The sequence below is a fragment of the Alexandromys fortis genome, unplaced genomic scaffold, assembly GCF_014885135.2.
Source record: "Alexandromys fortis isolate MF-2015 unplaced genomic scaffold, M_Fortis_MF-2015_v1.1 scaffold_143, whole genome shotgun sequence".
Lineage (NCBI taxonomy): Eukaryota > Metazoa > Chordata > Mammalia > Rodentia > Cricetidae > Alexandromys > Alexandromys fortis.
Window position 1 is genome coordinate 4,177,584 of NW_026068044.1, and position 62,053 is coordinate 4,239,636.

The following is a 62,053-nucleotide window of genomic DNA, read 5'->3' on the forward strand; positions in this document are numbered from 1 at the left end:
GCACAGTCACAATCTGAACACAGAAAAAAACAAACGCAAAAACAGTGTAAATAACCCAGTGTCCAATGTCTGGGATCCACTCACCATCTTCCGGGCCTCTCCAAAGGGCTTAGGTCACTTCTCCAGCTCTGCCCTCTGCAGCACACACAGCTTGTCTTCTGAGCTCAAGATGGCTCCACTCCACAGTGGCTGTTGCTGTCCTTGGTGGCCATCCCATGGTACTGGCATCTCCTAAACTTCTGGGGTCTTCTGCCTTCACTAACAGCCTCTCCTGAGCTCTTTTCAGGGATTCCAGCCCTGCTCCACAGTGCCAGGTCTCGGTTGCTCTCCATGGCCCCTTCGTGCCTTTAAAACCAGTACCACCTGGATGATTGCTTACACTTCCAAGGTCAGTTGCCAGCTGAACTTGGCTGTCTCTGGAACACAGCTTCTGCACGTGGACTCTCGGGAAACACGCCCCAGAACATTTCACCGCAACAGCGCTGGACTCTCCTTAATCGCCACTAACTCTTCAGGTCCCGCTGACCAGCATCAAGTACCCCAACAAAGCAAAGGTTTCACTTTAGTGTTTCTGGTATCTTGTTAATCACAGCTGATTCTTCAGCCCCAGCTAACCAGAAAAACAGACTCCTGATTCAAATTAACAAACAGCCCCAATAGAATCTTTAAACTTCCCTCTGAAACAATTTTTTTTTAAATTTTAAAAAAAAGGATTAAAAAAAAATTTTTTCAAACTCAGAGATCCGCCTGCCTCTGCCTCCAGAGTGCTGGGATTAAAGGCGTGCGCCAACACCGCCCAGCCTCTGAAACATTCTTTAAGATCCTACCAAACAGTTCACCAAGCACTGAACACTCAATGGTTTTGGTTTTTGTTTCTTGAAGGTTTTATTTTTTTGTACAAAGTTCTGAAGAGCCTCCACAATCCTCCCCAAAATATGTTCAGATCTGTCACAGTGATACCCTACTCGTCTGGTACCAACTTGTCTTAATTACGGTCGCTATTTCTGTGTTGAAACACCATGACCAAAGCATGGGGAGGAAAGGGGTTAGTAGGCTCACACTTCCATATCATAGTTCTTCATCAAGGAAAATCAGGACACGATCTTACGTACGGCAGGATCCTGGAGGAAGAAGCTGACGCAGAGGTCATGGAGGGTGCTGCTTCCTGGCAAGAGCCTCCTGGTTTATTCACCCTGCTTTCTTATAGAACCCAGGATCACTTGCCCGGGGTGGCCCCACCCACAGTGCGCTAGGCCCTCCCCCATCAATCACTAATTTAAAAAGTGCCTTGCGACTCGATCTTATGGAGGAGGCCTTTCCTCAACCGAGACTCCTCCTCTAGTTTGTGTGTCAAGGTGATATAAGGCACCTGATATTGAACAGGTGTGGACAGAGTGGGCAACCTTGTCTTCCTGATTTTAACGGAATTCCTTTAAGTTTCTCTCCATTTAAATTGGTGTTGGCTGTGGGCTTGCTGTAAACTGCCTTTATTATGCCGAGATATGACCCTTGTACCCCCTAATCTCTCCAGGATTTTTATAATGAAAAGATGTTGGGTTTCACCAAAGGCCTTTTCTGCATCTAAAGAGACGGTCATGTGACTTTTATCTTTTAGTTTATATGGAGGATTACCTTTATCAGTTGGCATATGCTGAACCATCCCTGCATCTCTGCGATGAAGCCTACTTGACCATGGTGCATGATCTTTTTGATGTGTTCTTGGATTGTTTGCCAGTATTTTGTTGAGAATTTTTGCATCTATGTTCATAAGGGAAATTTGTCTGTGACTCTATTTCTTTGTTGAAATAGGGTAACTGTGGCTTTGTGAAACAAATTGAGCAATGTTCTGTTTATGTTTTGTGGGGTAATTTGAGTATGGGCATTAGCTCTCCTTTGAAAGTCTTATAGAATTCTGCTCTAAAACCAACTAGCTCTGGGCTTTTTGTTGGGAGATTTTTAACGACAGTTTCTATTTGAATAGGGGTTATAGGTCTGTTTCAATTGCTTACGTGGTCTTGAATTAACTTTGGTAAGTGGTATGTATCAAGAAAATTATCCATTTCTTTCATATTTTCCAATTTGATTGATATGCTGGCTGGTTTTATGTCAACTTGACACAAGCTAGAGTTATTTGAAAGGAGGAACCTCAACTGAGAAAAATGCCTTGATAAGACCCAACTGTAAATCATTTTCTTAATTAGTGATTGATGGAAGAGGGCCCAGCCCATTGTGGGTGGTCCTTGGCTCTGTAAGAAAGCAGACTGAGTCAGATTTGATGACAAGTGCCTTTAATCTCAGCACTCAGGAGGCAGAGGCAGACTGGTCTCTGTGAGTTCTAGGACAGCCTGGTTTACAAAGTGAGTTCCAGGACAGCTAAGGTTGTTACAAAGAGAAACCCTGCCAAGAAAGAAAGGAAGGAAGAAAGGAAGGAAGGAAGGAAGGAAGGAAGGAAGGAAGGAAGGAAGAAAGAAAGAAAGAAAGAAAGAAAGAAAGAAGTGAGAGAGAGAGAGAAAGGGAAGAGAGAGAGAAAGGGAAGAGAGAGAGAAAGGGAAGAGAGAGAGAAAGGGAAGAGAGAGAGAAAGGGAAGAGAGAGAGAAAGGGAAGAGAGAGAGAAAGAGAGACTGAGCAAGCCAGTAAGCAGCACCCCTCCATGGCCTCTGCATCAGCTTCTGCCTCCAGGTTCCTGCCCTGTTTTAGTTTCTGTCCTAACTTCTTTCTGTGGTAGATTATGGATATGGAAGTGTAAGCCAAATAAATCTTTTCTTCCCCTACTTGCTTTTGGTCATGGTGTTTCATCATTGCGATAGTAACCCTAAGTAAGACAGTGGAATACAGGTTTTTAAAATATGTCCTTATGATTCTCTGGCTTTCCTCTGTATCTCTTGTTATACCCCTCCTTTTAATCTCTAATTTTATTAAATTGGATATTCTCTCTGTGTGTTTTAGTGAATTTAGATAAGAGTTTGTCAATCTTACTGATTTTCTCAAAGAATCAACTGTTTGTTTCATTGGATCTTTATATTGATTTTATTTTGTTTTGATTTTATTGATTTCAGCTCAGAGTTTGATTATTTCTTTCTATCTCTTCCTTTTGGTCATGATTTCTTATTTTTGTTCTAGAAGTTTTAGGTTATATTACTAATATGAGATCTCTTTTTTTTTTTCAGATGTAGGCACTTTGTGCTATGAACTTACCTCTTAGGCTTGCTCTTTGTGACCCATAAGTCTTGGTGTGTTGTTTATTTATTTTCTTCCAGTTTTAGAAAGTCTTTCCTTTCTATATTGACCCATTTTTCATTCAGTAGTGAGTTCAGTTTCTATGAGTTTGTTAGTTTTCTGCTGTTCCTGTTGTTGCTGAAATCCAGCAAAAAAAAAAATTAGCTTTTGTGCTCTCCTGCTATGCTTTCATGACCTAACATTGTGAACCTCAAAAGTCAGAAATAAATAATGTGGATTTATGGGACAGAGAGATGCTAAGCAGTTAAGAGTGTCCCCTGTTCTTCCGGGAGACCCGAGTTTGGTTCCTAGCACCCACACAGGTGGCTCACAACTGCCTGTATCTCTGGCTATAGAGGATCTAGTGTCCTCTTGCAAACCTACAGACACATGTGCCAGCCAAGCACATAGATACACATTCACGCACAAGAATTAAGAGAGCTCCTTAAAGACATCTGGATATAAGGTCTCCAGGCTTTGGACACTGCCTGAGCCTTCATTTTCATCCCCTACAATGCTTTGCCAAGGGAATCCTGTGTCTCCAGCCCCACTGGAGCCCCACCGTTCCTTCTAACCAAAGTGACCCGTACTGACCCATGCTGGCCTCATGTCCTGGAGCATCCTTAGTTGCCTCCTCTCTATGCATGGCTTGGACTTGCCTGGCAAGAGCCAGTGTGCCAGAACACTGGAGAAAAGAATTCTATAAACCCACCCTCTATAAAAGTAATAGGAACAGTAGAAAGAATGAAAAAATATTCTGGATATTAACTGAAGACCTGCAAGGGTCTAAAGCAGGTTGGCTCAAGAAAACAATGGAGTCTGAGTAAGAACTGGTGACATTTGTAATGTCTTTCTTTAGCTTAATCCTAATACTCCTTCCATCACGAAAACCCTCCACTCCTAAGACTTGTCTTTATTTCACCTGACCCAGAACTCCATGTTCCAAGTTCCATGTCAGGGCGGCTTGTTCACAACAATTAGTAACAACAATTAGTAGACATTAGCAACAATTCGTAGCCGTTTTTAAACACTACCACTTCTTACGGCAGTGGTAGCAAGTAAAGCAAACACATAGCCTCATGCATGCTAAGCAAGCCTGCCACCAACCAATCTATATCCTCAGCTCCTATATGTCTGGTTTTAAACAATGCCCAAACAGGCTATAAAGCAGCCATCGAGAACTTTTCTTGAGAAGACACTGGCAATAAGCTTATCTAGATAAAAGTTTTTTAAATGTAATATTTTAACGGACCTTTGAGAATTTCGTATGTGTATATTATGCGTTCTGATTATATTTATACCCTCCCTGCCTCCCATATCCCCATGTTTTCTTCTTTTGCTGCCTCCTCCTCCTTCCTCAGCTGCGCGAGTGAAAGGAGCAAGGGGTCACAAGCTTCAGGAAAATCCCACTCACTCCCCAGCAGTCATCCCGTGTTAACAGCTCCTCAGCCGGGGGTGGGGCCTCGTGAGCCCCTCCCTTATCCGTGCTGGAATGCCAACTGGTTTGAGCTTGTGCAAGCAGCCTCGGCTTTAAGTTAGCTATTATTATAAATAGGCTCAAAGATTAACAGAAGATATGGTCAATTAATTAGACTGATGAGTGCGAACAGTGTGCCACCAAAGAGACAACATCATACAGGGGGCAGGGTCATGGAAGAATCAAATGTAAAGAGAGGACGTTACTCCAGGTATGGTTGTACATGCCTGCAACTCCATAACACAACAGGCTGAGGCAGGAGAATCACCAGTTGTACCTGCCTGCCACTCCATAACACAACAGGTTGAGGCAGGAGAATCACCAGTTGTACCTGCCTGCAGCCCCCTAACACAGCAGGCTGAGGCAAGAGAATCACCAGTTGGACACCAATCTGAGTTAGATCTTCAGACTCTGTCTCAAAGACAAAAGAAGTAACTGAAAAACATCCATTCTCAACAGTACATTCAAGAGTGTATTTGAGGAAAGATACAACACAAAATTTCTCATATTTTCCCAATACACGAAATAAGAGGAGAGGGTCAAGAGAAACCATCGTCCTGGAAATGCAGGGGACACCATCAGCTGTATAGGGGGAGTCATGGACAGAGAGCCAGGGGAACAAAAGGCAGAACGGGTATTTGAAGAAATACCCGAAACCTCCAAGTCTGATGAAAACTATCAGTCTACACTTTCGAGAATCTCAGGAAAATGGAGCCAGAGACATCCATATGTGAATCTAGCATTGCTGGAGTGTACAGAGCCATAGACACAACGGTGATGTTCATAGCGGCACTATTCACAAAACCAGAAAGCAAATACAACCCAAATGTCCAGTCACAGAGGAGATAAACCATGCGAGCACACCACACGGTGAATGGCTGCTTGTAAAGAGAGTTCTGAGGCACGCATGCTTCGGCATTGATGAACCCGAGAGACACTGCGCTGAGTGAAATAAACTACGGTAAGACAAATAGGGACCTCTCGGGAATAGCTCAGCTGGTGGAGCACTTACCCAGCATGCAGAAATCCCTGGCTGCATTCGTTTAGTTCCCCAGAACCACAGCATAAGCTTGACTTGAGAGTGCGTGCCAGTGATCTTAGCACACAGGAAGTAGAGACAGAGGGAGGATCAGAAGCTCACGATCATACTTGGTTACATAGGGAGTTTAAAGTCAGTCTTCCATATCCAACCCTACTTATCTGAAGCAACGGGAATAGTCAAGTGTATGGAAAGTGTATGGAGAAGAAGGATGGTTTTCAAGCCCTGGAGAGATGAAGAAATCGGGAGGTTCTGTTTATGGGGCCCCAAGTTTCAGGTAAGGAAAATGAGAACATTCTAGATGAATGGTTGGAGACAGATAGTACAACGATGCGAATTTACTCAATGCCATGAAATGGGAAGTATAATAATTAAAAATTATTAGGATAGGGGCTGTAGAGAAGAGATGGGTTAGTGGTGAGAAGTACCAGAAGACTCGGGTTCAGTTCTCAGCACCCACCTGGTGGCTCACAATGATCTGTAACTTAAGTTCCGGGGGCGGGGGGTTCTGATACTTGTTCTGGCTTCCCTAGGTATCAGGTACACACATGGTATACACACATAAATGAAGGTAAAATACCAATATATGTAAAACAACTAAATAAACTGTGGTGGTTTGAAAGAAAAGGCCCCCTCAAAGGGAGTGGCACTATTAGGAGATGTGGCCTTGTGGGAGTGGGTGTGGCCTTGTGGGAGTGGGTGTGGCCTTGTGGGAGTGGGTGTGCTCTTATTAGAGAAATTGTGTCAGTGTGAAGGCCGGCTTTGAGGTCTCATCTATTTTCAAGATACTCACCCAATGTCTTAGTTCACTTCCCGTTGCCTTGCAGGATGTGAAACTCTCAGCTCCCTCTCCAGAAGCATGTCTGCTGCATGCCGCGTACCCCATGCTCCCCTCCAGGATGAGAGTGGACGAAACCTCTGACCAGTAAGCCACCACCTCAGTTAAGTGCTTTTCTTTGTAAGACTTGCTGTGGTCATGGTGTCTCTTCACAGCAATAGAAACCCTAAGACAGAAACAATATTTTGAGAAATGATTAGAATGATGAATTATGTGTCATATCTCTTTATGACAATGAGCAAGTACCAAAATTTTAATACCACAATAAAAATTCATAATACACATTGACTTCTTGACAACTTAATACCCAATTTCTGATCACAAACCATGTACCTCAAAATGCAAACAATAGTATATATGGATATTGAAGGAAATCAATCAACCAAGAATTTTTTTTCTTTGCAACAGGGTTTCTCTGTGTATCTTTGCTTTGGGGCTTGTCCTGGAACTAGCTCTTGTAGACCAGGCTGACCTCAAACAAACAGAGATCCCCCTACCTCTGCCTCCTGAGTGCTGGGATTAAAGGCGTGTGCCACCACCACTAGACTTAACCAAGAATTCTATACCCAGAAAAACTGTACTTTCAAAGCAAATGAGAAATTAAAACATAACCATAAAAGAAGTGAACTAGCCAGGTGGTGGTAGCACATGCCTTTAATCCCAATACTCGCGACAGAGGCAGGCGGATCTCTCTGAGTTCAAGGCCAGCCTGGTCTACAAAACTAGTTCCAGGACAGGCACCAAAGCTACACAGAGAAACCCTGTCTCCAAAAGCCCCCCCCAAAAAAAAGTGAAATAGAATTTTGAGTAACAGTGTGTGTACAAATTAAAACAATGTCAATCAAAAATGAGAAAATCTCCAGAAAGCCCGAAGCTACTAGAAGCCACTTCAGAGAAAATTGACTAGATTATAAAAAATAAAAAAAGACTGAACCAGTTTACCAAAAGCTGTCCCATAAAGAAAATGCCAAGCCAGACGACTTCACTCCTAAGTTCTGCAACACTCTTGCAGGATGGATTCCCGTCCTTGGAAACCTGAGGATTAATTTACTATGCATCTGGCATGAAGTTAGTCATGAGGAATCCTTGCAACGTTTCTCATTAGATTCCCCTATAAATACAATCGACCGCCATTTTAGAGGCGCAGAGACGGAAGCTGCAAAACTAACTTAATTATCTCAGTTGACTCACCGCGTAGGCTCAGAGTCTGAAGACACAGGTCAAGTGCTATTCACTTGAGAAGCATCTCTGGAAGAGCTGCATTCTAAGGGCCTTGAGTCCTCCCTTCTGACCAGAGAAGTATAGCCATAGTGGAAGGTCATGCTGAGATACGACAGAATCGGGTCTCTGTGGGTCTTTATCGATTAGATGTTTGAGACGCAGTCTTGTGCTTGCTAGATGCAAACTGTGGACTTGGTAGGGACAGGGGAAGACAGACTTGGGAGACTGTGTAGCAAGTTCACTTCTTGTTCTTTGGATAGTAAGGCTAGATAACTCAAAGTTGGCTATCTAGGAAGATTGAGCTTGAAATCTGTAACAAGTGGAAGTGTGTCTTAGATCCAGAAAGAAAAAAGTTAATTAGCTTTTAATCCATCATAAACCAAGTTGCATGTAGTGTACAGGGAAAGGAAAAATATCTATAATTTTGATAGCAGTACATTTTCTGAAAGTCATGCTTTTAGGGTCTGTGTTTCTAGAAAGACAGACAGAAAAAAATATCAGTAACTCCATGAGCACATTCAAGCTGTTTGGATGCTTTGAGTCCAGGCCCATTCTTTCTATGGCCCTGGGTATATCACCCCAAAGTCTACATGAGCCACGGGGCAGGCTACCGGGAAAATCTGTGGTGCTTAATGGATTTCTTTATAATCCCCCAAAAAGTATGTATTGGTGTTCATCAAACTAAAAGCACGTAATCCATTCTATACTGATATTTATAGTAAAGGTACCACGATGTAGGTGATTAAATGATAACGGATTATACAGTGGAAAATTTGTTTTCAGATTCTAATTAGAACCGAAGCAAGCCTATGAATTCCCATTAACCCACGTGGGTTAGCTTGTACCTTATAATATTAAGAAAATTCTTTTTCTGTGTTGTTGTAAAGGATTCCAGAAAGAAGATAGAAGCACTTGCATTGAACAGTTTTTTTTTTTTTTCCCCAGAAGGTCCCTGTCCCCAAGTCCTGGGGACAGTCCTGTGGCAGACAGAAACGTAGCTGTGATTCCTCTCTGAAGGTCACCAGGGATGCTCAAAGGATGCTAAAGGTGAGATTTCAGAGCAGGGCTTGCTGGATGACCTTAAATCTGCTTAGTGCCCTGCGATCCCAGCCATTGCTCTGAAAGAGGCCACACTGTGGCTCTCCTCTGGGGACAGCCAGGGGCTCCACACAGAGACAGAACTTGATGACTCTTTGCCGAAAGGGTCCTCCTTTCTCTGATGCTGAGACCTCAGGATACAAGACCTATTCACCTTCACGACTTTCGTCTGGCAGCAGGGTTTTCTGCCTTGTTCTTTGCTTCTGTTCAAGCCCTTAGAGTAGGTACACTTGTGCCAAAACAAACCAAGCGCTACAGTGCTATAGTATTTGTATTTTAATAAATAAATCTTGCCTGAAGACCAGAGGCAAAGCTAAAGCCACTAGAGAAGTCTTACCTCTACCAAGTCTGGGCGATCGCAAACTAAGCAGTCTGAGCCTCTCTCTCTTCCCATTCTCTATTCCCTCTAGTGCTGGGATTAAAGGCTTGACTCCGTAGGACTGGGATTAAAAGTGCAGGCCATCCCCACCTGGATTTGTTTCTGCATCGCTCTTGTGTAGCCCAAAGTGGCCTTGAACTCACAGAGGTCCATCTGCCTCTTCTCCCTAATCCTGGGATTAAAGGTGTGTGTCGCCATTGCCTGACCTCTGGTGGCTTTGGCTTTGCCTCTGGTCTTCGGGCAAGATTTACTTAATAAAATACAAATAATATACTACTATAAGGCTCCAGCTAATTGAGCATGCGGACTCCTCCAGTTCAACGGAATCACTAGCATTCCTCAGCAGGGGCTCATTCCAGGCTCCAACGCATGCGACAGGGGAGGTGGCAACAGCCTATCTCCAGTCATGGGCCTGTCCCTTGTCCCCACCCTAGCAGCCTTGGTCTCTGAGTGATACAGTGTGCATTACAGCCCAGGGAACAAAGAAAGAGGGAGGTAGGATCTTTTTGTTTTTTTCTTGGCTAAGCCAGAACCATAAGTCCATACATAGCCCCTTTGTCTAATTGTCAAAAAATATCCACAGAGAAGATTTTTAGGAGTTGTGACGTCTGCACCTGCTAGATGAAGAACCTGACCAGAGAGGCTAAGCAGCAGGCTTTGGGTCACACAGAGCTGGGTTAGAGAATGAGGTCTCCTGGGGCAGTGAGGGAGCTCAGTTGGTAAGAAAGCTACACTGTGGGCACAAGGACCTAATTCTAGACCCTCAGCACCCACGTAGAGGCCACTCCTGGTGACATGTCTGAACCTCTAGGGCTGGGCCTCACAGACAAGCAGGTCCCTGAAGCTTGCTGGGTAGCCAGTCTAGTATTCTAAAGGAGAATTCAGATCCTCAAATAAGGTGGTGGGGGAGGAAGACACCATATGAACACAGATGTACCTCTGTGCACATGGAGCTGCAGGTATGCACACACACTACATATAACAAACACACAGTCACACACACACACAATGTGAAAAACAAAAGAATGAAGCCCTTTTCCCTCATGGCCTCAGCTGGTGACTTTAGCCCATCTGTCACCAGAAATGTAAGTCTGGAAGAGGGAGCCACTCCCATTCCAGTGGAGAGAAAGGCTACAGGCAGCACCCCAGGGAGGCCCTGGAACCGGGACCTGTGGACTAGAAAATCTGAGCTCTCAGTTCCCTCGCCCCACCCGGAATGCAAATAAATAAGGAAGAAAGTGTTTTCTCCTAGAGCTTGCTGGCTTCCTGTCCCTCCAGGCTGTGAGTGTGTGCGTTGTCCTCTGCTCAAGACAGTATTCATATAAATAAGGGATTCGTCGTGACTCCCTTGGCCGAAGTTAAAATTCCATTCAAGAATAAATTGACTTCCTGAAATATCTGTATTGGCAGCTGTGGCTACCCAGCGCCCGATCACATTTTACATTTGACATGGCGGTGTTTGCCTGGACAAGTTCTGTACCTTCTGATACATAAATCAACACGGGGATGTTAGAAGAGCTCAGATCTGTCTTTCATCGGTGCCCCCACCCCAAAGCCTGCATCCCGAAGCCGTTAAGGAAGTAACTTCTGAACTGGTGTCATTTACTGGGACAGCGTTATTTACAGCGCTGGACTGTAACACTGCCTGTTGTAAATCCAGACAGGAAATGCCAGGAGGAAAAGCCAGGAATCAGCTTCTGAAAGGAAGCGTTCCAACGATAAAAGATTTTTAAAAAATCTGTGTGTCGGCGTGTGTGCTCGTGTGTGTGCACTCACACGCGCACGCAGTCACGCGTAAATGTGCAGGCAGTGAAAATGTGAGCAGTATGTGGATGTGTGGCTGTATGTGCGCTTTTTCATACGTGTGAATGAACATACATGGGCATGTCTAACCAAACACATGCATATGTGCGTTTGCGTGCATACATACTTGTGTATGTAAGTGTGCATGTGTGCTGTAAGATAGCTGTGCATGAGTTCTCTCACGAGTTTTGCTTTGTTTTACCTTGTTATATCTACTTCCCATAAGCTCCAAGGGTCTCTACACTGGCAGCTTAGGTTTGCACACAATGTGCTTCTCTCGGTAGAGCAGGCTGGGACTGGTTGACCAGGTATGTGCCTTTGACATCTAGCATCTGCTGGTCACTTTGCTTCATGGATTTCAAGAAGTAGGGTCAGCACTCACAATGTTAAACATCTCAATCTATAACCCAATTCTCTAGGCACAGTCTTGCCCTTGCTTGCAATGCCCATGGCGCTAGGAGATTCTGTAGACACTTCTCATGGTATGTTGGTAACTCTTGTGCCCTGTTCATTCCCTTGATGTCTTGATCACCTTTCTTGTAGATGTCCATGTGTGTAGCCAGGGGAGCACGCTCTGTGGTTCATAAAGGACTTCAGGGACTTGTGTCAGGGGCCTCTCCTCTTTCCCTCTGTGTCAGCCATTTGGAGACGGTGTTGAAGCAGAAGGGGGAACTCCATGTCACCCGTGGCTGTGGTGGGCGCGAGCACAGCTCGGAGCGGCCAGCTGAAGATGAGGCACCAGAGTGGAGGCGAAGGGGCAGTAGAAGGCGCGGAATGGAAGTGGAAAAGGAGATGAGGGAAGGATCTGTGGAGCCGTGGGACGTCACTCCCTGCCTGAGAAGCATCTGGGCGGACTGGCATTTGACTCAGGAAAAGAAGGATGCCCTATCCCCAGTCAGCTCCGTCCTTCTCCTCCAGGGGGAGGGGTTCTTACTAGAGCACTGTGGTCCAGAGAGGGAAGCTAGTCTCAAATTCTAGTGCATGGAGCTTATCAAAGCTGCTGCAGAAGCACGGTTGTCTACTACTTCACCTGTTTTAATGGCACAAAGGTAATACTTCAGCTAGATTTTCTTTTTTTAAGATAAGCGACCCATAATTTGTTCTTACCATAGAGTTAAGTGACTCGTAGCCATATTTTCTACAACTGGTTGATTGGTCTGAAACAGGGGAATTCCAAATCTACTCAAACTTGTTATTAAACGTTTCAGACAAACTCGGCAGTGTTGAATGGTGAGTGTGCTGGGGGAGGGGGCTTTCTGACAGCGAGGCAAAGAAGGGTGGGGAACAGGGCTGGGTGCTGTCTGGTTGTTTCCATTTGCCTGGCTCCCACGACAAAGCCACACAAAGAGGTTGTGGGATGCTTCAGAAGTTTGAGGATGCCTTCACTGGTCATATTTTCAACTTGCTTTGAAAGGAAGGTTTGGCCTTTTTCTTTCCAGAATATGTCATCTCATTCTGAAGTGGTTCTTGTCATTAGTTTTCCAGAGTTAGGGATCAAATTCAAGGCTTTGTGGATGGTGGGCAAGGGCTGTACCACTGAGCTGTGTCCCCAGGCCTTTTGACAGTTCATGTGTTGAATTGACGGGGCTAAGAAGCACACAGGTAGTCTATAAAGCAATTCTACGGGCATCTATTAGGGTGTTTCTGAAAAATGCCGTTTCTGAATCAATGTGTTGATAACTATCTACTCTCACCAACATGGGTGGAACCTTCAAATATCTAGAAGGTTCAGCTTGAATGAAAGGAAGAGGAAATACGATATAGTCTCTGTCTTCCTGAGGCTGGTCTCCATCATCTTTTGTAGAAATTAGCTCGATTCGGGGGGGAAAAAAAAACCAGGCTAGCGAAAGGATAAAACAATTATATTTTTCTTTAGTATAAGGGGAAAATTCACGCAACAGGAACGGGAAGGCCAAGCTCAGCTGTGCTGCAGGGGAACCACACAGAGAGAGATCGCCTGGTCCGTACCCCAGTTCTCTCCCCACAACAGGAGCCTCCCCCTCTTCACTCGTCCCTCCTGCCTGGTCTGCTAGCCTCACCCGCCAAGCCCTCCAACCTGTCCCTCCTCAAACAGATTGCGAGACTTCGGTCTTGATAGCCACAGAGTTAATTCCTAACACTTGATCTCCTCATCTCTAGCCCGCTTGAGTCCTTCCCCCGGAGAACCCAGGCAGCATTCTTTCTTGCTCTTTCATATCTAGATTTCCCCCGCGGTTCATTCTTGTCCCTAAGGGACATTCCTGAAAGGGATTACTGTGAGATCTCGGGCGCCTCCTGTGGCCGGTTAATCTACTCTAACCCGGAGGTCTGAAATGAAGGCCATCTGTCTGCCTCTCTAGAAAGCAGAAGCTGTCCCTGTCCCCTGTACTCCAGAGCCACCATCCACACTGATCACACGCTGGACCGACGGACAAGCTCACATTTCCAGGTGACTTGATCTCGAAGATTTACCAAGAAATGAGACTTCCATTTTTACAGGCAGAAATGAGGGCGCTTGGTCATAGAGCCTCCTTTGACACCTTTGATCACCTCCCTCCTACGTACTTATTTCAAATTGGAAAATAATCCAATCTTGGAAGTAATGCCCATTGTTTCTAAAACATGCATTTTTTTTTTTTTTACTTTCGTTCTTAACATGGAAATTGGGGCTTTGCAGTTGAACGCCTACAATTGGTAGCATTTTCCCTCTCTTGGTGTTATATAAAATAACAGCACATCCTCTAGTCAACGGTGATTTAAAGCTGACAAAACCCACTGTGTTCATGCCTATCATTTATCTCAAGCCTATCTAGTAATTCATCTGTAATAGTTCCGCGCGTGGCCTTTACTTGATAAATGAACATGGAAGGAACCCATAACTTAGAGCAGAACGTGGCAGTTTCTTGCCCCGGTGTCACTGCTATGGGAGTCCCAGACACTCCCTGAGGCTCCACTTGCAGCAACGGGGTGTCGGGGTGTCAGCGGTGGAGGTTATGTAAGGAAAGAGTCCCGAGCGAGATGCCAGGGGCAGCTGAATCCAGGCCTAGCTCATTTGTGAGGTCTTCCAATGTATTACTCTCTCCTTGTTTCTCACGCTTATGTTGGCTAAAAGTTCAAAATTCTGCATTTTATTGAAACACACATCTGGTTTAGTAACTTGTCAGCCTCCTACTGAGCGGCTGAAAGACGCAGCAGGGACGCGAAGCCACGCCGACGGGGAACTGAATGGGTTACTCGGCTTTGAGATTTCCAAGGGCAGGTTTGGATGCAGACCGCTTGGGCCTCCGTGGAAGCGCGGTGAACCCGAAGAGGGCAGGTGAGGAAAGTAGGCGGTCCGAGGGTCTCACAGGAGGGGTGGGGACATTTTATTTGCCCCCCTTGCTTCTTTCTATAGTGCAGGTGTGATCCACGGGGCTGCCCACCACCCCGCCCTCAGCTTTTCTCTTCTCGTTCAGTGACGACCTTTCCTTTAATTCCAGGAGTCTCCGGGATATCTCAGCCCTCTACACTTCCTCATCTTCTCGAATAGCATGTCACATCGTGTAAAAGGTGTTGTGAAATGGACACAACGCCCGGGTTGGCGACCATGAGACAGATGTGTTTGCCAGAGAAACCTCCTCCCTCTGCACCCGAGAAAACTAGTCTAAGTGTGGTATAGCGCCAAGAGAGCCCATTATCGTCTGGGGCTATGTAGGTCTTTGCAGAGTGACCTCAAGGTACAACCAACTTACCTATCACTTTCATAACAAAATAAAATTTCATCTTGGCAAGGCTAGTTGCTTCCAAAGCACCTTTTGGAAAATGCCCTGTTCATCTATTAAGGGATGAAGTTGGGCAGTCCTGAGAAGTAAGAGGCGCTGGTACGTGCCAGAGGCGCAGAGAAGAATCTTCTATGTCATATTTCAAAAGGAATTCCGAGTGACATCGTGTCCTGAAGTGATATATTAGAATTGAAGGGAATATGACACCTCCATATAAAAATGCAAGACACTGAAGTAATTTATGAAGTGCTAGTAGACAGCCTCCCATTGACTCTGGCTGTGTGGGTACTAAATTACTTCGGGGGCTTTGGCGAGAAGCTTCAGTGTATTGTGTTATGAGATTCCAGGTACAGGGTCCAGTGGGGGAAGTGGCCACAGATTCAGTGCCAGGGAAGGGTCGCCACAGCCTGGGCTCGGCATTTGTGTGAAACAGTTGTCTTGTAGCTGAATCCAGTCCGGAAGAGCAACCACTGAGTCCATGTGGATCCATGGCAGGGGTGGGGGTGGCTTGCTTTATTGCTTGCAATCTTCACACTCATGCAATAAAGAAATAAAACAATAGCAACACCCAGTGAATTTTGAAGGCTTCCCAACTCTCCATAGCCTTGGTGTCTGTGCTGGCGTTGCTCTTGAAAACAAGCAGGAAGAGACGTGTACACACAGTGGACCCAGTTGCTCAGAACTTGGATTCAGACAGGTTTCTGAGTCTTAAACTGAAAACCTGATTTGCTTAACTAGTCCAGACGCACTGCCTCGTGCCTTGGGCTTTGCGGACTGAGGCCGCCACGCCTTGTGTGAGTACCCTCGTTTCCGTCATCCACACGGGATTGTATCGTTGTAATAATCCTCTGGCCTCTCCATCTGAAGTGGCTAAAGGAAAGACTGCCTCTACCTAAAGCCAGTAAGATCGCCAGAGTGAGCCCATCCTCTGTGCTTCCCCGGGACCTGCTGTCTCCTGCCTGCTTCCCTGTTTGTCTGCATCCAAGGAGCCCTGCCCTATGCAGACAGACAAAGCTTTTTGTCAGCTACTGACCCGTTCTTCTTGGAAGACAACTCTCTACCTGCAGCTGCACCTACACCAAGCACCTGTTCCCTCCCCCAGGCACCAGCTCGGCTTGAGTCACTCACAAGTCTAGATTTACCTTGTCTTATGCCACAGGAAACCATCCTAATAAAAGCCACAGTTACCCTTGCTTGGGGATAGATAGACTACACCTACTCAAAAATCCCCACCTAAAAATCCTAACACGGATACGGCAGAATGTGACAGTATTTGAAGGCAGGGACTTTGAAGAGGCATTTGAGTTAAACTGGGGTCACATGGGTCCCTAAACCAACGTAACTGGTGTCATTGTAAGAGAGTAGTGGGACACCGACACCCCAGGGAAGATTGTGAAGAGAGCCGACTTCAAGCTAACATGAGGGGGCCGAGAATAAACCTTGTAAGCATCTTGATCACAGACTCTCAACCTCCACAAGTAAGGTAATAAATACATTTGCTGTTTAAGCTTCCCGACCTACGGTGCTTTGTTACGGTATGGGAGCCGGGATTAACACAACCCTCAAACACTGCTCTGACTCCCCATCATTTTCCAAATCACGGGGGCTCCCCCTTTCAATAGCGGTGCCGTTCTCTAAGATGGTGTTGGCTACTTTTCTCATCACTGTGACAAAATGCTTGAGGAGCAGCAGCCAGAGGTGGGGTGTTCCATCACAGCAGGGCCGCAGGGGCAGAGGCGGCAACGGTGTGGCTGTCCAACTGGCTTTCTCCTGTTTAAGCAGTCTGAGACTCCAGCCCTTGGGAATGATGCCGCTCACATTTAGGAGGCATCCTCTCACTTCAGTTAACCTAACCTAAACAATCCTTCACAGGCCCGGCCCAGAGGCATGCTACCGTGATGGTCTAGATGCTGTTGAGTTGATGACGTTAGCCATCAGGATGAATGAGGATGTGCACAGAGTTCCTGAACTGTCACGTGACTACAACCATCTTCTAAAACACTCCACTGTGCCTTTTCTACCTGTGCAATGAGTTGGAAAGCCTCTTCCTCTTGCTTAGGGTTCTCATCTTATTACCTCTGCCCTTTGGGCCGGGCTCCCTCTCCTTCCTCCATGAACTTGCACTTTAGCTCCTGGCCAGTGCATTTTATCCCCGCCCATATCTTGACCTTCTGTGCTCCCTCCCCCCCCCCCTTCAGCATCCCTGCCTACACTTTGGAGCGAAGGCCAGTGGCACATGAAAAACGTCTTGCCTTAATTCCTCCTCTAAATTACAGTGAAGACATCATTATTTGCCACATGGGACACATCCCATCTGGCCTAATTTTACAGTTATGTATGCTCTGGATATAACCTTAATCCCCTGGAGGCCACAGGTCAATATGTTTGTGCTTTCTTTCCAATGTGTTTTCATTTGGGGTGTCCTGTGCACTTCTCGCCAGAGTGGTTTATATATGGCAAGGAATGAGTTACCATCACCGATAAATTAATAAGAGCCCAGGGCCGGGTTAAAGTCGGTACCCATTTTTCTGTCTTTCGCGGTAACAAAATAGTATGGGGAAGGATCTCATAAACACAGGCCTTGAACTTGATATTCTCCAGTGTTTCCTATTTGTTTACAGGAGCTTGTTGTCCCCCTTTATTTATCTGCCTCCTCTGTCTCACCTGTGGACTCCTCTGCATTCTTTTCTAGCTGTAAAGGAACACGAGCTCGAACACCGTTCACTCTTCCCAAATTCTCACTTAATTACTTCTGTAATGTATTCACTGCAATATTTGAAGTAAACAGTTCCTGCGGGACCCCGTGATTGAGAGTATTCATTTCATCAAGATTGGGAAAATGGATCGCAAACCACTTTTATTATATGTGTTATTAAGGGAAGCGGGCTGTTGCGTTACCGCTTTTTTTTTATTCTGGGAGAATTTCCTTTTGTTTACTGTGTTGTGACTAATCCCCCTGCTGCCTTCCCCGGATGCCCGCAGAAAAGCTAGAGTTTTGGCGAAGCTGCTGGCTAGACAAATAAATCACTGCAACTGGACACGTAGCAGAGGAGGGGCGGGTCTGGGTTGGGGAGAAGAGCAATTAGCTCTAAGCGTGAGGCAATGTGTCAGGTGTTCCTGAATCTGGGCGGCAGATAGGATTGACTTAAGCCAGATATCTGACAATGGCCACGCGGGACCCATCCCTGCTGATAGCCACCAAAGATGATCCCTTCTAAAGTGAGTTCTATTACTCACTCCTGGAGAGTCTTCCAGGGGTAGCTGTGTAGAATTGGTAAGTAGTGTGCGTGTGTGTGTGTGTGTGTGTGTGTGTGTGTGTGTGTGTGTGTAATAAGTATTAATTTTCTCTTTAAACTCCCTGTATTATGAGGAATTTCGGTGTGTGGATAACATTTGACTCTTCAGGAGTATTACCATAGTAAACAGTGTGTGTGTGTGTGTGTGTGTGTGTGTGTGTGTGTGTGTGTAAACTGTTTGGAAAACTGACTTCCCTCAGCTCCCATTGTTCCTCACATGGACTGTAACCACAGTTCCAGAACATCTGGCTTGCCTGCCTGAGAAATCCCTCCCTGCTTCTGGGTTTCAGTACCTGGCTCATACTAGTAAAAATTAGTAGCCATCCCCCCCCCCCCCAACAGTGAAGTGTTTTAAGGCTACGAGGATGTTCTGAATCTGGAGCATGGCAAAGGGGTTAACACCTTTCTCAGATCAGTTATAAGTCTGCACATCAAGAAATGTAAACAACGCAATTCCTGGAAACTTGTCACGCTAATTAACAAGTCAGTGATGGGCTAGTTCACTGGAGAAAGTGCCCGTTGGGTGGAATGTGCTTTTCTGCCTAGACACCTGTACCTTAATGTACACAGGAAAATTGGAAGTCCCTATATAAAACTGTAACGTTTCCACATATTCTAGATCCCACTGTATATTCTATATCAGTTCTGAAATACACATAACATCAGCTATATAATAGAAATGATGTTGACCGACTGGCTGCCGTACTGTACTGTTGGGAAGCCAGTAGTCTGTCCTAACTCAATACAGAGACCCCATTCTAGGCCTAACTATACAGTAAGAGCCCCAATAAGGGTCAGATGAATGAGCAGGAAAGCCAGGACTATCCTAGGTTGGCTAAAGCAAAGGGGAATTGGACAGAGGGAATCTGGTATTTCCACAATCCTCTGAATCCTAGGGTCCTCTATCACAGGAAGGTTTGCTTTCAGTCAGGGTGGCTTCTCAAGGGTCCCTGACTCTCTGCGAGCCTGTAGACTCACTAATGTCATGCAAGGACACAGTCACAATGTCTAGAGGAAGATTCCAGGGGCTCCCATTCTTGCCTTCTAAACATCAAGGGAGGTCACATCACTGACAGAAGTAGGCAGAGCTCTCCTGACTAAGCTGATAGGAGACATGGAGACATAGCCAACAAGCGTGTAGCCTGGGACACACGTAAGACAAATCCCAAGACAGGATGTATGGCCACAGAATATACACCAGCCCATTTCCAGCTTAAGTACCACGGCTTCTTCCCTCAGCTGTCTCCTCTGTCCTGTGCCCCAGCCCCATCACTGCTGAAATCCAGTACACACACACACACACACACACACACACACACACACACACACACACACACAGGGCTGACCTCAGATTGAATTCCCACCCACTTTCATTTTCCTTCCTGTTTCTCTCACTTTTTTCTCATTTCAACTCGCCGTTGCCAAGGCTGACCTTGATCTCCTGACCCTCCTGCCTTCCACGTGCTAGGATTGCAGTACTGCAGGCTTAGTCAACAGTTTCTGTGTGTGTGTCTGAGCCTACCAGCCCTTCCCACTTTCACTTTGTCCGAATAAAATTACCTGCAGAAGCAAACATACCAACAAAGGAAAAGCACGCTGATGCGTCAATGTATTAGATTTTGCAACAGAATTGCTACTAATGGAAGCCCTTGAGAGAGTAGGGGCTACTGCAGAAATACATTTATTCCGTTCCTCACTCACGTCTATTTCAGACAAAAGACACACAAGGACACCTTGCCCTCCCATCTGGTTTCTCTGGAAAGTAAGAGCAAGGTAAGAAAGCCGGAGGACGATGTCATCGGGCAGAGGTGGCTGTGAAAAGATGGACTGAGAACTTTCTAAGTGTCTTCTGCTCAGAGAGGAAGCCACAGTGCAACTTCTCATGAGATTTTATGAGATTTTATGCCGCGTTGGAGAAAAACAAGAGGAAATGAGTCAACTGGCTACTTGCTGCCCTCCAGGCTAGGGGCCACAGGGAGGCTTGATACTTCTGTCTCGGTGACTCATGCATCTCTTGCTGGCTGGGGTGAGGAGCCGGAGGGAGAGACAATGACTCAGCGTTTTCTGGGCTTCAATCCCGGCTTCCTTCCTCACTGGGCCCTGTAAGGCAAGGGTGGACATGGACGAGGCTCAGTCCACACTCTCCTAGGGCTTCCAGCTTCTCTGGGAGTTGGTCTCAATCTCCGGAGCCTTTAGGACTCTGGATGCTCAGCCACAGGGGCGACATTACCATGTGGTGCCACCACTTTCTGTTTCCCTTGATCTTTTTTTTTTCTCTCTTTTGTAGCTTTTATTTTAAACTTTATCCATCGTTCACAGCTTCCTTTCTGTTTGTCTGGTTTGGTTTGGTTTCATTTTCTGTTCTGTTTGGTTTAGACAAGATTTCACAGAGCCCTGGCTGACTACAGACTCACCATTGCCAAGGCTGACCTTCATCTCCTGACCCTCCTACCTCCGGCGTGCTGGGATTGCAGTACTGCAGGCTTAGTTAACAGTTCCTGTGTGCGTGTGGTATGTGTGCAGTTTGTATGTGTGTATGTGTCGTGTGTGTGTGTGTGGTGTGTATTTCATGTGTCATGCATGTATGTCTGAGTATAGTCATGTGAGTGTGTGTGTGATATGTGTGTAGGAGTGTCTGTATATGTGTGGTATGGGTGCGGTTTGTATGTGTGTATGTGTCGTGTGTGTGGTGTGTATTTCATGTGTCGTGTATGTATGTCTGAGTATACTCATGTGTGTGTGTGTGTGTGTAGGAGCCAGAAATCAATCTTCAGTGCCATCCCTCAGTCTTCCTATTGACCCGAAGCTCACAGATTCCCCTAAACTGTCCGCCTGTGAACACCTGAAATACATGTTTCCTCTTTCTAACTTTGGGATTATATAAGAGTGCGCCACCACGACTGGCTTTCTAAACAGTTCTGGGGACTGGGCTCAGGTCCTTACGCCAGCACTATAAGCTTGTTACCGGCTGAACCATCACCCCTCCTTAGGTTCCGTCTTTCCAGCACCTTCTCCCTGTCCAGATGGAGGGAAGGGTGCCTGCTGATCAGCTGGGCGCTGGCTCATGCCAACAACTCAGTGGAGTCTGGGAATTGTGGGAGGCTGTCTGTGCTAGATGAACAAACAGATAAGCGTCCCAGCGTTTCCTGAGCTGTTTGCCCCTGTTGCCGGTCTGTGTGTGCTCAGCAGGAGGGGACAGAGGTGCTGTCTGCTTGGGAAGTCAGCAGTGGGCCTCAAGCCTGCAGCCTGGTCACCTAGACGTCCAGCTAACATTCTGGGATGGCTGTTGATACGCTCTACCCAGCAGCTCAGCTTGCCTCAGACAGGACAGCAAATTGTAATTGTCTCTGCCCTCCAGGGTGAGCGTGCTATAGGCTGCCATGCCCTTATGTCTGAAGAAGCCACTCAGAACCACCAGGAGGGACAGCGACTCTGCAGGTGAATACAGCATTTCTGTTGTTTCTGCCAGAGTCCGCAACTCAGGCCAATCTCAAAACCCTGCCTAGGAAACAAAGTACCCAGGGGGAGAAGTCTGGCTTCCTATTACTCAGTTGAAGTCACACAGTAGGAAGCAAACGAACCTGATTAAAGAAAATAGAGTACATTTCTGCCTTGGCAGAGGGAAAAAAATATATATATGAATAAATTTTTAAAAGCACTTGAAAGTGCCCCTTGTTTTTGGTGGCTTTAGGAGCCGGACTCCTGAAGTTAGAGCGCCACCTGCTGTCTAGTTATAAAATGGACTGTCTCAAGCGTTTGGACAGATGGCCCCACAAGAGTCACAGTTTTAAACGCAAAGGTCTATGATGCCAAGATAGAAGGGCACACATATGTGACCGCCTGAATCATTTGACTGATTCTAGAGCAGGGGAATTTCCCATGAGTGTGGAATGACTCCAGGAGATGCAAGGCCTTGTGCAAACAGAGGCTGCTCGGAGAGACAGAGCTGGCGGGGTTACCACACTTTCAAGTAGGACTCTTGGCGACTGGAACTGGAACTGAGCAGTTAATGTGTGCAAAGAAGTGATTGTGGCTGCATGTTGGATACAATAAGCTTCCAGAAACTTTTTCCATGGAATCACTGAATCATAGGAGCGTTGAACCTTTGAATGCTATTCTCCATGGGCGAGTCATAGAGAGCTTTGTGCGTGGCTGGAGTTTCTCTCATGCGTGTCATTTTAGGGCACTAGAGAGAACTGGGGATGTGAGTAGCATCACTTGTACACCCTCTTCCTGGGCAGAGGCGAACACCTTTCTCTCCCATCCCTACTAGAAACAAAGCTTTTCTAGGCAAACCTTCAGCACAAGATTAACATACAAACATCTAGACAAGGAAAGGAGGGCTGAGAGGATGGCTCTGTCAGGGAAGGACTGAGTGTGAGTCCCATGTGAAAAGCCAATTGTGGTCCGTAGTGCAGGCTTGTAATCCCAGAGCTGGCGGGGGGAGGGGAGGGAGAGGGGCAGAGCTAGGTAGATCCCTGGGCACCTTGGCCAGCCAGTCTTGCCTAATTGGCAAGTATTAGTCCGGTGACAGACCTGCCCCCCCCCCCAAAAAAAGTAGAGGCTGTCAGGTGATGTGGAATTTCCCTCTGTATGCTGTGATTATCATTAATGAATAAAGAAACTGCTTTGGACCTATAGCAGGGCAAAACTTCGTTAGGCGGGGAAAACTAAACAGAATGCTGGAAGGGAGGAGGTGGAGTCAGAGAGAAGCCATGTAGCCATGTGGGAGTAAGATGGAACTTTACCTGGTAAGCCTCAGCCACGTGGCGATACATAGATGAATAGAGATGGGTTAAATTAATATGTAAGAGTTAGCCAATAAGAAGCTAGAGCTAATGGGTCAAGAAGTGTTTTAAATAATATATATTCTGTGTGATTATTTTGGGGCTAAGCGGCCAGGAACTAACTAACGGCCTCCTTACTACAGTCAGGTGGTGGTGGTGCACAGCTTTAATCCCAGTACTTGGGAGGCAGAGGCAGGTGGATCTCTGTGAGTCTGAGGCCAGCCTGGTCTACAGAGTGAGTTTCAGGACAGCTAGCAGTTACACAGAGTAACTGTGTCTCAAAAACAACAACAACAACAACAAATGAAAACCAAAAAGTAGAGGCTGGAACGATGACTCAGCAATTAAGAACATTAGTTGCTATTCCAGAGGACCCAGGTTTGGTTCCTAGAACTTGCCTGATAGCACACAAATATATGTAAGTCTAGTTCCAGGGCACCCACTGCCCCCTTCTGGGCATTCCACAAGCACCAGGCACAAATGTGATGCAAAGACAGTACATGCAGGCAAAACACCTATATACAAGGAATAATAACAGCATCAACGATAACAACACACCAACATCCATGTGCACTGCACACATGTACCGACACTTGTTAAAGAAGAAAACACATGTGTTACTTCAAAGAGCAAAGGGTTGCCAATTACATTCCCCCTCAAGACCAGTTTGGGGGTGTATGTGTATGAAGGCTATGACCAACATGGGAGAGCTAGAGATGAAAATCCAAAGAGAAACTGTGGATGAGAACCAATTTAGAAGTCATAGGAGCCAGAGGAGAATGCCTGCCTAAGGATGTGTGATCCTCAGGGCTATCCTCATATGGCTGCTTTGGTGGGCTCACCTCTTCCTTCCCCCTGTCAGTTCAGTGCCTCTGCCCCTCTGCCCCTCAGCCCCTCAGCCCTCTTAATACCCCAGGTTCCAGCTCCTCAACCCTGCTGCCCCTCTGCCCCTCAGGCCTCTAAGACCCCAAGTTCCAGCCCCTCAACTCCGCTGCCCCTCAGGCCCTCAACCCCTCAACCCTCTAACACCCCAGGTCCCATACTCTCAGCCCCACAGTCCCTTAGCCCAGAAAAGTGTAAGGAAGAACATACTACAGCCAAGGTGCTTCTTGCAAAGCCATACCCTAAATAATTTAGATATGGCGGCATGATACATGGTCTCCAACATAAATCAACGCTTTTGCTTTTTCCAAGTTTTTACTATCTCCATTCAGTTCCTGCGGCATTTAGGTCACCCCATTTGCAGCAGACCTATGACTCATTACTTGTCCTGCTCCCAGTAAAGCCCCCCCATAGTGACCCCGTGTGTGCATGTCACTTCTCTACCTACCGCAAACTCCTTCCACCCTAACTACGGGCACAAGTGGAATCAAACGGTGTTTGCAGGGAGATGCCTGGACCCTAAGAGCTTCTGAGTCTCCTGTGATTGAATTATGCTCAGTGAAATTTTGATGTCAAGGCTATTTCCTTGCTAGGTAATTTCCTGAGCAGAACATCTGCCATGGCTAAACATGACATGGGTTGACTTACAGTCAAGCAGGGTCTAAGTGGGCCTGCATATCATTTACCCTAAGGATAAATGAAGTCCAATTTGTTTCCGTGCATTTTGTTTGGTGATGACTGAAGCCTTCTGGGCAACAGAAACAGACCTGAGGGCCTCACTCTCCAATATTGTTAAAGGCCGTCAAGGTGCGCAGTGACGCTAGCTGTCTCCATGTTATGAATTGCGTGGACTGAGCAACGTTGTACCCCCACTATCCTCAGGATCAGCTTCACAGGACAGCAAGAACAGGTAAGCTGCAGTCCTGGCCTTCTTGGAATGCTTTGCTGAACAATTATTAGCTTCTTGGTTTATAAATAAATCTCCTTTCTAAACTAAAAGGAAAAGTTGCCTCCTCTACAGCCCTCTCTCTAGAGTCTGTCCACACTGTGAATCCAGATTCGCCTTTCTCCATCAATAAACTCTGCCTGAAATAAGGCATAGTGTTTATAAAGCAATGGGCTGGACGACACAGACACCTGTAAACACACCACTGCAAGAGACATTTCCTTCCCTGTTGGTTTTCTGTCTCTCCCGGAGAGTGGGAGGTGTGAACAGGGCAGCTTGCCTGCATTCCTCCCCAAGACCTCAGGGAAGAGAATCATGATATAAACAGGCCATGAGAATGTTGATTCACGAGTGACATTGAATTTTAAATACTTTTTAAATTTTTCACATTCTAAGAAAACTTGGATGTTCTCGATTCACGAGAAAATGATTATAGAAATTTAGAGAGCATCTTACTTACTATGCATGATACATTTGTAAAAATGAAGCATTTGTAAGCCATGTCCATCGTCCTAATTCATTCGTTTTCTACTAAATTAGGTGTCTCACATTATTAAACACACCCCTTAGGCAAGCACCTTCTACTTTGTAGTCATCCCAGGTTTCCACAATGAGACGTATAAACTTCGAAAGTCATTAATTCCAACAGACCGGGGCCTGGGCGTTTAGGTTAAGTGATTACCATGTCACCCTTATTGAGAACTGAGTGATGAGAGCCAACATTTTTAATGTGTTGATTTTTACCTCTCTAAAATGTGAAGATAGATATTGTTTGATTTTGAAGATCAAGAGCCATACCTCAGACCAGGTGACTAGTAGACCTTGACGCTCAATAAATGACCCAAGTGAATCAAACTCTCCTGACTTCCAAATCCAGACTTTGCTGCGCCACACACACGCAGACACTCTATTACACACAGATAATCTTATTTAAATAAACCAATACGATTCTTATCTATGAAGGCATCGTTTCTGCCATTGGTTGGTTTTCTAAAGAGTCACTCATGACTGAATTTCTAAGTAGGCAGAGCAGGCTGCAGAGGGTAGGGGCTACCGGGTGCTATGGCTTCAGGGATATGATGAGATTGTGGGTGCTGACTTTGGGGGTGGCATGAGTTTGGGGTTTTAATAGGATGTAATGAGTTCAGGGATGCTGACTTAAGGGTATGTAAGTTTAGGGTGTTCTGCCTTTAGGGGTACAATGAACTTATGGGGAGAAAGAGTTCAGTGAGCTCTGGCTGTTGTGAGTTCAAGACAGGGCCACCTTACAATTTTTATGAGGCATTTCTGCACTAGGTCTCTGTATATAAAATGTTAACGAAGACCCAACACAACTGTGTTGTATAGGGATCGTGAAATGCAGGCTGGGTTCGTGACTGTCTTCATATTCTTTTTACTATTTATTATTGGAGTTTTTTGGTGTTTGGTGGTTTTGTTTGTTTTTGAGACAGCTTCTTACTACAAAGCCCGAACTAGCATTGAGTTTATAATCCTTCTGCCTTGTTGCCCCTAGGGCTAGGATTATAGTTGTACAACACCATGCCCAATAGTTTTTTTTTTTTTTTAAATTACAAGTTAATTTACATTTGCCTTTCGAAGCTACGGCACTGTGTCTGCTGTGCCTAACATAGAAATCAGCACTGGCTAGGGCCACATGAGTGTGGCTTTCCTCGCTCCTGAACGCCTGTCGTCAGAATTCAGTCATCCACATCCTTCACCGCTAGGGAAGACGTCTTTGGGAGAATTCACCTTGCATTAGCACCCTCTTGTACAATTTATACAGACAAACTAGCAAAGACCCACGTCTGTGGCCTCTGACAATGATGGGAAGGCAGGGTAGAGGCTGTCATGGGGACAAGGGGACACTTCTGGCGCACAGCTGTTTGGGAAGATGCCACAGTCTTTATCCATAGACCCCTAGATTTCTGTGTACTCGCCTGGTCTTGCATTCCTCTTCAGAGGGTGTTGTTCGCTTTGTATTTTCTGCATACAACAACAGCAGATTTTCTTATAGAAATCAGTGTATCTTATATTAGAGGGAAACTCCGGTATTTTTTTCTAGCATGTGTGTACACACATGTCTACATGTGTACATCTAGACTTACAGTGGATGTACAGACCGCGTGTCTTCCTTTACCCTGATAAACTAACTCCTTTGGCTCTTTACTACAGTGATGTGTTGAGGTTTCGCTAACGTGTTTGATTTTTCATTTGGAGGTTTAATGCAGAGATCTAGAAGTCAGCACCACACACGTTGCCTCAGTTCAAGTGTGTCTCTGTAACGACAGGAAAGTTCCAATGTAGTGTCCCCTGTGCACTCTACTGAAGAGGCTGCATCACTGCCTTCTTTGAAAGTGTTTCCTAGACCCCAAGTTTTATTAATAAAACCTGGAGAGTTAGAGAAATTTGCTTAGTAAATGCTATTTTCCTACTCAGTATAATTTCATTTTAAATTTCAATTTTTAGTATTTTTTCAGATGATGTTTATACGAAAAATATTTTCCTAAAATTCCTTAAATAATTTGTTTTTATTATTAATTGTGTGTGAAAGAGAGAGAGGGGAGGGAGGGCGAGAGAGGGGGGAGGGAGAGAGAGAGGAGGAATGAGTTACATTCTTCAGTTAGGTCTTGGGGACTGAATTCAAGCTGTCTGGCTTGGTGGCAAGTGGCTTACACATTGAGCCATCCTACCAGCCCAACAAACACATTTTATGCAAATATTTAGATTTCAATTGCTCACTGTTAGTCATTTGCATGTTCTGCCTTTTATGCACAAAGTTTACTATCAGGTACAAAGTACTTCCATATTTTAGTACAACGTAGAATGTTTAAATCAAACTAATCTTCATATCGACCACCACTAATATTGAATATTTTTATGACCACGGCATTTCAAAACTGACTCTCCTCACAAGATTTCCATGTACAGTACTCAATTATTACACCGACCACGCTGTATTCTCTGATCTCAAAGAAGGAAAAACATCACACTGACTACTTCTCCCAAAACAAATCCCGTTAAGAAGCAAGCGAGGGACGCAAGAGACAGTTGTCTGAAGAAGACGCACAAGTGGCCTTCAGACACTGCGAAATTCCCAGCATTGCTCATCATCAGCGAGATGCGAATGAGAACACTAATAATGAGCTATCACTCCACACCTGCGAGGATGGCTGGTACCAAAAAGACGCGAGATAACAAGCAAGAGCGCAAGAGCGCAAGAGCGGGAACAGGAGGAAAGGGAAACCTCGCAGGCTGCTGGGGGGGGGGGGTGTTAATTAGCTCAGCCACAGGGGTCCTCACAAAACTACAAACAGAATGACTTCTGGGTATTCACCCCAAAGATTGGAAATCGGCTTACCAAAGAGTCGTCTACACACCCGTGGTTACTGCCGCTCTATTCGCGGCCGCCCCTGAGTGTGTCCCTCGGGTGGAAGCTTTCAGGGAATGTGGCGTGCAAACACAATATAATGTTCAGTTTTACAAAGAGTCTGCAACAATAATAAAGAAACTGGGTGGAATTATTCTGAATGAGCCAAACGCGGAACACTAACTACCACCTGTCTTCATCGACATGGCGTCTGGAGCACCTGAAGCAGAGACCGCGAGGTGGATGTTGGGGCGCAGCGCGCCACCGCGCTGGTCCTCTCGTGACCAAACTACCCATTTAGTAAGGGTGATACCTATAGTTCTCCCCTCCTCCTCCTGGTGGAAACTGGCTCCTCACACATGCTGGAAAATGCTCTACCACCGTGTGAGGTACTGTGTGTCATCCTCTACCCTTGATTCTTTAGAGAGGTGCTAAGACCGTCCAGAATGACCTTGAACCCATAACTCTCCTTTGTCCATCTCTCCGGTGCCGAGATTATAGGTGCACACTTAGCACCCATCACACCAGCCAATTTTCAGTGGAACAGAGCATCAAGGCCTGCTTCCAGAGCCATAAACATTTGAGAATAGTTTCTTGTTGTCTTTGTGGAAAAAGATAATACGGCAGAGTATATATTTTGGGGCCCCTTCAAAATGGGGAAAGTTACTTCATCTGGCTCTGGCTACTGTGATATTCTAATTTCCGGAATGCTGTGAGGAACCTATATTTTCTGCCCAAAGCCTTGTTGGATTTCATTTTCCTAGTCCTAGCAGTTCATAAATATTATAATGGTATATTACGATCATAACGTCTCCTCTTAGGGGCCGCCTTCTGATTGGACACTCGATGCTCTCCTTCAGCCTAGAGAAGCCATGCTCCACCACGCCCCACCAGGTCTTTGACTGTTATTACAGACAAAATGCCAACCTCCCTGGCTTAGTTTCCTTCCTGTGGAACTGCATTAATTCCCCCTCTCATCTCTCTCCCTCTTTCTTCCTCTCTATCTCTCTTTCTCTGTCTCCTTCGACCACGTGTATTGAGTGTTCCTTAGGAGCCATGGGCTGTATTAAATTCTCACACAAGACAGTTTTCTTTCCCTCACCTTGGCAATCCGAGGCAGAAGCATTGTCTGTGTTCTTCGGATGGAAAATTCTGCCGAGCTCACACATGCTGTGGGTGTTGATCGTCCCCTAAAACTCAGACCCTGTTGTACCGCGGAATCCTCCATTTCTGCCTACCGCACCTCTGTCCACCTTTTGCATGGGATTGCATTTCTTCTCTCTCTATGCAACAACTCGTGTTCGTCACACTAGCTGAACGTCAGGTTTTCCCAAGTGTACTTTCTGCTCTCTGCAGCATCCAGGTGGATTAATTCAGCAACAGATTGTTCGTCTCCCCTAGTGCTCCTTCTCCCCTGTGCCCCGTTCCCTTCGCGCCCTGCGCTGGCTCTCTCCCAGTCCCTTCTCCCTTCGACATTTTACTCCTGTTTCAACAGACAATGGGATGTTTCCACTCTATTAATAATAAATGTTTTTCTAAAAATGTTTTAGAGATTTTTTTTTAAAAGAAAAACACCGGTTTCATTGAAATGTCAAGGTGATGCTCACTGTCTGCGACTGGTCTGTGAGCAGTTTGTGAAAGACCCCCCCTTTATTCCTGTCCACTTTCCAGAACACCTGTGAGTCCTCGCCCAGGATCTGGCCCTGTGACATCCTGAGATGTCACAGGCATGAGGGTCCTTCTCCAGTCCCAAGTGTCTGACTCTGCTACGTCCTTGTTGAATTCTGGAAGGAGATTTTCATGGCCTGACCATCTGACCTTTGACCCTTGGTTAACTCTGAGAACCTGAAAAGCAACAGCAATCAGTCTACACTGCCACCAGGGACTTCTCTGGATCTTACTTCCCCTCACTGTGACTTATTTGAGGGTTTATTTCCTCCGGAATGCAGGATTATCCTTTATATCCAACTTGATCAGACACCAGAAGCATTTTTAAGCCTACAAGGAAAACAGAATTGTATTGTGCCAACAAGCAGTGCTTAGAAAGCCAAGGCATGACAAGTTCTGGCTGTGACAAGTGGCCAAGTTTCTGAACAGGGGCAGTGGCCAGGAGGAAGGATGCTAGAGTTTGGATGTTGAATGATCCCCAAGGATTAAAGCCTTGGCCATTGGGGTGGTACTATAGGGAAGTAGAGGACCTGTAAGTAGGATTTCACAAGCATCTTTAGGTTATTAGAGGCAGGCCTGTCAGTGGGATCAGGGACCTTGGCCCCTTCCTTCTCTTTACTCCCTGGTTTGTGGCCTGTGACCTTAGCTCCATCATGTACTCCCAACAAGGTGAGCTACATCGCCAGAGGCATGAAGGGACAAAGAAACCTTTCTCCTTATGTTAATCGCATTATGCATTTTCTTATATTGGTGAATCCCTAGCCCACACCAGAGACACAAACAAACTCAGCCCGTTCCTGAGGTCCAACTGCCTTTTACTCTGGGTTACACGGGCACTGTCACCTTTGGAAGCCCTTCCCTCATTCTGGACAGAGCCTATCTGTTCTGGTTTGCCAGGCTGCAGAAAGAGTCCTTTCTTATAAACTGGTGCTTACTTCTCCTGGGAGTTTTGGAGGACTGGAGCAGAAACTGCGGGCTGATGACCTTTAAACAGGAAGTCCTCTGCATCTCCCTGGCCCCCAATAAAGTGCCACTGAGTCACCGTCTAACTCCGAGAGAACTGAATTAAGCTTTAGTGTATAATCAATAGACAGATGAAAAAGAATTATGATGTCATTTAGAATAATATGGTCTAGAATATGCCTAAATGTCCGCGTATGCCAGGCTTGGTCCCTACAATGGTAATCTTGGGCGGTAACAGAATCTTCAAATGACAGGGTCTGGTGGAAGGGTCTCGGGTTGCTAGAGAATTCCCTGGACAAGGTTAGTAGACACCCTGCCTCTTCCTTCCTTCTTTTGTTTCCAGGGCCCGGAATAAGGAGATTTTCTAGGTTAGTCTTTAATGCCTCTTTAGTGTGATGTCACCAGCTTAGAAGGAACAGAGTCAACCTACAGTGTCAGGGCTAGAGCTTCTGACATTCCAACCCCAACAACTGACTTTCCTACCATTACTTCCTCTGCTCTTTGCCACATTAACACAGAGTGATGGGCAAACACAGAGGCTCAGCCTGGACAGTCCACAGTCAGGACAGTGTTTTTGTGCAGAAGTACCAGTGAGCGGTGGCTCAATGTTTTGTGCATGAGTTCCAGGGAGCGGCAGCTCCCCCGTTCTCAACTCAGAATGGAGAGCATCTAGTCAGTGAGGAGGCAGCACCAGAAATAAACATACCTCCAGAGATACGTGTGCCCACTGAAGGCCCTCCCCACCAATGTCCCCACTGGGAGCCCTGGGCAGGCCTACACTGTACTAAATCTGGTGAGTAACTTCTGATCAAATCGCCCAGCCCTGAAGATTCCCTCTGTTTAATACGCCTGCTTATCAGCCAAGGAGGAGGTTTCGTGTTGCAGCAACAGCGTTTGTACTGCGTCTTTGAGTTAAATGTGCTGCTTCGACAACCAAACAATGCCCTCTTCACTGCTGAGAGAGCGAGAGAGCCAGAGGGAAAATCAAGCTCTTACTTTGGAATCATTAGGGTTGGTTGCCAGTTCCACCTGCTCTTATCAAAGGTTCAGGATGCTTAAAATCAAACAATAGGGTGTGACTGCCTGGACCTGAGCCACTGCCTTGCCATCCCTTGAGGCCAAGAGTCTAGGCTCCCCCATTTCCCAGGCCTGTGTCCCCAGAACAGTTCTGTCTGCTAGGTGTGGGATCGCCCCTCTCTTCTGTCCTGGAAGAGTCCTAATACTTTACAAAGTACAGAATCAAAAGTCAAAATGGCAGCCAAGGTCATTGCCCTAGTTAGCACTACCTGTCAGCTTGACACAGCCCACAGTCGCCACAAAGGAGTCTTGATTACGCGACTGTCTTTATTGGGTTGTTGTGTTGATGTGTCTGTGAGGTCTTGTTAACCGATGCAGAAAGGCCCAAGCCACTGTAAGCAACACCACTTACTATGCAGCCTGGGCCACATAAGAAAGCTAGCGAAGTGCAAGGCAGAGAGTGAACCAGCAAGCAGTGACCACACACACACATACACACACACACACACACACACACACACACACACACACACACTACATGGTTTATGCTTCATGCCCCTTCCCTGACTTCCCTCAGCGATGGGCTGTAGCTTGTAAGCTGAAAGAAGCCCCTCTTACCTGAGTTGCTTTGGGTCATAATGTTTATCACGGCAACCAGATCAGTCTAGAGCAATCAGGTTCAAACCCCCTGCCCAGTGATTGTGGACTTGGATTCTTGACCCACTTGAGCCTCAGACAGTTTTCTAGAAGAATATTGCCGTCTGGGGATGGGGTGTGTATGTGGCGGCGGAGGTGGGGTGGGGGTGAGGCACCTAGCTGACATTTATTTGCTACTAACAAGCTAGATGATTACATTCAACCTCCAGTCCCTCATCTGTGAGTTCAGGAGACTGTGACTCTGTCATGAAGAAATGCATATGACACTCCCAGCAGCTTCACACAGAACCAAGTGCCCAGCATAAGTCATTTTGCCTCCCTTTGGCGTTGATATTGGGGCTGGACTCCAGGTTCCACCAAATGGCTAAGTGGTAGAATTATGACCACCTACATTCCTTCTGTCCTAAAGCTCTTCCAGCAGGAAGAGAACCATAGAGCATCGCCTTCAAAGGAAGGCCCTGGGCCCTCTGAATCCCTCAGCATTCTCAGGGGTGGGGGTAGGGGGTGGGGGGGGGGCTTGAGAGTCAAGAGCAGTATTAGGGCTTTCAAGAAACTTGAATCCTGGGGCTGGGGAAACAGCTCAGTTGGTAAAGACCCTGCTGCACACGCGTGAGGGTCTGAGTTCAGCTTCCTAGGACCCGTGGTTATAAAGCTGGGTATGGCAGGGTGGTGGTGGTGTGCATGCCTTTAATCCCGGCACTCAGGAGGCAGAAGCAGGCAGAGCTCTGTGAGTCTGAGGCTAGCCTGGTCTACAGAACAGAGAGAGTTCCAGGACAGCCAGGGCTACACAGAGAAACCCTATCTTGAAAACTAAAAAAAAAAAAAAAAAAAAAAAAAAAAAAAAAAAAAAAAAAAAAAAAAAAAAAAAGAAACAAAAAAAAAACAAAGAAAGAAAGCTCGACATGGCAGCATGCACCACACCTACAACCCTAGTGCTGAGGACACAGGAGCAGGAGGATCCCTGGAGCTGGCTGGCCAGTCTAGCCGACCCTGGAGCTGGCTGGCCAGTCTAGCCGAACGGGAGAGGTCCAGATTCAGTGAGAAATCTTGTCTCAAAGAGAAAGGTGAAGAATATGGAAGCCACTCCAGGTCAACCTCTGGCCTCCACATTCCTGCATCCACACCTGGGGAGCCAGCCTCTGAGGCCATTTGTGGCACCCTCGGTCCATATAGACTTCTGTGTTCTATGTTGTTTGGGGGATGATGGCATGAAAAAGTGGGTGTGTGTTCAGTATGCATATAGGTTTTTTTTTAAATCAGTTCTGCATAATTATGGGCTTGCTGTGACGTTTTCAGTCATGTATAGCATGTTGGGTTGTGGTTGTTTGTTCTTTGTTTTATTTTGTTCCTTCCCTAGTTACTTTCTCTTTTACCCAGTGTTTCCCGATCAGGGATGATTGAGTCTGTGGATACAAAACCCAAGGGTCCAGGGCTAAGGGTTACCCCTGCAGAGGTTCCCAGCACCCACATCTGGTTGCTCACAACCTCCTGTACATCCAGTTCCATAGAATCCAATGTCCCTTTCCAAGATCCAAGCGTACTGAATTAGAGGTGGCATGCATTTACACAGATATAACCATGTAAATAAAAATAACAAAAATAAATATTAAAAAAGAATCCCCCAGAAAATAGGTGAAAGTTAATGAGCACTAATTTTTCCTGTGCTCACTCTGGAAATCTGATTAAATATCAGACTGAAGAAACAAACGAAAACTCACAGACACAGAAGGTCAACTCTATTTCAAACATGTTTTCCTTGGAGGCCTCTGGTGGTTTGCTACCACCTTTTGCATTATAGTTTGCAGAGATCAAATAGTGGACTATATATAAAGGGGAAACCATGAGAAAGAGGGAGAATAATGAATCAGGTCTCCCAGGAACACAGGGTAGGGGCCAAGGCCATTGTGGGAGGTAAGGGTCAGGCAAAGAGGCAATGGGAAAAGCAGGGCCTGGGGAAGCAGGAGCCAAAAGCGTAATCCCGCGTCACATAAATGAGTTCCGGAGAGAAGCTGAGCGGCAGGAATAAAAATATTTCCAAAGCCCACATCAGAACTCTCTTAAGGCTCGTGTTTCCAGGATGCCTGGTCTACAGGCTTAAGACAAAGGAACAAACAGACAGACAAACAGAAACCATGGTGACCAAACAACTAACCACCTGTGGAGGAACTTCCTGTCCAGCTGGCTCACCCAGCTATGCCTGGCCTTCTCAGAAGCTCCGGGGCAGGTCAGTGGCTTGCCATCATCGCTGCTGAGGAACAACTGTCGCCAACAGCCCTACTAAATAGGATAATGCAGCCCAGGTCGGATCCTGGTCTAACGCAAGCAGTTCAGAATGCAGCCAGGAAAATCAATAGTCTTTGGCCTCTGAAGGCTTCAAAGAGCCCTGGTAGCACTGCCAACCGAGTGGCTGGTTGTTCCCCAGCCTTTGATAGCTGCTTGGCCACCACCCCAAAAACTGTCTGCTTGAATGTCCAGATGGGGACAGACATGCTCTTTGGGTCAGGCTAATTAGATGATTTTCATAACCTAAATGCATAACCCAAAAGGCTGCCCCAGCTCAGAAGCCATAAGCAATGAAGTGCTTACGCCAAGAACTAGATCGCTCACCTCCCATAGGCTCTAGCATTTTCTTTTTAAATTGGGAGGGGCGGCACGTGCAGTTTGCTCCTAGGGGAGAGTGGGGTGAGAGGGTGCAGTAGAAGAACCCAGAGCTACTAGCAGCTCCAGGGGTCACACTCCTACCTGCCACCTACAGACCACCTGTCCCTTCAGTGCATTTGTAACTACTGAGGAAGGACTCAGGAGCCGAGGAAAGGAACGGGACACAGAGATGATTGTCTTTGTCTCCTCTGGCCCTGGTGACTGCCGCTGGATAACTGTAGAATAAAACGAAAGCAAACGTGATACTACTTAACACCCAAATTATCTCTCAGCAGTTTCTTCTAAACATAACAGCTCAGCTCTATTTTGCACAACACTGGGAATTCTGAATCTAGCTTTCTATTTCTTTTGAATTTTATGCCATTAAATTAGAAACTCGAAAGTGGACAAAGTCTGAGCAGGTCTCTGCTTTGTGAGCAAGTGACACACCGCCCCGGCTGAGGAAGTCTATTGTGTGTCTCTATAGGTGGCAGAGAATGCAAGGGGGAGGTGAGCAGAGGCCAGAAGCCTCATGGACTTGAAGGGAAATGGGTAGAGAGAGAGGGAGGGAAGGAGTAAGTAGAGGAAGGGAAGAAGAGAGAAGAGGGGAGGGGAGGGGAGGGGAGGAGAGGAGAGGAGAGGAGAGGAGAGGAGAGGAGAGGAGAGGAGAGGAGAGGAGAGGAGAGGAGAGGAGAGGAGAGATCCTTTGTAGGTATCGTTAAACCCACTTCTTGTTAAAGGCCAGCTGAGGGTTACATCTACCTCTAGGAGGAGCAAGATGAAGGCTACCTCTCTCCATGAGGGGATTGCCATGATTTAAAGAGCAGCCTTCCAGCTTGTTCTAGCACTCAGCTGTCTCATCAGGGAGTCCTTTAGATTAACAAATGAGATCATTCTAGCATCACCGGAGGGGTTATTACATGGCGTTAAATATTTCATTTATCTGACATCACTCCCCCTGACTCACGGCTATAATTTATTAAACTGGCTTCCCATAGAAACGGCTCTGTAGTTTCTCAGGGTGGGGCTCGCCTCTCAAGGTCCTTCCCTGCCATCTCTGAAAATGAGCTTTTTTTTTTTTTTTTTTTTTTTTTGCAGCTCCTCTCCCACATCTGACATGTGGGAGGTGATGTCTTATAGTAAGGAGGCTGCTAGTTAGTTCCTGGCCACCTAGCCCCGAAATAATCACACAGAAACTGTATTATTTAAATCACGGCTTGGCCCATTAGCTCTAGCTTCTTATTGGCTAACCCTTACATTTTATTTTAACCCTATGTGCATCACCACAAGGTCGTGGCTTACCAGGAAAGTGTCAGCACATCTGTCTCTGGTGGCTCCATGGGCTTCTCTCTGACTCTGTCTCCTTTCTTTCAGCATTCAGTTTAGTCCCCCCCCCCGTCTAGTTCTGTACCCCAATAGCTTTCTATAGGCCCATTTATTAACCAATGATATTCACAACATACAGAGGGAAATCCCACATCAGTGCCCTGTTAGCGGGCAGACTGAGCTGTAGGGTGGCTTGTGTGAATGGCCCCTGCCCCCAAGGGTAGACAATGTCAAAGTCATGGTCACAGCATGGTGCTAGTAGGCCGTGGTTATGTTTTTAGGAGGCAGCATCTCGTGGGATGATTTAGATTGCTGAAGGCATGCACTGCAGGGAACTGACTCTCCATCCCTTCCCTTCTTGTCCTGATCCTTGGCTAATGAGGTCAGGTATATGCTCCACTATACAGACCAGCCATGGTGCAAATTTCCTGCTAAAGCCCCAAAGAATAGGACTGCTTGGTGACAAACTAGAACTTTCAGAAATGTGAGCCAATTTAACACCTTTCTCTCCTTGTAAGTTGATTAGTTGGTATATTTTGTGATAACAACACAAAGCTAATGCGAGAGGTGAACGGGGAGAAAAGCACGTGGGCTGCAGGGATTCAATCAAGCCAGTAACCACAGGCAGAGTCAGAGGTCAGTCTGGTGGTGCGAATGTGGGCAAGGATCCCGGGGATCAGAAAAAGATTTGGTGAATTAGTGGTGTCTTTTTGAGTTAAAAAAAAGATACCGGGGAAGCCTCCAAACCAAGAACCTTCTCAACTTCTCATTTCTCTTCCTCACAGGTGGAGATGAGCTTACTTTGGGATCGTTTTTTTGTTTTCTGCTGGATGAAATAGTTCCCATAAGAAATGCAATTCCCCTCAGCTCTCTCCCAGTGGTTCTCATCAAACAACCAGGAAGACAGCCACTGAAGAGAAGACTGGAGGCTGAGGGTCCTCGCCACACCCAGACAGTCCTTTTCTCTATTCTTCTGAAGGCAACTCTTGGAGGCAGACTTACTATCCTTAATAAAGTTCTCTTTGATCTGGGTGAATTTCCACATCCACCGTCCCTTAATTCCTCAGCACACCATAGGAACTTTGACCCAATCTGTTGCCTGTTCTCTGGGTTCATTCATAATCTTCTAAAAATCCTTTACTTCTCAAAATGGGCTATACTGCCCAATTTCCCCCATGTCTATGAAGAAGAGTGTATATGTTACCAGGCCTTGGGTTCCTGGGCAATTGCTGTCCTACAATGGCCTTTTCACTCACTGATCTCTCTGTTGCCAGTCCATTTCAGCAAGCCTCCGAGGGACGGAGGACAAATGTCATTGTCTCTACACTGGCAATAGGCCCGGCAAGAAACATCTCTTCAGACCTCCATGGCTGAGGCTGGAACAGGTTAAGAATGAACTACGTTCATCCTTGGGTAGTTGGAATGTTATCCTTAGTGGCCATCAACAAGAAAGTCTCATAGAAGGTGCCTGGTTGATGGAGGTGGGTCTTGCATCTCTATCTGTTGCTTTCATTGGTTAATTAAAAAAGAAACTGCTTGGCCTTGGATAGGACAGAAAATTAGGTAGGCAGAGTAGACGGAACAGACTTCTAGGAGAAAAAAAAGCCGAGTCAGGCAGTCGCCATCATTCTCCCACTCCAGACAGACACAGGTTAAGATCTTTCCTGGTAAGCCAGCTCGTGGTGCTACACAGAATATTAGAAATGGGTTAGATCAATATGTAAGAGCTAGCCAATAAGAGGCTAAAACTAATGGGCCAGGCAGTGTTTAAAAGAATACAGTTTCCATGTAATTATTTCGGGGCATAAGCAAGCCAGGCGGCTGGGAACTGGGGCGGCAGGAAAGTGGCCCGCAGCTCCTTACAACACCTGGTATAAGAGTGGTCCTCGGGGAAGTGTCTAGATGCAAGGATGGCCACATGGAAGCCTGGATTCATTCAATCCCTAAGTACCTTACCCTCATATTGAATGCTGTATTAATTATTTTCCCCTCACTGCCGTGAGGAAACAGAAATGGACACAGGTTCCCAGCTGGCTTTTCCCACGTTCCATTCAGTCTGGGACCCCAGCCCCTGGAATGCCCCCACCCACATTCAGGTGGGTCCTCTCTTCTCATCAAACATCTCTGGAAACACCCTTATATGTACAACATAGGCACCAAGGCTGTGTCTCCTCATTGATTACAAACGTAGCGAGATTTACATTGATTAAAGATTAGCCATCACGGGTGATCCGGGTCTCAGAAATCACAGATGGACACGTGGGATGATCTCCATTTCTCCCTGACTATAACAGTGATTTCATTTTAATGTTCCCTGTAGCCTATAGTGGGAGTCTCTTCCCACATTTCCCAACACCCTTCCCCTTCCACACTTGACACTTGCATTCAATCCCCCCACCCCCGTCCCCCGGAGTCTTTCTTCCAGGCTCTCAAGGAAAGGGCAGCATGGCTGTGGACTACTTCAGATTGACAGGCGATTTTCATTATTTCTCAGAGATTTTAGTTATCTAGTTGAAAAGCTCACACACACTGCAGTCCATCTGTGTGGGTCAAGAAGGCCAGGCAAAGAAAGGCCTTTGCAAAGGACCCGAGGTGTGTGTGGTTTCCACACTGTCTCCGTGATAGCTCCCTCACCCGATGATCTGAAGCAGCGTGAAGCTTACTGAAGCCTGTTATTTGTAAAATACAAATGGCCCTTTCACTCCTCGTCCTACCCTTATCATTCTGTTAGATGAAGGTCCGACGCAGCCCGCAGTGCCATTTAAATGATGGCACTGCCGTTTCTGCGCGGCCTTCATCCTTTACAGCTGGAAGCGCAAGCGGCTCGTGGCCTGCTCCTGCTCCTTTGATTACGACTCCCTTGTGGTTTCCCGAGTGGATTCTTCTGATTAGATCCACCAGGATAGATTACATGGAGGAGCATAGCCTATCTTACAAGTAGTTAACTGATCTGTAACGACCTCAGAATAGAAAAGGAGAGAGCTTATGCTCACCTATGACTCACTTCAGAAGAGGAATTCTCGTCTTCCAGTTAAATGAGCGTCAGCTGGAACAATGCTTTCTAAAGTACTTAGTAACAAGGGCACCAAAAGCGGTGGATCTGATTCGCTGAGATGCGTCAGCTACTCGGGCATGGTGGGATGGGGACGCTATCTATCCGTTCTGCTTTTCATTAAAGCCCATACTGAGCCGGCATCTTACTATGCTCCAAGCACACACTGTAGACATTTTGTTAAATCTTAATTTATAAAATGTTGCCAGAAACATCCATGTTTAGACTGTTTTTGTGTGGTTCACACTTGAAATACCTTAAAAGCCAGACGACGCGTTAACTGACGTCTCCTGAAAGTGTCAGGCCTTTTGTCTCTAGGGCCATGACAACAACCTGAGCGGAGGTCCCTTCAGTTGTGTTAACAACCAAAAGTCCTGGGTATCATATTGGAAGAAAAAGCTTAGACCAAGCAGCATTCTTACATGGGAATGCAGAGAGAGGATGGTCTCTGAAGCAGTCGTCATCCAAACAAAGACATTTACCGGATTGGGATGCGCAGGAGAGCCATGTTTTCATAGCATCTGCGATCATGGAGAAAGGAGGGCTGAACCTGAGATGTGCCCCCAAACCAGACCTCTTCCCCGACCCAAAGTGAAAACTCGTCCCCAGGTCAGAATCCATGCCTGGTCCCCAGGCTGAATGTATAAAATCAGTAGACTGGGAAGGAGATGAAAAAAAACCCAACACACTGGGTCTCAGGCAAGTGTGCAGTGCACATCCACACCAGAAGGGGGTGTTCGATGCTTGACTCCTGAGTTAGCTTGAAGTAGTCTCACATGGGTGAGGCACCCACAGACTAGAAGAAGCAAGGTCAGCCCCTCCCTGGGCCTACCTACTTTCTGTATCCTAAAACCTAGGCTCGGAAGAATTTTTCACCCGTGTTTAGCAACCAAACAAGACTGTGAAACACATTTACAAAGAAACAAGGCTTTGGCATGAAGCCACAGGCTCAAAATCATAACTGAAATAAGATTGGCGGGCAATGACAGAAACAGTAAGCAATGGGTATTGGGCTGCATTGGGCTGTTGTCCATTACTATAACACAGCACCTGCAGCTGAACCATGTGTAAAGAAAGGAGGTCTGTTTCTAGTTCTGTGTGTCTAAGGTATTGCATTAACATCTGTTGGCTTTGGTAATAACCCGTGGCAGAAGGTGTCCCAATGGTGGCGTGAACAGAAGAGTAGGCAAGACAGGAGGGTCCTATGTTAACTCTTTTTGTAATATCCCATTTCCACAGGAACTGAGTCCCTACAGCCAGCAGCAATTCCTTCCAGGGGAAGTTCTGCCTCCCCCTGCTAGGTCACACACTGTGAAGTCCCAGCATGTCTCTAACGCACCACACTGGGGACCAGGATCCAGTGCACAGACCTTTAGGGAACAAACCACATCAAAACCATAGCAGGTATAGAATGAGTGTTATTAATATATCAAATAAAATTGAAAGGGCTTGGAAATAGCAAGTGTTGAGTTTTCAAGATAACTCCGTGATGACCTGAGTTTGACCCCCCCAGAACACACAAGGTGGAAGGAGAGAACTGACTCCCACAAGCTGTTCTCAGATCTCCATGCATGTATGTACATACACACATGTATGTACAGATCACATGGATATACATACACACATGCATGCCCAGGCATACACTCATTTAAGGAAATAACATCGATCCTTTTAAGTAAATAAAAACCAAGAGTATTCTTCAGTCATCACTAACATGCTTTTCAAATCAAAGAAATTTCAAATGTGCACACAATGTGTAATTGCGTAATTAATTGTGTAAGAATTGTGTAATTGCGTGCTTAAGCTAGAAGTCAGAGCAAGGGACACGATCTGAACTAAATACGAGAGTAAACTAAAAGAGCAGACTTCATAGAAATTATTGAGGGGTTTTGTCCACGTTTTGTAAAAGAGAAAGTGGAGAAATTGAAACAGGACCTGGGACCCAGGCGTCCAGTGTGTTTGAGAACTCCTGGGAGGAACATGTACCTGCAGAGACTGAGGGATTAGACTCCAGGACGGTGGGGAGGTTGGAATGTTGCAGATCCACAGGCTAGTCGCCTTACCTGGGGCTAGTTCTAGATGGGTCATTCCTTGCCCATCTCTGTGTCTGAACTAACACCCTGTGGCTAACAGATAAAACCTTCTGGATCTGTTCACTTAGCAAACCTCTAGCTTCCACCAACCCCAAAACTCAGACAACACTTAAGGTCTCTAGACTGCTGTGACTTCTCGGGTATACCCATCAAAGCAGAGTAAACTTGCCTTGATTTAATGACTTCCTTCGTTCTGTAAAGCTATCAAAGCTTGATGAAGCTACTCCCACAATAGAACACGCAATTTAGGGCAATGCAAATGGTCACTGAGGATGGTTCCAGAATAAACCATGTCTCATTTCCTTGAAGGTGAGAGCTGTGTTTTTTTGCATTGACATCAGTAAGTAAAGAAATAGGTACCATGGTCTCACGTGGTGTGTGATTTTGTTCTCTATGTGTTACCTGGGACTCGATACAGTCCAAAAAGACTAATGAAAAAATATAGAATTAAACAAATGCCTTTAACTTTCTGTTCTGAATGGAGAGGTCTCATGCACCCGACTCTATGGCACCTAGAACAGGAAGTGTCCCTCTGCACAGCACAGCCCGACTGTGGATGCCCCTGTACTGTCTACATAGCACAAAGGTAGGGAGGAAGAGATGGCTGGGGGAGGGAAGAGCCCATATTCACATAAACCAGGTTATAATTGTTATGGTTTATTAGTAGTTATTGTTCTTCTGCTTAGTGTAATTTATACAATAAACTCTATCATAATTTTATATAGGGTTTGGTTGTATATGGGGTTCAGGCATCCACTGTGGGTCTCGAAAGGTGTCCATGGGGTTAACAGGGAACCACCCTCATCAGACTCAAAGCATTTGAAAGGTCTGGAAGAGGAGAACTCTAGAGACAGGGATCGATGTTAGACTAACAAGGGTGCACCATAAAAACACACTTCCAAACTTTTCAAGTACTTGAGGAGAAAAATGAAATGAGAAATCAATTGAAAATAAATCAAGGAAGAAATGCCGTGACTGTAGGGAACGCAAGGCCGAGCAGTAGGAAGAAAACCCCCTGTCCGTGTGGAATTGCGACGTTGGCCCACGATGTGACCGTCAGAACTGCTTTGGGACACACCTTCACAGACCCACATGAGCTGGACCCACTCTCTGGAGAACACCACAACCCTCGGACTCACCGGCCAACACAGGAATTCCCAGTCATCGTCGGGCAGAGGGTACCACATCAGATACCTGACTCTGATGGGAATGGAGGGAGGGACCAGACTCTGTCCTCCACACTGTGAGGCAGAGTCACCCCTATTTTTGCATTCTGTATTGTAGACATTATCCTCACATCATGTTACCAGTCGCGTAGCACAGACACATGGTAAGGGCTCTCGGGTTCTGGAATCGCTCTCCAGCCCAGATGCACAGGGGGGCGAGAAGACTGACGGCCAAGGAGTGTTTAACAAAGGTGTGAACCCGGGCATCCAGAGAAGGAGGAAAGCGTGCCAGGGAGGACAGCGAGAGAGACACAGACGTCGCCAGTCTCAGAAATGTCACTGACCACTGGGCTAGAGGAGCAAGGCTCAACTATGGAGTCACGATTGCCTTTCCCTATAAAGTCTGCTGGCTGGTGAGGAGAGGGAGGACATGTGGGAGGGAGCAGCTAACCAGGTGCCTTCTCAAACCACAGGCTTTCTTTTTTTTTTTTTAAATATTTATTTATTTATATGTTATGTAAAAAAAAATCTGTGTGTATGCCTGCAGGCCAGAAGAGGGCACCAGACCTCATTACAGATGGTTGTGAGCCACCATGTGGTTGCCGGGAATTGAACTCAGGACCTTTGAAAGAGCAGGCAACGCTCTTAACCTCTGAGCCATCTCTCCAGCCCCCAAACCACAGGCTTTCTAAAGGAAGTCTAAGTTTTCTGCTCTCTGCACGCTGACACTAGTGAGGGACTCCACGTGACAGGCTTTCCCTTCACAATCCCTAGTGTGGCGGTCTTGGGAAGCGCCCAGGCTGTGAGAGCTCCCATGAACCGGCTCAAGTGCTTCATGAGAGGGAACAAGTCCCTTACCAGTCAGCTTCTTTGTCCCCCACTTGTCTCCTGCTCCTTTATGCACCTCCTTTTCTGCTCTGCCAGGCCTGGAGCAACCCGTGTTTCCACCAGAAACCAAACAGACACTAGCTCCATGTTCTTGGGCGCCTACAACTTTGAGCCAAAACAAACCCCTTTTCTTTCTGAATTATAAGGTTTGGGTATTTTGTTATAGCAACAAGAAAAAAAAAAAAAAGACTACTACCCTGTCTAAAAAGAGTAAGCCTTATAGTCAAAACTACAGTTCAAAAATTGCCAGATACTGTCCTGTAACTATTTTAAGGTCTCTTGCAATCCCTCGCCTTGATTGCAGGGGTGAAAGCAGCCGTACTCGATGTATAGCTAAATGAATGACTATAGCCCAATAAAACTTTATACAAATGGCAGCGAGTGAGTTTGAACAGCAGCTCCCCTTTGCCGACCCTGATTTCACGCCACTGTGACGGTAAGAGAAGGCTGTGTGGGTTCAGAATCTGAGAAAGTTCCCTCTGACGGCTGCTCGGTCCCTTACGCTAGGGCAGAGCATCATGGGAGCGTTACAGTGGCAGGCACTTGCGGCAGAACAGCTTCATCTTGACTGTCAACTTGACTGGAATAAGAAATGCCTAGGCGGTTACAAAGGCAAAACCGGAAGTGCGCTCTTGAGTGGGTTTCCACCAAAAATTAGATCCTGAAGCGCTGATCCAAGCAATGGATTAGCAGTCTCCATAGCTGGGCCTAGCTGGAGGAAGCCGGTCACTGGAGCATGTTCCTGGGGCTACAGCTTGTCCTGGTCACTCCCTGTCTGCCCTTTTCTCTGCTGTCTGTCTGTCTGTCTGTCTATCTCATCAGTTCTCAACCTGTGCATCATGACCCCTTTGGGGATGGACGACCCTTTCACAGGGGTCACGTACCAGATATCCTGCATATCATAAATTTACATTATGATTCATAGTAGTAGCAAAATTACAGTTATGAAGAAGTAATGAAAACAATTTCACGGTTTGGGGGTCACAACAACATGAGGAACTGTATTAAAGCGTTGCAGCTTAGGAAGGTTGGAAACCCCTGCTTTATGCGTATCTAGATGTCAGGAAGCTGTTCTGTTGCACGTGATTGCCACCATGGTGCTCTGCCCAAGTGCATGGGACCAAGCAACTATTGGAGGGGACTCTCCCATGTCACAAACCCATTTAGGCTGCTGGTGTACCCATGGAGGTGTCACAGCAGCGGTGGCAAGAAGCCCCACCTCTCCAGCAACATTAATTCCAGACTTTAAATGCACTTGGAAAACCGCTGTTGCGATATCAATTCTATGGCAACTGACCCCGATGGCCACTTGGAAGCCACTACTTCGGGCAGCAGCCGAGCTGTGCCAGGCAACTCACACCTTGCCATATGGCTTCCACGCTGCGACTTGGCAGCAGACGGCATGACAAAGTCTGGTCACTCAATTAGGTGTCATCTTTTGACAGGCGTTCCTCGCAGGACATTGTGAGAGCTGAGCTCCGGCTGGGCTGTGATGTCAGCCTCAAAGGCTGCGGGAACACTGCTGGGTTAAGAGCCTGCTACAGTAGCGAGATTTGCCCTGTCTCCATCTATCAATAAACACGGGAGAGGACAGACAGGTGTCTCTAGCTCACCACTCTTTAAATTAGAGGAGCAGCAAGCGGATAACAGGTGAGTGACAGTAATCCCCTGAAACCACTTAATGAGGGATACCAGAACAGCGTTTCAAGCGCGGAGCCTGTGGAGATGTGTGACCAGAGAGCCAGGGCTCCTGGCTATGGGGAGGGGAACCTATGGCAGATCCTGCAGTGAGAGGGGTCAGAGGCTTGCTTGGACCTCTGCAGGGAGTGTCTCGGGCTACGGAGGGAAATAAAGGGGACTCTGAGTAAAACATGAGAGCCGTAAGTGGGAACAGGGGACGCTGGGATGGAAAGAATGAACAGGACAGGAAATGTTGGGGTGGGGAAACCCAGACACCAGCACACGGAGACCTCTGTGAAAGCGATGCATTAAAAAGTCCAGAAGAAGAGGCCTCCAGTTAGTAACAGAAGCGGCGGGGGTAAGGGGCAGGGGCAGATCATCTCAGAGAGGGCTTTGCTGCCACCCAGCTTTGCCAGACCAGATTCTCTAGATGGAATCTTGTCGTCTGTGCCCCATGTGCATGTCACACCAATTCGTGTCCTGTGTCTGTGTTCCTTGATTGACCAGTCAGCAGATAACAGTGTGCCTCAACTCCCACTGTTTATGAGACTATCCTACAGCAGGGAAGTCTCCTGGGCACAAGATCAACTTCGCCCTACTTTTTTTTTTTTTTAACTTGAACTATCTAGTGCAAAAAGCATGCTCTCTGCCAGCAGTGCAAACAACTCATCTGGGACGTGTGGTGTCATCCATCAGGGTCGGCATTTTAATCCAGCATTCTGTCTGAAGCTCAAAATGAGAGAGATGCCACTAGACCCTAACCTGCCTGCGCTGTGTGCTGTTTCATTTCAGCCCTGATTGGCTGTCACTTTCAGAGGTATTGAACGCACAATGGAAGGGCTGAGTGGAGGTTTGCAATAGCCCTTCACTGTCTTGGATTTTCACAGGCAATTATTTTAGCGGAGTTTGTTATTACTGAAATGAAAATGTAAAAACATCCCTATGTGTTCATTATATATATATACACACATATATATGTTATCTTTATTGTATGTGTGTATACATATATGTATATGATTTTGTAAAATGGTACCACAGAATATGAGCCTTGGTTGAACCAGAAACAATAATCCTTACATATACATATACATGTTATCTTTATTGTATGTGTATATACATATATGTATATGATTTTGTAAAATGGTACCACAGAATATGAGCCTTGGTTAAACCAGAAACAACTCTGTTTGGTGTGAGCAACCTCAGCATCCGGACCAGATGACCAGTAGACTCTGGTCCTGAAGCAAACCACAAACAACACCCCATATGGGGAGATGGCTTTCCAGCCGTAACACATGAGTCAACCCGGGGATGGGCGATTCCACCGAGTCAACCAGGGAGTCCACCAGGGAAATGGGGACATAGAAGGGAGCCACCTGGACTTCAGTAGAGATCTTTCTGCTAGCTTCCACTCCAAGGAGGAGGGTTTCTCCCTAGACTGTCTGTCTATCATGTCTCTATCTTTGTTACAAGGTCTCACTGTAACTTGGGCTGACCTCAAACCTGTGCTGTTGACTCCTCAGCCTCGAGTCTCTGGATTTCAGGCATATGCCACCACACTCAGTTCCTCGCTCCTTTATGGGAGGGACATTCATGGGCACTTCACTCCCCAGTGACGGTACACTGTGATTCAGTCTTCTTACCAAGCTGGGAGCGGGGGATTTTTAAACATTTATTAAGAGAAAAGTAAAGGGGGACATCCCAATGCCTCCTTTTGTTCTGACAGTGTTGGTGCAGTACTGGGTAAAGACCCAGGTTAAATAGAACTAGTTAGAGCCCTTGCAAGCCACTGAGGCCTTTCCAAGCCTGTTCTCCAATGTGTACAATGGGGTAGAATGGGAACTATGTAACAAACCTGTCAGGACTTAAATGGGCCGGACACATGGTAAGCAGCCAATAAATGTCATTTATACTTGTCTTGTTATCCTTTTGGAATCATTATTTTTATGTATTCCACACACAAGCAACTCTATGCCTGAACCGCGAGGCAGGCTGATGCCTTCCACCCAAGAAACAGCAAATGAGATAATACGGGTGGTCATTTTGCCCCCAAGTGCATGACTTATTTAACTCATGACTGCACGTTTAATTATGTATGCCCTGATAATGCTAAGGATAACTACTACGTTCCTGATGGTGCTTCCTGAACCTATCTTTCTCTTCTGCGGAAGAAAGTTTGTTTGGCATGCCGTAACTCTGACTTGCACGCAAAGGCACACCATTCTATGGATAGAAGAAACAAATGTCAATCAATCTGAAGGTGACTGACAGTCAGTATTTAACACAGCTAATGCTCTATGCTGGGTAATGCGATCCCGAGATGAGGCAGATACTGTCGTCATGGTACAGGATAGAGTAAGGGAGGTACTAATCAAGTTGTGTGTGTGTGTTTGTGTGTAGTTGGGGGGCTGTGTGTGGGGGGCTGCTCTTGAACTCAGTATGAAGCCCAGACTGCATCTGAACTTTTGGTCTTGCTGGGAATACAGGAGTGCATCTATGAACTTTAATTACACCTTATATTAGCAAGTCATAAGCAACACATAATGACATACACATACACGTGATTTAATTACATTCAATTATACACACATAGATGAAGACACACGGTTATACACCTCTTGAGCTGTGGTATGTGCTGTAAAAGGAAGGCAGGAGGTTTCTAAGCAAGTGCGTATCGGCCATAGCTGGAAGGAAGAACGTGTTTTCTTCAGGAAAGGTATTCCAGGGATGTTTCTGGGCTGCAGAGGTGGCTCTGCTGGCGTGAGCACTGGCTACTCTTACATGACCCACATGGTGGCTCACATAGTGGCTCACGGCCACCATGACTCAGTTCCAGGGGATCTGATCCCCTCTTCTGGCCCCTGAGGACACCGGGCACCCACATGGTATATACACAGACATGCAGACCAACAATAATTGACCAACAAACAAACACAAAACATACACACATAAAACAAAATGAACCCTTTTAAAAAGAAATGTTCCAGGGCCAGGTCCTCCAGTAGGACCTAACTGACTTCAAGAGCTAAGAAGTCCAACATGGTGGACATTGGTGGGAGGGTATCATGGTAGGCAACGACCTGAAGGCATCATCAGACCCAGAGATTCCAAGGTCTTGAAGGCCCTATTGAGGATTTTGGTTTCTACAATGAGAAAATGGGGCTAGATTTTAGGTAGCGACATAACACCATGCTAATTGCATGAAACCATTGTCTCTGTGAGATGGATGGATGAAAAGGGAATCTTCCAAAAAGAAGAAAGCCCAGCATAAGACAGGGTGCTGGCAGAAGGAGACATGGGGGGAAGGGATTTGGAGGTAGAGTCTTAGAATTAGATGACAGATTAGGTCATCAGGCTGAGCAAGGACAGAAACTAATCTCAATTTCAGACTGTATGAAAGAGCTAGAGAGAGGGTGGGGGAAGAATCTTGGAGAAGGCGTGAACTTGAAGGAGAAAGCTGAAAGGGCCAGAGAGCTAAAGGTATCTGGAACTGCGGCGCACCACAGCCCTGTGTTTGTGCTCTGAGCACTGGCACCCAGTTCGCGAGCTTCGGGCAAGGGGGCTGGAGGTTAAAATACACAGACACACACAGACAGAGAGACAGCGACACAGGTCATCCTTGAATTCCCCAAGAATGCTCCCTTTATTGTGTTCAGGGGCAGATTATATAGAGATAGCCACGCCCCAGCCAAACCCACCAGAAACCACTCTCCTGCCATCAGGAACTCCTGAAGGTCTCGTGCTCAGAGCAGCTGTAGGCACTCAGATCAGGGGAAAACAAGAAATTCAGGATCTGGGGTCTCACTGCTCCCAACATGGAACAGCACTGGAACCAGGTTTGATTCCCAGCACCTACAGGGCAGCTCACAACCATATGTAACTCCAGAGGATCCAATCCTCCCTTTTGACCTCCTTCGACACTGCACACACTTATACACATACCAGCAAAACATTTAAAACATAACATAAAATAAATAAATGTCTTTTTTTTTTGAAAAAGTAAACAGTGGCTAAACAGACCAGACAGCTTGTGTGCACTGAGTTCCTCCTTCCTATGCATCCGAGCACAGACACTCGAATAGGGAAAAGCACACGCAAAGGAGGCAAGCTAAGACGTTGGCCAGTCTTAAAGTTTGTTTTGTTTTGTCTCTAGAATAGAAAACTAGGGGGCAGATGCTAGCCCGGTCATACTGAGAAACGTCTTAAGTGTTTGTCTGCCCCTCGAGCTAGGGACTGGGGCACAGTAGTGTGTCATTCTTTATTGCCTTTTCTAATCAAGGGACACTTCTGTGCACTGTCTACCCTCGTTACACCGTGGCGAAACTTGAACTTTAAAGACTTAAAATTGTAACGATGGCAATATTCATAAATTCTCATTTGGGCACAGTGATGTGAATTCTGAACACTTAAACACTCTGAAGGAGGTAAGGTCCATGAACTTCACACGGGGTGTGTGTGTGTGTGTGTGTGTGTGTGTGTGTGTGTGTGTGTGTGTGTGCGCGTGCAAACGTCCTGGGTGTCTGGCATTCTAGTCAGTAGGCAGACGTGCACGCCATCCTCTGACGTTAGTGAGGAGTTAAGGTGGCCCTGAATCACTGGAGACACGGGGGAAATGCCTGCTCTCCCTGTTTCATGGTTTGCGAGTAGCATTATCATTAATTAGCTTAGAAATTATCCCACAAAAGTAGCTTCATGCCCTGCCACATGCCCAGTGGAGCTGGGGTATCTTTCTTCCAAATATTTACACTCAGCCTTCAACATATTATGTTAAGAGGTTGTTTGGTCTCCCTCTTCCCCTTTGCCTCTCATGGTCTTTTTTTTTATTTATTTATTTATTTATTTATTTATTTATTTATTTATTTATTATGTATACAACATTCTGTCTGTATGTAAGAGGGCACCAGACGTCATTACAGATGGTTGTGAGCCACCATGTGGTTGCCGGGAATTGAACTCAGGACCTTTGGAAGAGCAGGCAATGCTCTTAACCACTGAGCCATCTCTCCAGCCCGCCTCTCATGTTCTTAAAGTGCAGTTTTCAACATAAGCTGCTAACAAGTTAACAGGTTGTTTATATGCTGCTGTGATACATGAGGAGAGGGGCCAATGACAAGTTCATAGGTTCTCCTTGCATTTCACCGCGAGATGGAAAGGGGCCCGTCACCGTCAGAACACATGTGGAGGAAGTAAGTTCCCAGAGAGAAGGCACAGATCTCCGTTTTATCTGCCACCGAAAAGGAGGCATGCTGAATCTGTCATAGAGCACTTGTGTTAGCAAAAACATTAACAGCCGTCACAAAAAGCAAGCACACAAACATGCTCGGAAAATTGACTTTAGTTTTCAGAATTGCTTATCTGTCTGCGTTATTTTCCTTCAAATAAATTTCCTACACACACACACACACACACACACGCACATGCACACACACACATGCATGCGCACACACACACATATGAAAGAATCAGAAAGAAGTAAAGAAAAAGAATTGGAAACAATAGGTCACATGCTGTCCTGCCATTGATTCCCCAAGGGATCTTCCCACCCCTGTTCTCAGCATCTTGTGTGAAAATGAACCACAGCTTATGGGCAGGTTTCTAATAGAAACTCCACCAACACCCCTTCTGTCTGCTCTATCTGGTTCATTTACCTGTGAAGAAAATGCAGGATGAGGTTGGAGGAAGACAACATTTAGTGTGGGTGCCTCAAGAAGCTCACCCGTGTCTGCCCTGGAGAAGCACGCGTCGCTCCTTGCAAGATGGATAGTAGCTTGTTCTGGGGGACACACGGTGTGGAGAAGCCCTTGGGCAGGACGCTGACATCAGCACAGACAGTGCGTGATCAGAAAAAGGCTCAAGGGGAATGCGGAAGCTCTACCGTCAAATATATTTTTCCAAAAGGAGTGTGTAAGATTGACAGATGGAAGGAAAATGTTCCTCCCCAAAATTTCAAGAAGAAATATAGTGCGATGGTTGTTTTTGTTATCCTTTACTCCCAGTTCAAACATGTAGCTTGAAAGCATCTAACCCTCCCCAAGATAGGAACATTGTGATGGAGGGAGTAAATGAAGGAAGATAAACTGAAACCCATCCAATGAACTGAGATGCTTGGCTGATAACCGGTATGGACTGACGCTCAGTGGCTGATTAAAATTGTTGTCAGGAGAGGGAGCGTTTGAGACAGTAGCCAAGGCAGATGGGCTTAAGTGTCCACTTGGGACCCTGTCCCTTCCACCTAAAATGTCTGTGTGATTGAAGGACCTCTCCCTTCCCATCAGATAATCATTTCGAGGGGTTCACAGCGGCAGCTGTAAGATCTAGACACAGTCACACCTCGGTTAGCCAGAGTTTGCAAAAGGAAAGAAATAAAAGCATATAGTGGTTTTCCAGATGAGTGGACGCAGCAGCTTGAAAGACCTAGCACAAAGGGAAAACAAACGCGCCATTTTCTTGTTGAAAGGCCTGACAATTCCTGTATATTTTTGCTTGTCCGGCTTCCCAAAACCTCTCTCCAGTTCCGAATCCTTTCTGAACCTCCGATCCCGAGCTCCTCCCTAGGAGACCCATTGGAAGGTCTGTCTGTCATTCATAATGGCCACTGTGTGGAGAAGCCCTTTTGTTCCTCTCCATAGAAGTCTTCCTCCCTCAGAGGATGGTGTCTTCAGACTTCCTGTTGCTCATGTCAAACACAGTGGAGGTATTTCTGGGCTTCTCCATCTCCACATCTAGTCCATCAGCAATTTCTGCCGGCTCTGTTATTAAACATCTTTGTGATTCAGCCCTCTGCCTCCACTCTAGCTCAGGTGATGATGCTCATCCACCCCTGGAATACTGCAGCAGAGTCCTTGTTGGCATGAGTCCACTCCCCCAGTCTTTTCTCAGCCCAGTAGTTCATGTAGCTCCTCTCAAACTAAGTTACAGTGCGGCTTTCATCCCCACTTCAAAAGGCTAACAGACTCCCACTTCACTCAGGGTGAAGTCAAAGATGCTTGTGGTGGCCTGGAGCCTTCTAAGGGCTGTGGCCGATGTCACTGTGCCCTCATGACCCTCTTGAACCTGCTTTCTTCGTCCATGCTGGTATCCTTGTTCCGTGGACACATCCCACAGGCTACCACCTGGTCCTGCGCTTTCTCTTCTTCCTGTGGGTATTCTCTGTGGAATTACCCTGCCGGGTAGTACTACAGGATTCTGCACAAACATGCCTTTCTCAACCACTCTCGGAGCAATCCTGTATCAAATACCCACCCAGCCCCGTCCTTCCTCCTTGTTTGTGTGTCTCCATTACCTGACACACTATATTGTGTTCTCTAGAGGAACAGAATCGACAGAATGAGTATACATTAAATGGAGGTTTGTGGCATCGCCTTACATGATTCGGTCTGCGTGGTTCACAGTGTACAGTCCTCAAGGCTGAACGTCTCGGCAGTTCTAATCTGGTGGTGAAGGCCTGAAGGATTCCTGGAGAGCAGCTTGTCCTTAGTCCGTGTTGGAACTGCAAAGAGGCTCGGCTCAGATGGCAGCAAAGGAAGCAGCAGCAGTGGCAGCAACAGGGTAGATGCAGTTGTCAGCGAGGGTGAAGATACGTACGCTAAGGCAAAGCTTCCTTTCTCCACCACCTTCCATCTGAAAGTTGCTCTTCACATTCAAGGCGAGTCTTCCCACTTCAAATACCCCGACCAATAAAATCCCTCACAGGTATTCCAGATCCAGCCACGCTGACAGCCAGGATCCATCCAATGACCCCATCTTACCTTTGGGAAACGCATTTCAGAGCTTCCAATGGGCACCTGAAACTATGCATAGTAGTGAATCCCATACGGCCATACTCTTATTTTACATGCAGACATAACTCTGATAAAGTGTAGCTCGTAGATTAGGCAAGAGCTTAACGACGCTACCATCAAAGCTACATAAAGATGGTGTCTTTCATAACTAAGCCACTCGATGCAAGTAGCATCACAGGGTAGATACACTGGACGAGGGGATAAGTCACACTCCCTGAGCAAGACGGTATGCGGTACTATACTACCCAGAATGGAGCACATTTTAAAAACCTGCTGTTCATGTATGGAATTCCCCACATAATATATTCAGATCATTATTGACTGCAGGAAACTTAAACCACAAAAGCCCTAGTTATAGGTAAGGGGGACCTGCTATATTAAGTGTGTATGATTATATATGCTTATATTAGTCATTAATTGATTACCCCACGACCTAAAAATGTTGCCAGGGGACAATTTAATAAAATGCATGGCGCTAGCTCTGGTGTGAGTGTCTGAGATGGATACACACGTGATCCCCTCATCAGGAAGCAGGACACAGCCAGGAGGACGTTACCCGACGTCTAACATCAGTCAGCAGTTTCCAGGTTGACTGGACGAGGTGGGAGAGAAGCCAGGGTACCGCCCCTTTTCAAAGGACAAAATGGAAACCAGGTTTTCTCCTCTAGGGCTGATCACGTCCATCCTGGGTGGTAAAGCCGTGATGTCGGAGGTCTCCTGATGTTCTTGCATTTAGCTCCCTCTGGCAGCTCCCAGCACAAAGGCCATCTAAGAAGTCCCCCAGGGGATGACTCCTATGTTTCTGACTGGAGAGAAGTCCTGGATAACTGCGCTTCTTTCTGGAGGTGTGTCCTACCCGCTCTGGGTGGGCAACTGGGGGCTGTGCCCTTGGCACCCCTCTCCTGACAGTAGGGGGCTGGACACCTGCAGCTTCCTTCTGCTGCTCTTGGCTTATGAATTACTGTTTTTTTTTTTTTTTGATTTTTTGAGACAGGGTTTCTCCATAGCTTTTGGTTCCTGTCCTGAAACTAGCTCTTGTAGACCAGGCTGGCCTTGAACTCACAGTGATCCACCTGTCTCTGTCTCCCGAGTGATGGGATTAAAGGCGTGCCGCCACCACCGCCAAGCTTGAATTGCTGTTTTCTAAACAAAATTTAGTTCCTCAAATCTAACCTTTTCAGAGCTTGCCTTTTCTCTGGCCCCCTTTGATAATTTGCAAAAGAGAACCACAGATGTCATAAAAGTCGGTTGTATCCGAGATGACGGTTTATCAGAGCAAAAATTAAAGATGAAAGTTAAAGTCAGCAAAGACAAGGGGAACATCTGACAAACTCAAGCAGGACCCTGGCACAAGGCCTCCTCTTCCCTCTCCCAGTGGAGGGGCAGAGGTGTTGCAAGAATGTCTGTCATGTGAAGAGTGTCACTAACCAGGGAAGGTCACCTGATTCTTGGTGTGTGGAGGTCTGGAGGAACAACACGCTACAATTGTGGCCTCTTCTTCCTCAGCCTCTCCCAAGTTCACCCTGTCACCATGCTGCCCAGGCCCCCTTAAATGCAAATGCTACTCTGGGAATAGATTATATGATTCGTATGACTCAAACAAGACACTCTTTCCAGGCAGGACATTCCAGTACCGGAGAAGTCGATTCTAAGAGGTGGTCAGGATCTAAGTCTTTCTTAGACTATACCTTCTTATGTCAATCTGGACCTTCAAGTTTTTATCACGCATGGTCTGTGTTACTGAACAAACTCTCCCTCAGCCTCTGAACCACAGGTGTGACAGCGAGGCTGATCTCGTGCCGATTGGAAGAAAGATGCATTCCTACCAACCAGAGATGGAGCCGGACACCTTCTCCAGCTATGGAATAAGCCACAGTAAAAAGAAGGGAAACAGGAAGCTCACAAGTCAATTTGCAAAAACAACATAAACTCAATTTCTCCTAACATGTTAGATGACTAAGTGAATGAAAAAAAAAAGTAGATACCATATTAAGCACATTTCTGGGAGACGGAATGAATTTCTTGATTGTCAATTCTGAGGAAGGAGACTTTTTCAATTGGCTCTTTGCTTGCACTATCCCTGTGATTTGAGAATGCAAATTCTTCGGCTTCTCGTGTATGTTGGTTGAGGGGTAACACCAGAACTGTTCTTTGAATTCTCCAAGGCCTGTGGCAGCAGTATCGTTCAGGGTTTCCTGTCAAGCACAGCTGTATCTCACAGACATCTAAGCTTAGTCAAAACCAGACTGAAGCCTTCAACTTGTGATTTCTATGATTCAGTTGACATCAGTTCATGTCTTTGGCCAGACATTTGAAGTAGAGGGAGAAGAGACACTGAGAGCCACCTTCAAAGGAGGAGTCGCTTGCATTCTCGTGCACACTCATTTATAGAAGCTGCTGTGTGTGTGCCAAATTCAGCCTATGTGTGTGTGTGCATGTGCATGTGTATGTGTGTGCACGTGTGTGTACGTGTGTGCATGCATCTGTGGTGTGTGTGTGCGCGTGTGCGCATGCATGTGTGGTGTGTGTGTGCGCGTGTGTGCGTGCGTATGTGTGGGGTGTGTGGGGTGGGGGTGTGTGTGCATGAGTGAAGCGATGTGAACTCTGTAATAGATTCCTCACTAGCAGTATGAATTGCAAAGTTTGCTTTTTTAAAAGGCAAATATTTCACCATCAGCTCCCAAAGCTATCGCTGAATCAAATCCAATGAGGAGGTTTTAGGGGAAAAGGAACAGGTTACTAGGACTTTTTATCTCTTCTAGAAACTTAAATCAGAGTTTTTTAATCAACCAGTCAGTAAAGCTAAACCGACTTCTCCCTCCAAGTCTCCAGCTACTGATAAGAACGAGAGAGAAATCAGGCGACATGAATGTCAACACAGTCTCCCGTGTACCCTCAATTCTGGCCTCGCTCATTTTATATCTTATTAAAGTTGAAGGAATCCAGCGCTACTTATATAACCATGGGCCTTGGCTAGACTAGGCAGACACTCAATCTCTGAGCTGCATTTTGGTTCCTCCTCCCCATTTTATAGTTTTGAATCAAGTCAAATCACATTTCCTATGATGTTGTGCAAGGAGAGATCAAATTATTCATACTGATCTTGTCTATCTCCGAACTTTGTTTTGCCTGTTTAAAATAATAAAAAAAATTGGGGCTGGAGAGATGGCTCAGAGGTTAAGAGCACTGACTGCTCTTCCAGAGGTCCTGAGTTCAATTCCCGGCAACCACATGGTGGTCACAGCCATCTGTAGTGAGATCTGGTGTCTTCTTCTGGACAGCAAGCATACATACAGACAGAACATGGTATATATAATAAATACATAAATCTTAAAAAATAATAATAAAATAATAAAAAATTATCATAAGCTCAGGGAATCATAAGCTCTATGTTCTGAGGCATTAAGTAAGAGAAAAGCACAGTCAAGAAGAAACAGTCTCATCGAATCTGCAAGGTGAAAGGGGCCCTGCAGTGTGTGTGTCTCACTACAGAAAAACCCAGGCCTGGAGAGGGGAGCGGTGGGCACGCTTCCTCTCTGTCGTCCACTCGTTCACGCCACCTGCCACCACCGTGTCCACTCTGGACTGGTTACAAGGCGACAGCCACCCAGGGGTTCGGGGCCTCCCAGGGTACAAACTGACTAAGATCTCCTCAGCATGCATGGGACAACTGGACACAAGCCCCACGGCTTTCTGCTTTCCACCAAACACGTCCTGCTGGTTCTGGTTCTTTTCTAGTGAGATAGGAGCAGCGGGGCTGCGTCCCTGGCACCCGGCCGCCCGCATGGCTAGGTTATGCCCCGAAATAATTACACGGAAACTGTAACTGCCTGGCCCGTTATCTGTAGCCTCTTATTGGCTAGCTCTTACATATTGTTCTAACCCATTTCTAATATTCTGTGTAGCCCACGAGGTGGCTTACCAGGGAGGATCTTAACTTGCGTCTGTCTGGAGTGGGAGAATCATGGCGACTCCCTGATTCAGCTTCTTTCTCCCAGCATTCTGTTCTGTTTACTCCACCCACCTAAGGGTTGGCCTATCAAGGGGCTTAGGCAGTTTCTTTATTAATAAGAAATCACTCCCACATCACCTTTCCTGTCTTCCTTGAGATGGGAACACCTGAGCTGCAGGTCCCCAGCTGGCCATGCCTGGCCCTCCTCCAGCCCCATGACATGGACAGCTTCTCCTCAGAGGGAGGAACCTAAACTTTTCACAGCTGCCCAGCTGAGTCTAGTGACAGAGCCCCAGTAGGGTTCCAATCTGCAGACCAGGTTCAAGGCCCCTCCGTCTTTCCCTGCCAGCTGTCCTATTGCCAGGCCCTGCTACCCTCACTGGCTGAGCATCCTCTCCACTGCCCTTCTCGGTTAAGAGTTTGTCAGGCCAGAGAGAGCGACAGAATCACATCCTGCAGAACCTTTAGGGTGACAAACACAGTTCTCACCCAGACCAGCTATTTCACAGTTTCTCCCATTGACGTTTGGATTTTTTTTTTCATTTATGCGAATCTCATGGGGGATTCTGAGGGGATGTCAGAAGCCAGGATCTTTGACAACCTGAATCCTTCCATGACCCTGTCAGCCCATAAGATGGCAAAGGAAGGGCTCAGAAGCACCTCTCTAGCTCAGACACAGAGTCCTTCCTCTCTCTTCATGCGGCACCCCAACATGCTGACTCTGGGGTAAAGGGGAAAGGACAAACGATACCAAAGTATTATAAAGTGGACTTGCATTGGGAGAGGGAGTTTCCGAGACTTTTTTCCCCATCAAAACAAAACGAAGGGGGCTGGAGAGATGGCTCAGAGGTAGGGAGCGTTGCCTGCTCTTCCAGGGGTCCCGAGTTTGGTTCCCAGCAACCACATGGTGGCTCACAACCATCTGTAATGGGGTCTGGTGCCCTCTCTGGCCTTCGAGCATACACACAGAGTGTTTTGTACATAATTAATTAATAAATAAATAAATATTTAAAAAAAAAAAAACGAAGGAAGTCGCGTTAGACTTTACACAACTCAACACTGTTGAGCGACATCAAACCATTGCCACCTCCCATCCTTCCCAAGTGATTCTCCACTCAGGTACACATCTCTTAGGTAGTTTGGGCCACAGCAATCCATCCTTTGAGCATGTCTCATCTCCTTTGCCCAGGGATGGGAGAGCACCTGGAGCTGGTAGCCTGTCCCGTCTTCGTAACACTAGCATCTGAACAGTCTCGGGGCACATAGGTACGGAGCAGGTGCTGACGCCATTCAGATGCTTGGCTCTGTCCTGAGCTTTACAGTGTGGGTGCACAGTGCAGTGACATTAAAGAGTCCAAAGATGTCCTAACGTGGCACGGTCATCACACTAACATCTGAGGAACTCAAGTCACTGAAGACTGAAGAATATGGACGACCGTGTGCCGTTCCCTCAGCAGCTCTGGCCCTCGCCCTCAGAGGCAACACAGCGCATTGTCCATGATGTACGTTCCTTTCTTTCATACCAGGGCATGCTTTGATCCATCCAGTTCGCCTTTTATGTTCTGCCCTGTGCCAAGATGAGGAGTAAGTGTAGGACCTGCCTTAGGAAATATGTCGTCTCCTTGTAAATAGATTTCTAGGACACGAATAAAGAATCTGCATAGCAAGCTACATGCTAATGGCTTTCACTTATGCTTGCCCTAATGACGTCCAAACTCATGCAGATTCATTACAAGGCCTCTCTGCTGCCCCTTTTTATTACTGCGCTGTCTGTTTTTTTTTTTTTTTTAATTAGGAACACTTTGGATTCAACATATAACCTGATGGGTAACTTAAAAGCAACACTTATGGAGAGTTCTTTTCGGTACAAGGTCAAGATGGGCCCCATCATTGTTTTAATAGATTTTTTTCCCCCTCTGTAGCTTGTTTTCTTAAAGGGCACAGAAGAGTCACATTTTGGTGTTCCTGGATTCATCATGATGAAGCCATGGCATCAAGGGTACTTACTGATGCACATTGCAACCAAGCTGGAGATTCTGTTTCTCAAATGTGTGTTATAGAAGACTGGAGAGGATTTCTGAGATAGCATGTGATCCCTGGACACTTGGAGAGTAGACACTGAGGCATCGCTCAGTATCTGGTGTGTCCATGTGGTCTCACCTGGCAGCTTATGCCCTTGCCTTCCTGTTAGCTTCCTTTTGAGATCCTCTCCTGAACTCATCCTCTGCTTACTTTTGTTTTCGAGACAGGGTTTCTCTGTTGTAGCTTTGGAGGCTGTCCTGGAACTCACTCCATAGACCAGGCTGGCCTCGAACTCACAGAGATCTACCTGCCTCTGCCTCCCGAGTGCTGGGATTAAGGGCATACGCCATCATCCTCTGCTTTTTAGCCATTAACCAGAATCTCAGTTACTCCAGCCAAACAAGTGAGAACCCCCCTGGGCCTGTGTATATGATGGCAACCCAGTCTGCAGGCTTCCCCCGTCCTGTGGTTTCCCAGTCTGTGGGTTTCACCCATCCTGTGATCTCCCAGTCTGCAGACATCAACCGTCCTGTGGTTTTCCAGTCTGTGGGCTTCCCTGAGATCCTGTGGTCTCAGACTATTGACATCAGACTCTGCTTCCAGTGACCAGTCCTTTCTAACTCCTATTCCCTGTGCTTGGCTATTAAAACACACACCCACTTAGTGCTTTGAGGCCTCACGGAGATGTATCTCCAAGATGCAGACATCCATTGCTTGAGGGAAAAAAAATCTGATTTCCTTTTATGATCCATCCCTATGGATAATGGCATCTGTAACATATTTGCTGCTTCCCAGTACAGGCACAAGTTCCCTCTGAGACCCAGGTGTGCCATCCGGAAGTCTCTCTCTCTCTTTGGTGACTGCAGAATCAGTTTATTAACCAAAGCCCAAGAATGGGCTATATCGCTTCTATCATCCATGAATTAAGTCAACAAGCTGAGTGATGACTATGGTTTTTCCTATCTAATGTGCGATGGATTACACATTTAGCGCTATTATTCCACAAGCAGATGTGTCTTTTCAATCTTCCTGCTTTCTTCGGCGCATAGGGTTTTTGCCTAATTGTGTGTTCGTAAGTTGCATCTGCTTCAAAAGGTAGTTCTGAGCCCACGCTGGCATCCCTGTGCACGGAGAGCCCGGAGACATGAACACAACATTGTTGGGAACGGAGCCGCCGGCTCCCCACATCAAGTACCAATTAGTTCCTATTCTTTGACAGTGTGCGCTCACAGCCAGTGCAGTCGTCCTCGGCGCTTTGATTCTAGGAGTTTCTGGAGCACCTGGAATTTACTTGAATGCGGCAGCAAGGGAAGCATGACAGATAGGCAAGAGGCGTTCAGCAGACATCAGTGTGGAGTGAGACAACAGACAGGAAGGGTGATGGTCCCTCCGTGATAGTGTTTTTAATCACTAAGTCCATTAGCTGCTGGTATTTGGTATCGATAAAAAAGGAGTATTTACAAAGAATCAGTATCAAAAGCACAACGGGCAACTGCTTTGCTTTTGTGATCCCCAATGAGTTGTGAACAGAGAAAAAAATCTCACCGCCACACATCCAAAAGGCGCCAGCAGAGGCTGGCAACCAAATTATTTTTTTTTTTTCTTTCTAAAAAGTACAATGAGCTCCCAGGTCACCTTCAAACTACGGTACAGCCTTTCCCAGGAGTGGAGTACTGAGGGATCAAATGTCGGAGAAGGCGGCAGAGGAAACAAAGTGATCGCTCAGCAGGGTAAGGACAGGGCCGCCGGCCTCACCAGCGGCTCTGCTCAGAGCAAGGTCACGAAAGCTCAGTGTGAGCCAAAGCTGCCCACAGCAGAGACCACTCACGGGCGTGAGCCTGGCACACGCCGGGGCCTGCCTGACAGCTGCACGCACTTGGGCTCACAGCTTCGGCAGACGACCGACCTGCCCAGTTCTGTAGAGCAGGGCTCGCCCGGTAATTTCCCACCGAGTCAGGAGGTCAAGTGAGAATTCCACTGATGTTTTTAAATAGTCCTGGCTCTGATAAACCAAGCGGGGAGGTGGAGATTTTGGAGTGCACCCATGCGGGCTGACGGGGAGCTGCAGGTATCCTGTTACTGGGGACTGGAGGGACAAGCTTCTCTCCAGCTGCCTGCAAGCGACACAGGTGAGTTCTGCCTGCAGTGTTTCAAGAGAGGCTCGAGTGCACACATATGTTAACGATGAGCGTTAACTGATTATCGCCCGCAGAAACCGGCTCCCTTTTGTGGAGAAGAAAATTGGCATTGGAGTTTGCTACTTGAAAAAAATTGTGTGGACCTTCCTTTGGAGCTTCTCTAGGGGGAAGAAGGCAGGCAGCTGCACACGGAAAGTGTCTAAGCTGGGAGATATGGCAGCCAGCTCCTGCCCCAGTGCTTTATTGCGCTTTCCTTGCAAGGAGAAAGGAGAAAGCTGAGGCGCTGGAGCTAGGCGATTGCAAGGCAAGGAGAAGTTGATCAGTCATCCCACCTGTGCTCTCTGCTTCGCTTCCCTACCAAGGCTTTCAGGCTCAGGAAAAGCTACGCAGGGCCTTGGGATACTTGCCTTGGGGCGATCTCAGCTTAACAGGCTTGGTGAGGGTCCGTGTCTTTTGCCAAACTCTGATCTACTTGGTAGAAAGCACAGGGTATCATCTCTCTCAGAGTTCCAGCCCCATGTCCTGGCTGGAGAGGGGGCTACTTCATAAAACCTTAATTCAGCTGAGCTAAAAGCATTAATATAAAGTTAACTAGAAAGTCATGCCTGAAATCACAGATCCTAGATCTTGCTGTCTATTTTTGCTGTTTTCTATAAACGGTTTGCCAAAAATCAGAGCAATCTGCTCTCAGTGAACCTATGGGAACTTTCTCCATTGTCGCTTATTTTTATCCTAATTATTTATTTTACGGATATATCTTTGTGTATGAGTGTTTGGCCTGCATGTATGTATGTGTACCACGTGCATGCCTGGGGCCAGAGGTTGCCAGAAGAAGACATCAGATCCCCTAGAACTAGAGTTGCCAACGGTTTTGAGTGTATGGGTGCTGAGAATGGATCCCAGGTTCTCTACAAGAACAGC

General features: G+C 46.5%; 1 long non-coding RNA gene across 1 annotated transcript; it reads left to right on the forward strand.

Annotated features, from left to right (window-relative positions):
• Positions 1 to 19,695: 19,695 nt before the first annotated feature.
• Positions 19,696 to 37,379, forward strand: LOC126516064 (uncharacterized). Its single transcript, XR_007596013.1, has 3 exons — positions 19,696 to 19,880; positions 24,575 to 24,686; positions 37,146 to 37,379. It is a non-coding gene; the product is annotated as an uncharacterized lncRNA (long non-coding RNA).
• The last annotated feature ends 24,674 nt before the right edge of the window (positions 37,380 to 62,053 follow it).